Genomic DNA, 60,948 nt, shown 5'->3' on the forward strand with positions numbered 1-60,948 from the left:
CTCTTTTCCCCTACTCAATCCTTCCTAAATACATTACAACCATTATTTTAACATTCTAATCATGTGAATCATCCCACCAATCATACCTGTTAGATCAAATTTATGATCATAAATGAGCAATTCCATGTATTCTTGTTTGTTAGCCAGGCTCCTAGCATTGGTGTATAGGCAATTCAAAAATTTCTTCTTTTTATGCACTTCAGATCCTTGATTAATTTTGTTCTCAACATCCTGATTTTTGCTAAATGAATACTCATACCCTCCCTCTTTTTACCATCTCTTTTTGTTATTAGCTTAATGCCCTCCTGATTACTCTAGCCAGCTTGTCCCCAAGAAGATTGGTTCTTCTTCTTTTGAGGTGGAGGTCATGCAAACTATACAGCCCCAACTCCCCATTAAAAGGTGGACCAATGTTCCATAAAACCAAAACCCTAAACCACTTACGTATCCAACTGTTCACTTCCAGAATCTTCTGCCTTCTGTCTTTCTTCACTTGTGGTATAGGAAGGATCTCAGAGAAGATTGCTTGGACATTCTTCTTCAGCACGCTTCCAGGTTCCCGAAGTAATGTATTATCTGTGAGATATCCCACAACACAGTGTCATTAGTGTCAATATGAACCATCACCGATGGAGTCTTGCCTGTTGACTTCAGAAGCCTATCCAATCTTAGAGTGACATCTCGTGTCTTGGGTTCAGGAAGGCAGCACGTTCTTCACCTGTTGCTTTGCAGAATGTTTTTTCAATTCTTCTAAGTGTTGAATTCCCAAAAAGGATGGTCTGTCTTCCTGGGATGGCTGGAGACCTCTTTGTGGACAAACTTGATTGTCTTAAAAGGTTGGGCTCAGTTGCCATCCACTGGTGTGTCCCACGCATCTCTCCATTCCTTTGGACTAGCTGGATATTGAGCTGTATCTTCCACAGTTTACATGTTGAGGATCTGGTATTGATTGGAAACTTATTGATGTGTAGAATTCCTCTTGGTCTTCTCTCTGGTGGCCACAAACTGCCTATCATCATCTGTCTCCAGGCATATAGAATACCATTTTGACCTCTTGCCTCTGGTGCTTACAAATTTCCAGGCCTCCTCTCTGATGTCCTCTCTTTCTAACTCTTTGGTGGCCAGCTCCTTTCTTCCTTGAATCTGGGGTACTGATGTTTCCTGGACCTGGCTCTCTAGGAACTTTTCAGCTTCTGGGTCTCAGTTTTGACTTGGTACTCCACCCAAGAATCTTTTCCTCCAGCACCACCGTCAGTGGGGAGAGCCTGGCTTTGATATAAAATTTGTATCTGCAGATGCAGATATCTGCAGATATAAAACGGATATCTGTGGAGTTACAGGGATCTAGCAACAATGACTGAGACCAGTAGGGCCATGGCCAGCGACCAGCCCAGGAACTGCAGCTGTAAAAGCAGCAGCATGTCAGGCCATCGCTCACAGGAGCCAGCACCCAGCCTGGGCAGCTCTTGTAGCATGGCTATACCACTCCCAGCCCAGCCCACTGGGACAGGCACCAGGCTCACCATCAGCTGTCCCTGGTCACGCTAGTGTGTGCAAGTGGCTTGCACACTCCTGGACAGGAGTCCTGTCCATGCAGCTGTGTACATACGCTGTCTCTCACACTCCCCCAACACACATTCTGTTTCGCTGTCTCACACACACACACAGTCATACTTCCCCAGCATGCACACACAGACACCCTGTCTCTCACACTCCCCCAATGCATACTCTCTCACACACACACACACATACACACACACACACACACAATCTGTCACACTTCTCCAGCAGACACATAAATACATACTCTCTCTCGCTCACTTCCCTAGCACACATATTCACCCCCCACTACACACTTGTGTTACTGTTATTACTTCTTGGAACTTCCTGCTGGAATGCCAAGGCACATATATTCTCTGTAATAGTATTATTTCAAAAAAAATTTTAAGGGTTACAGTGCTGTTATTTTATTTTTTTAACTGATCTGTGCATTTCATAATTTTATTTCTCTCTTATGCTTAAATTTAAATATTTGAGTGGTGACTTCTAAAATGCCTAATCTGTCCTGGCTGAAGTAATTATCATTATTACTTTTATTACCCCATTGTGTTTTGTCATTCATTATTTAAAGTGGTACAATCAAATAATAGTATACTTCTAGAATGTAAATTTAGCTTGTACTAACCTTAGCAGTGACAATTTAAAAAAAATTATCTAAACACATAACTTTAGACACTGTGCAGATGAATGTCATTTATTTTCAAACTGTATTTTTAGTTATATCTGTAACTTAACTTAAAATTAATATGAAAATAAATATAATTTCAAGTATGATACTAATAGCAATGATGGAGTAAAATGTTAGCGAGACACATACATGACTGATCAGTAAAGGTAAATGCCACAATAATAAAAAAAAATTCCCTTTCCTAATAAAAGAAAAAAACTTTCATCACATATGTTAAAATTAAGTAAATATGCTTTTAGTGGAGTGAAAAACAATTGACTAAAATAGAGTAGATAATGGCAGTAACCCAGAGTGTGTCTGTTAGAGAAAATAAGCAGATTTTATTTTTTATTTAGCTGTACTAAAGACACTGTACAAAGTATCATACTACTCCTGGGGGAATTCTGCACTACTACATGAGTGCAGAATTAATATCCCCTGCAGATTTCTTTGCTTCTCTGCATAAAAATGACTTTGACAGGGAAGCAAATGGAAACTGCAAGAGCAGTCATGCACCACTCCCTAATTGCGCAGGTACATCATTTCAGGCATCCAGAGCAGCCAGGTAGAGGTAGATCATTGAAGGGCTGGGGACACCCCAGCCAGTTGCTCCTAACCTGAGCCTGGATCAGATGCTAGTCTCGTCTGGGCTGGTGGCAGGAGAGGGCGGGACTTCCTCTGTCCCTGCAAGAAGTGGCTGGGGCTGTGTCAGACCCACCCCTAGAAACCTCCCCCAGTTGCAGGAAGCTCAGCATCCTCCCCTGCTTCCCACTCCCATCGCTCCTCAGCTGCTCCCCCATTCACACAACCTCCATGCATCTGGACCTCCCATACCCAGACACCCCTGCCAAGTCTCACCCAGTACATCCAGAAGCTCCCTAGCCCTCCATACGCAAACCCCACCCTACTGAACCTCAACCCCTGCATCTGGAGCCCCTTGCACTCTGAACCCCCTGTTTCCAGACCTCCACCCCTGCACCCAGACCACCCAACACTGAGTTCCCTGCACTCAAACCCCCACTCTGATGCCCCACTCTGTGCATCACCCTGAGCCTCCACATCAAGACCCCCACACCATTGATCCCCAACAAGCTGCACCCAGACCCCCACCCCACCAAGCTCCACTCCCCCAGCACCCAGACCCCCCCACTGAGACTCTCACACCAAGACCCCTCTACTGAGCACCAACCACTTTCACCTGGAAACCCCTGCAGAGTCCCATTGTTCCTGCACCTGGAACCCCAACAACAAGCCTCTGTGCATCCAGATCCCCCCCACACCTAGACCCCCCACTGAGTGCCTGCACCCAGATTAATCCACACAGAATCCTCTCATCCCGCACCAAGATCCCCCACACTGAGCCCCTCTACACTTAGATCCTGCCTGGTTGAGCCTGCCTGCCCCACACCTGATGTGCGGGGCACAAAAAGGCAGGGCCCCAGGGTATTTCTGGAGCAGACCCAGGCTTTGTGCTGTGTCAGGGTCATGTGCAGCCTCAACGCTGAGTCCGTGTCTCAAGGGTGGGGAGGCTGCAGGGTAATCTCCCACCTTTGTGCTTCCAGTGGCCTGTGCTCCCTGCTGCCAAGCTGGAGCTGCTGCATTTATTTATTGACAAATGAAACTTGCAGATTTTTGCAAAATTTTAAAATATTGTGCAGAGAATTTAATTTTTTGGCACAGAATGCCCTCAGGAGTATCAAACATTTGTTTCTGATATGCTGTGTAAAAGCTCCAGAACTGATACCTCAAGGCTTGGGATTGAGACTATCTTGCTGTATTATCTCCTGGTTATTCTAAATTTACATATAAAAAACTTAAAATATGACTTTAGTTGGAGTTTATCTAATTCCTACAGAAAGAAAGAAAAAAATATATACACAGTGCTCCTGTCAGCTAATTCCTAAGTTATTATCTTCAAAAGAACCCTAGAGTTTTCAGTTGCCTAAGTAGCCCCTGGAATCACAGTTAAAGTTGCCCTGCTCCTCCCAAAATCTGAAATAGAGCCCCTGATGAGCCAAGTGTGGCCAGAGGGCTGCAGGAGGGCTTCTGGCAAGATGCAGCCCCTGTGTAACAGTGCAAAGCCCACCTTGAGCTGCAGGCCAAGCACCAGGCGCCACAAGCCACCACAGCAGAGCAGAAGTAAAGGTGGCAATACACCATATACCATGCCACCCGCGCTTCTGCACTGCTGCTGACAGTGGCATTGCCCTCAGAACTGGGCACCCGGCCAGCAGCTGCCCCTATCAGTGCTTAATTTGAGCCAGTGCTGAGTTTTGGCACTTCTTTCAAAACAAACTAAGCAATGCAGGGAGGCAGCGGGGCCTGGAGTTAGGTGGGGAGAGCCCATGTGGGCTAGGGGTGATGGGGAGAGGCTAAAAATACAAATTTGCCCAGGGTACCATTTTCCCTAAGACTGGCCCTGGTGGTACAATACTTAAGTATGCCATTGGAAGTTTCCTTTTTTGTAGCTTATACTGTCATAATCTAGCAATGCTAATTGTAATACTATCAAGTATCAGAGGGGTAGCCGTGTTAGTCTGGATCTGTAAAAACAGCAAAGAGTCCTGTGGCACCTTATAGACTAACAGACATTTTGGAGCATGAGCTTTTGTGGGTGAATACCCACTTCGTCAGATGCATGTAGTGGAAATTTCCAGGGGCAGGTATATATATGCAGGCAAGCTAGAGATAACGAGGTTAGTTCAATCAGGGAGGATGAAGCTCTGTTCTAGCAGTTGAGGTGTGAAAACCAAGGGAGGAGAAACTGGTTCTGTAATTGGCAAGCCATTCACAGTCTTTGTTCAATCCTGAGCTGATGGTGTCAAATTTGCAGATGAACTGAAGCTCAGCAGTTTCTCTTTGAAGTCTGGTCCTGAAGTTTTTTTGCTGCAGGATTTCCACCTTAAGGTCTGCTATAGTGTGGTCAGGGAGGTTGAAGTGTTCTCCTACAGGTTTTTGTATATTGCCATTCCTAATATCTGATTTGTGTCCATTTATCCTTTTCCGTAGAGACTGTCCAGTTTGGCCGATGTACATAACAGAGGGGCATTGCTGGCATATGATGGCGTATATTACATTGTTGGACGTGCAGGTGAATGAACCGGTGATGGTGTGGCTGATCTGGTTAGGTCCTGTGATGGTGTCACTGGTGTAGATATGTGGGCAGAGTTGGCATCGAAGTTTGTGGCATGGATTGGTTCCTGAGCTAGAGTTACTATGGTGCGATGTGCAGTTACTGGTGAGAATATGTTTCAGGTTGGCAGGTTGCCTGTGGGCAAGGACTGGCCTGCCAACCAAGGCCTGTGAAAGTGTGGGATCATTGTCCAGGATGGGTTGTAGGTCCCTGATGATGCTTTGGAGAGGTTTTAGCTGGGGACTGTATGTGATGGCCAGTGGAGTCCTGTTGGTTTCTTTCTTGGCTTTGTCTTGCAGTAGGAGGCTTCTGGGTACACGTCTGGCTCTGTTGATCTGTTTCCTTATTTCCTCGTGCAAGTATTGTAGTTTTGAGAATGCTTGTTGGAGATTTTGTAGGTGTTGGTCTCTGTCTGAGGGGTTAGAGCAGATGCGGTTGTACCTCAGTGCTTGGCTGTAGACAATGGATCGTGTGATGTGGCTGGGGTGGAAGCTGGAGGCATGAAGGTAGGCATAGCGGTCGGTAGGTTTTTGGTATAGGGTGGTGGTAATGTGACCATCACTTATTTGCATCGTGGTGTCTAGGAAGTGAACCTCCCATGTAGATTGGTCCAGGCTGAGGTTGATGGTGGGGTGGAAGCTGTTGAAATCGTGGTGGAATTTTTCCAGAGTCTCCTTCCCATGGGTCCAGATGATGAAGATGTCATCAATGTAGCTCAGGTAGAAAAAGGGCGTGAGTGGACGAGAGCTGAGGAAGCGTTGTTCCAGGTCGGCCATAAAAATATTGGCATAATGTGGGGCCATGTGGGTTCCCATAGCTGTGCCACTGATCTGGAGATATATATTGTCATCAAATTTGAAATAGTTGTGTGTGAGGATAAAGGCACAGAGCTCAGCAGCCAGTTGTGCTGTAGCATCATCAGGGATACTGTTCCTGACAGCTTGTATTCCATCTGTGTGTGGGATGTTCGTGTAGAGACCCTCTACATCCATGGTGGCTAGGATGGTGTTTTCTGGAAGGTCACCATTGCATAGTAGTTTCCTCAGGAAATCAGTGGTGTCACGGAGATAGCTGGGAGTGCTGGTGGCATAGGGTCTGAGTAGGGAGTCCACATATCCAGACAGTCCTTCAGTGAGAGTGCCAATGCCCAAGATGATGGGGCGTCCAGGATTTCCAGGTTTGTGGATCTTGGGTAGTAGATAGAATAACCCTGGTCGGGGCTCTCAGGGTATGTTGATTTGTTCCGGTGTTAGTGTAGGGAGTGTCCTGAGTAGATGGTGCAGTTTCTTAGTGTATTCCTCAGTGGGATCTGAGGGAAGTGGCCTGTAGAATTTGGTGTTGGAGAGTTGTCTGGCACCCTCCTTTTGGTAGTCGGACCTGTTCATGATGACAACAGCACCTCCTGTATCAGCCTCTTTGATGATAATGTCAGGGTGGTTTCTGAGGCTGTGTATGGCATTGCGTTCTGCACGACTTAGGTTATGAGGCAATCAATGTTGTTTTTCCACAATTTCTGCCTGTGCACGTCGGTGGAAGCATTCGATGTAGAGGTCCAGACTGTCATTTCGACCCTTAGGAGGAGTCCATGTGGAGTTCTTCTTCTTGTGCTGTTGGTGGGAGGGTACCTGTGTATCTGTGCGCTGTTCAGTGCTGTCCTGAAAGTATTCTTTGAGTCGGAGACGGTGGAAGTAGGCTTCCAGATCGCCGCAGAACTGTATCATGTTAGTGGGGGTGGCAGGGCAGAAAGAGTTATCTACAATTCTTTCTCTGATGTAAGCACCTGTACTCCCTATAGGTCAACAAACCAGGCTGTAAAGAGCAGAACTAAATGGACATGATAAACAGACATGGTAAATTGGAAAGGGTTGGAAGAAGAGCCACAAGAATGATTGAATTATTAGAAAACATACCTTTATAATGATAGACTCAAGGAGCTCAACTTATTTCACTTAACAGTGTGGGGGGGGCTTGTTTACAGTCTCTAAGTACTTACATTGGGAAACAAATATTTGAAAATGGGGTCTTCAGTCTAGCAGAGAAAGGTATAACATGATCCAATGGCTAGAAGTTGAAGCTAGACAAATTCAGACTGCAAAATAAGGTGTAAAATTTTTAACCGGCAGGGTAATTAACCACTGGAACAATTTACCAAGGGTCATGGTGGAATCTCCATCTCTGGCAATTTTTCAGTCAAGATTGGATGTTCTTCTAAAAGATCTGCTCTATGCATTAACTGGAAAAGTTCTATGCCTGTGTTTATGCTGCAGGTCAGACTAGATGATCACAGTAGTCCCTCAGAATCTATGAACTATGAAATGAGTACAGGTGCCAAAGCCATGTTGGGCTTACATCATGGACTCAGTTGGCAGTCAGGGCCCTCGGCTGCAGCCCAGAGATCCTCTCTGAGGCTGGTTAGACTGTGTGGTTCCACCCAGGGCAGGAGCGAAAGTAACTTAAAGGACTTACCATTACACCAGAGTCCTGAGCGGGGTGTGGCCTCAACCAGAGGCAGCAGGGCCTTTCAAGATTTAAAGGCCCTGGGGCTCTGACTGTGGCTGGGAGCCTCAGGGCCTTTAAATCACCCAGGAGCTACCAGCTGCAGAAGCAGCTGGTAGTCCAGGGGAGAATTAAAGGACCTGGGGCTCCGGCCGCCACAGAGCTCCAGGCTCTTTAAATCACGCAGGGCCCGGCGGTGCTTTAAAGGGCCCGAGGCTCCCTGCAGCAGCTGGAGCCCTGGGCCCTTTAAATCACTGCCAGAGAAGCCAGTCCAGTCTGGTACGGTGTACCGGCTCTTGCCAGTATGCCGTACCGTACCGGCTTACTTTCACCTCTGACCCAAGGTAACATGCAGGAAGCCAGGCCTGTCATTTAAGCAGCGCAGTCAAAAGAACCAGACAGGGTCTAAGTTGCAGTTCTCCCTACAGCCATGATACCACTCAAATGGATTTCACTAGAATGAAGCTCAGAAGAATAAATCTTGTAAAAGTGAAGCAGGCAGGCAGGATGAACGGAGGGAATGGACAATTTGTACCCCCCAGGCAGCAGAAGCTATGCATCTTATTGTAGATCTAATGTACTGACCTTGTCAGTGTCCATTTGAAACTGGAAAATCCTCTAGTTCCAGCTTCCTCTGATATTTTACACAATAATAAAAATAATAATAATAATAATAATAATAATAGTAATTAATAATAAACCTTTTCAGAACCTATATTCACAAACGCTTTTACAAATTAATTAAACAAATGCAATGTTGCAGACTACTTTCTCAAACTATACAGCAGCGAAGACCTTGAAAATAACTTTATCCAGCCCCTTTGTGCCTTGGATCTCTCTCTAATAACCATGTTTTTACTTTGGCATAATCTTTTCAAGAAAAAAATGGAAGGATGAGTAAAGATACTGTGCAGCTCAGCAGCACCACCTACTGGGTCGAGCATGCTATGTTCTTACCTTTCAAAAGAGAGTATTGCAATGCTCCTGCGCACAATGAAAAGTTAAGAGAAGAGGGTTGTGGATGGAGAAAAATAAACATCTCTGCAGATGATTAAATTATATGGCTTCTTGTTTTCAGTTTGTGTATCATAACAGAACTGGTCATCTTTACTGCAGGGGTCTCTAAGTCAATGGGCCTAACTCTCCATTGCCTTGCACCTTGTGTAGACATTTATGCCAGGTTCATGATGAGAAGTGCCAAGAGCCACTAGCTGGCTGAAGGAGTGCCAGGAACATCTGAGTGAGAGGTTACTGTGATGGCCTGAATAAGGGGGTGCCAGGGAGCTAAAGTGAGGGATTAGGATGGTGGGCTCAGTAAAGGGGTGCCTGGGGCATCTAGATTGAAGGGGCTGCATGCAGGGGAGAAAATACAATGTTGTGTGCCTAGTCGTGATATGTGGGGGAGAGTGCATGAGGAAGCTGGGTGGAAGCAAGAAGAGGTTGGCTATATGTATGGAAATGGCTAGTGGTGTTCAGACACTTTTTCAAGAACTATTTAAAATACCTAGCTGGAATGCAGAACATAAATTCATGCTACCTAGGATTGCTTTGCATTATACATAATTAAATGTAGACCCAGTGATGAATTAACTGGTACTGTAAACAGAGTAATGAAGCAAGATTTTAATAGCAGGAGTCAGTAAGGTGGAACTTTTTCCTGTGTTTCACCAGGTTTATGAAGGAGACCACTATGTGGCAGCCCAGTATTGAAAAATAGTTGATGGGGTTGGCAGCAACTTCTCTTTGCAAATATAGCACCACTGTTACAAACGGAAGGAAATGTTACATTTTGGTTTGTACGGATCATAGGTGTGAGTGATGAAAGAGATCTGTTAGGTAGCCTAAACACTCCCCGTGCTACTGCAAGAATGTTCCCTTGTGTAAATTTATGAATGCATTATCCAATCAAGTTTTAAACATTCAACATCTTCCATCTCTTCTCTTGAGAGGCTGCTTTACAACCCAATTAATCTATCTGCCAACAAGTTTTTCCTGATATTCACCTTAAGTTTTCTGTTTCATAATTTCATCACATTATGAAATCAATATTTTCCCATTGTACACATCCCATAACAGAACAACTGTTATCACCAAGTCTGAAATATTCGTGTTAGGTTCAAAAACCAAATCAGAGAGAAGATGTAGTGTCTGGACTCTTAACTTCATATTGTGTTAAACTCTTAAATACCTCTCATTATTCCCTCTAATAGGACTGCATCTTATAGGGAGCAAACCAAAAAAAGAGAGCGAGGGTGGGGACAGCATCAGGGTTGGCTGTAGGTGTTTTGCCGCCCCAAGCTCTGAGAGTGCAACTGCACAAGCAAAAAAAAAAGAAAAAAAAAAAGGTGGCATGCCACCCCTGGAATTATGCCGCCCCAAGCACATGCTTTGCTTTGTTGGTGCCTAGAGCCAGTCCTAGACAGTATAATAAAAGATGCAGCCGAACACTATGGAATTAACTTCTGTATGGGGGCTCATACCACAGATAAAACTCAGAGTAAGCCAGGCAAAGTAATCCCAGAGCAGTATTCAAGAAAAGAAGCAAAGTTTACCTGTGTGTTCTTTCTTCTGGAGTAAGAACAAACAAAAGGTTTTCCTCTGGGACACAAAGCCCAGCATTTGAAAGGGTGAACACCAGGAGCTCAGAAGCCAGTACTTTACATAATAGGCCCTTTCACGTACTGTGTAAACAATCTCTGTTCCCAGAATAGATCAACACTTTCCTCTTTTCAAATATGTCTTGTAATATGATTAGCTGGGGACTTTACCACCTATGGCTGTGATCTCCTCTGATCTATCAGGCTACAGAGACCTGCCAATCTGGCCTGAATTTTGATGGGAGACTCCAAGGAAAATGTAGGATGCTGATGAAAGGGTAGCAGTGATTCAGCAGGTGGCACACTTCCCTCTTCATCAACACTGAATCACTGCCCCAGTATGGTGTAATGGAACTCTGCTGGTGAAGGTGCTACCTTCCATATGAGGTATGAAACCATGGTCCCAACTGCTTGTCTTTTTTTCTTCAATGCTTAGCCAGACAGTCGGCTGTAGCGATCATTTGCCATTTGGTCCATTCCTGCACAACCGCAAAGGCTTGACGTCCTGAGAGTCCAACATCGGAACAGACTTGATGAACCCATGTAATAGGGGGTCTCCCTCCTGGCCACCTCCACCCATCAGTTGGTGGAATTTTATCCCAGATGTTACAAGCCCACTCGGAGAACAGCATTCGCTGGAATCTCTTATGGCATCCTTGCAACATGTCCAAGAAGTGTAAGGTGCCGCCTGCGGACAATGGCCCCAGTAGTCCGTAAACTCAAGAGTAGTCCGTAAACTCAGGAAGTCATTCCACTTTATGCCCAATATAAGATGTTGACATTTTGTCCAGTCTGAGCAGCGTAGTGTCCATGTTTCACAGTCGTACAACAGTATGGGAAGGATACAGCTCAAATAAATCCTGAACTTGGTTGACTGCTTGTGATCACCACAAATTCTATGACTCTTTATGTATGACTAGTGGTGCAAATAGTGGTATATTGGCCAGATCCTGAACATCCCGTAAATTTCAGGGTCTTCAGATCTGGATTAAGAATTTGCAGTTCTGGTCCATTGGTATTCTAAGTATAAGTTATCCAAATTTTAAAGCTTTGAGAATAACTTAAGTGTAGCCATTCAAACTACTCAGTATTGCCCAAGAAGGAAAGTAAGGAAAAGAAGAGATCAGGCTGCTTGCATTCAAGAAACTGAAAGATCCTGTTCCACAGTAGGTATTAAATTCCAGAAGCCAGTTTATATTTTTGAAAAGGTTTGCCTCTCTGCTTAGTTGTTTGACTGGACACAATATGACAGATCAACTTTTTTGTCTCAGAATATTCATAAAGGGACTTTTTTATGCATCGATAGAGTGCCCAGCACAATGGGGCTCTGATTTCAGCTGATGTCTCAAGCCACTACTATAATATAAATAATATTTCAACAAGAATTCCTCTAACAGCCCAGGAGGAGAATGGCTCAGCAAGAGGCTACCTTAGTGACCCAACTCCCAGCAAGTAAGAAGGTTGAACTACGGAGGAGGTTCATTCTCTAGGTAGATTGTGGAGATCCTTTTAATTTATATACTGGTGCCTAGACACTATAGAGATGATTGCCCTAGAAATGCATTATAATGATATTCCTATATATATATTTTATATATTATGTGTGTGTATTTACATACAGCTATCAACTGCTTCCACAGCACCCCAAGGATGTGCTTACATAGACTGATAAGTATAATCAGTCAATGTATGAGTGATATTCTTACTTAATGCCACCCCTTACAGCTGGTTGAAGAGTTCTGGTGGCAATCCAAACCAGCCAGGTTAACATTTTCAAAAAAATAACCCACATACTGAAAATTTGTTTCAACAAACTGGAATCTATGCTCCAAGAGACCATCCCTGGAGTGTACCTAGCAGCAAAATCTGTTTACATTTTGAAGTGATTAGCGAAGAAGCAGCAGCAGCAAACTGTGCTCGAAACATCACCATGAAAATGATGAATAAAATAATAATACTTACCTGTTATCTAACACCTTTCATCAGTAGAGCTCAAAATGTTTTACAATGGAGGTCAATATCATTATCTTTCTTCTTACATATGGGGAAACTGAGGCACAGAGGTTGCCCATCAGGCCAATGGCAAAGCTGGGAAAAGAACTCTGGTCTCCTGAGTCCCAACCCAGTACTTGTTCAACTAGGCCGCACTGAGGACAGTTTTGGATTCAACTTCTGGATGTACAATTTTTTTGCTGGTCTTTGTAGCCAGCAGCTGATCCTGTCTTCTGGATTCTCCTGCCTGGAACATCAACAGGTGAAAGACTCACTGAAATCAGTGGGAATTTTATGTCTGGGGAGCTTGCTTATCAAGCCCAATATTAGTATTCATCTGGTATCACCTGCTCCCTTCTAAAGTGGTCTATATGAAACCCTCCTCCTTGAAAACTCTTATGTGGTGGGTTGACTATTTGTGAAGTAGGTCTTATTTTAACTGGGCTTTACAGCAATGAAATAATCATGGTCCCAATAAGCTTAGGTTCTGACAGTAGATCTCCCTTATGGTGTATTGGAGAGAGTTTGTATTGCCACAGGTTCCATTTGGTTCACTTGGTTTCCATTAGTATTATGAGTTTTAGTGGGTATTCAATAACTGGCTCAGATCCCACTATCTGTCTAGACTGCTCACATACACTTTATACAAAGAAGTTTGGCCTTGCCCTTTTCAAACTACAGTCAGAAAGGACAGACAGCTCTGGCCAGTATCCTAAGGCAGTACTTCCTGAAGCATGTAGAAGAATTTAATATTAAGCATTGTAATGACTAGGCCTGTATGAGATAATGTTTTGGCTATTTTAGTTGTAATAATTTACGCAACAAACATCTGATTCTTTTGTGGCTGGTGTTAACATTTGAGATTAGGGCTGTAAAGTATGTCAAGAGAACTGAACTAGACATCTGGTCATATTGTTGGAATCTATGTGGGAAGCAAGAGAGGCGTGTGCAAACCACTGAAAAAAAATTAAGGCCTTAAAAGTTTAAATAAAGGCAACAATGTAAGTTAATGGGCACAATTCGCATGTAGGAACAGCGGTGGCAAACTCATTGCTACTACAAACTGAGCAGTGCAGCCTACACCACTGCAGACACAGTCTAGTAGAGGTCTGTGGAACACAGCTACAACAGTTTTGTTTCAAACAGTGCACTCAGAATTCACGTGGCAAGAGACAACCTTTCAAAATGTGTAAAGGCTGCTTTTGAAAACAACATTGCAGAGCCTCCGGTTGACAGCTAATACATTTGTAAGGAAATCACTTTATTTGTAACTCTGACATTAGGGGAGGTGAAGAGGAGCCCTGTGGCAGAGACTGTAAAACTAGTGTCTATACAACTTTAACATTTTTAAAAGTTACAATAGTTATGAACCATCAGGAATAAAATCCACATTTCCTTAGTCCCAGTCTAGTGTCCTACTCACTAGATCACATTGCCTCTCCACACAGGGAGCTTCAGGTGCAGGATATGGCCATCAGAGGAAAGTGCCACATATAGAAACAAATATAAAAGAAATTCCAAGGCGTTTTTTGTTTTGGAGATAGGGTTTCTTTGGTTGATTGTCGGGGGAGGATGGAAGGGTGATAAGGAGAGAGAACATATATCTGAGCATAAACTCTAATTTTAACTTTTTAATTCCCAACATATTTAAAAGTCATAGACACTCTTTCTCACAAGAAGCAATTCCAAGATGGTAGCCACAGTGTATTTAGTTGTAGCAATTTATTAGAGAGAGGTTTTAAAACAAAAACATCTTCCATTAGGACCTGCAGGCTCATCTCTGAATTTGTAGCTATCGCATGTAGGCTCTGCCCTGAGAGTAATTCCCCTTTCAGATAAAAGCTTGACTCTTAATTCTCTGCATGGAATTGTCTTTTCCTCAGATCTACCCTGCTACACTCAGCTGCAGATTAGATGTTTATCAGTGAATGTCATTAAACATCAATTTCACCATACACACACAAACCAATGAAAAAATACTTTGATTATAATAGAAATTTATAGATAGGCAAAGTAAGAAAAATGCTGCTTGATAACTTCTTAGAGTCAAAATCCACTGATTTAGACTTTTGAACTAGGCATATTACAAATGGACAAGTGAATGAATAGTAAAAACAAGTCTGAGTTGTTGAATTAAGGCTATTTACTTTGTATATTTGGACATAAGATGTCGACAATTTGTGTTTTAGCAGTTTTCCAAATGTAAACTTTTTGAATCTCAACACCTACTGTCATTAAATAAATGTCTGATTCCCCTACAAGTTTCCCACAACTGTGAAAATTTAAATCGATAAGAACTGGAAAAAATGCTTAAAACCCATAATTTTGTGCAACTGTGAAAATGTAAATAGATAAAAATCTAAAAAACTGTTTTAAAATAAACCAATATTATCCATTGAAATTATTTTCAAAAATTGAATTCTGCCTGTGACAGGTTTGGGACTCACCACCACAGCACCTCCTGCTGACACGTCTCAGAATTAGCTCTGCCCTTGGCAGAGCACCCTCTGCCAGTGATGTCCTGTCTATTGTCTGCTCCCCTGCTGGTGTCCAGACCTCCATTGCTCCCCATTCGGTGGCATCCTCTTCAGGACGCTGCCCTCCAGCAGTGCTCACTGCTCTAGTTCACCCCCTTCCAGGGGTCTGGTGTTATCAGTACTCCTCTGTCTGGACCTGTTCTAGCGGCCGGCTGCAGCCTAAAAGTCTAGCCCTTTTGTTACAGGGGCCAGCCACAGCCTGTGTCAGGCCATGCTTCTCCTCAGCCAGGTGTAGTACAAGAGGGAAGGGGGGGATTCAGGCCCACCCACTATTCTGGGTCCCAACCCAGGGACCCTCTAGCAACAGCCTCCCTGACCGCCTTCTCTCCCCTTGTCAGACTTTGTCCCTGGGCCTCTTCTGGCCCTGTGCACCCGCTTGGCCCTTTGTAGCAAGGCCCACAGCCTGGGGCTTTCCTTGGTTGGAGCTCCCCAGCTCCTTCTGCTCTTCCCCAGCACTGCTCTGTCCAAGGTGCTGGTCTCCTGCTCCAGAGACAGACCTTCCCCCATGAAGGTCTGGGACAGACTGACTGCTTCTCTTCTAGGCCGCCTTTATATAGGGCCTAGCCTAGCCTAGCCCTGATTGGCTGGCTTTAATCACAGCCCTGATTGGTTCTCAGTAGTCCCTTCTCTAATTGGCTGCCAGTCTGCACAGCTGCTCTGGCCTAATCTAGTCCTCTATCTCATGGGGGTAGGGCAGCCGTCTCACCACACTGCCAAATCTAGCTATGGAGCGGTAACAATTTCTGTATTAAAATAGAAATGTCAAACATTAAACTAGGAAATACCCCACACAAGTACTTGCGTCTGGTTTACCAAGCTACCCGGTCAGTTAACTAGGCTTTGGCTCCCCATATCCACTAGTAACCATAAAGGCCTTTTCCTAGACTGCTTGTCTGGTACTGCAATGGATGAACCCTGTTGGAAGCATCATATCCTGCCTTTGATCTATCGATTCAAGTGACTCAGAGAAAATCTTGAAAGCATTAAAAAAAAAAAAAAAAAAAAAAAGCATCCTTTGAGTCTCTTTTAAAACACAGTCTGACCAGGAAGGCAAGACTAGAGAAGATACCATGCAGAATCATTCAGCAGATGTCATCTGGAAGGAAAGCCATTCATTCCAGGCCAAAGACTCCTGACTTAAATTAGTTTGACACCCAGTTCTAAAGGGTAAAACAAATGACAAAGTCTTCTCATCCTTTGGTGCCTGGGTGTGAGAAGTGTGACGCATCTAGTCAGTCAACATAAGTATTCCGCCTCTCAGTTATGAAAAACCAGTCTTGGACATAGATGAGAAAGAGACTAAGTAGTGGTGCCTTTAAACGTTAATTTTGTGGTTCCAACAAGCACCAGCAGCAGGAAAGGAGGATTAGGGTCAACTCCTCAAAGGCAGAGTGTAGTGACTCACTATTTCAGGACCTTGTGAGTCACTTTTACAACATTACCGACAAGTCTGACAAAACATTGCCTTTGTATTAGAGATTATGGGCGAACCGCAAAGCCAGACAACACTGAGTTCAGAGGCTGTTTGAAGTCCAAATCTGGATCCAGATCCAAGTTTTTCAGCATATGCTCCTCTCTCTTTCCTATCATGATAATAATCAAGCTGGTTGCCTATTTTTGTAGGTTTGGTCCTAGACCTATTGAAGGGGCCCTATGGAATTAGTTCTGAGTTTTCACCTATGTTACTGAGTTCAGTTGCTACTTTCCAAAAGGGCTCATGCCATTTAGCAAAGCTGCACTACCTCCACTAGTGTCAGAGTAGAGAACTTTTGTTAGCCACAGTTCCACTGTACACAACGCTGCCCCCTTTTACAAGGCTTTATAATTTGACCTTGAGTGAATTCTGATGCTAAAAACAGACATAACAGCTCAGCCCAGGAGGGCTTTTTCCCCCTCTCCAAGTTTAAAATAGAATTTTAGCTTGTAACACGTTATATAGATATAAAAAGGTAAAAAGAAACTGTTTCCACTAACAAAATGAAAGGGGACATGCAATTAGGAAAAAGTTCACCTCACATAAAACCCAATTTACTGAAGAAACTAAGCATGAGAGGTGGAAAATGAAATTCATTTCACCAGCTCATGGTCAGACAGCTGGGATCTGGAATGGTGGCCACAACCCTTCCCAGTCCAATACGATTTTATTTAATAGTCCCACTGGGCCGGTTCCTGCAGCCTTACACAAGCAATCATTCATACAGTCACACTGAAGTCATCAGAACGACTTGCATGAGTAAGGATTTGCAGTGTTGGGCTCCTACTCCTCCTTCACAAGAGATGTGTGTGCCTGTATAAATACGTTTTTCTTCACTCTCTCTCTCTCCACCCTCCTAACAAAATAATAGTGTAGTGATGCCCTGGCTTTTCACTCATTTTCTGTTACTCAATGTGAAGAACAGGCAGTCTCAATTTCATAGATTGGCCGAATTCCAAAAGGCATAAGCCTCACCTGAAACAGAATTGAATTTTCCCACATACAACCCCTGGTACCCTCCCCAGAATAATCCTTACTTTCACAAAACACTAGTAAATACTTGTTCTTGCATAATCCAATTTTTAAAATACAAAATGGCCGGGCAGGAGCTGCTGCCTTCTACCTACCCATATTTACATATGCCATATAAACAGTTAGGATCTTACCCAGCGCCAAGGTGATTGGAGAGTCGAAAATTCACCCCTCCTAGGTTTTAGCAACTAAAAGGCAAATCCAAAGTAACACAACATAAATCCTACTCTAACCAGCGCCCTGGGCCGTGCTGTTCCTGGGGTTAACCTCCCTCAGAAGCAACCAACATGGGTATCCCAGACCCTACCTTCCACTCCTCCTTATTCAGGGTGGAGGCTCGTGAGCCACACCTGCCCCAGAAAATCAGGCACAAGTAGCCTGCAGCTCTCTGCAGGGTTCCAAAATCTACTAAACGGGTGAGTCAACCACTGACTCATGCCTCTCCCTTCAATCCCCCAGCACTGTAGTGTCTGAGACCTTCTGCCATGGGAGCATACACCTTTCTGAGGCATTTTTGTGTATTGACAAGGAAACAGCTCTTGGATTAAAATAAATCACAGCACATGTTGCATCACATCATTCAGTACCTAGCATAATATAACTCAGCACAACCTGTTGCAGTTAGATGGAAACTGGAAAATTTACTCACCGTACCATACCATCTGATAACAAACACTGCACATAATGGTGCAAAATCTTAGTTTATATTTTTAAAGCCTATGAAAAACTGTGAGGATGATGAACTCCTTCTCCTAGTGGCAAATTTTCCTGGACTAGGCTATCCGGATATTTAGAGATGCTTCTATTTCTACATGCTGTTGTTGGCCACATCTCTTAAAGTCATCCTCTCCAGGGAAACAGAAGGAAATGCTTGTATGCAAGAAAAATATAACTCAGTACCAACAACTAGAAAACAAAGGTTTGAATTCAGTGTCCACATGAGCTGGATTTTCCAGCTGTGCCTTTCAGTTTAGTACTGCCAGACAGTCATAATCCTTTGACTCCATTTCTGAAATTATTTTTAAATATGGAGTTTAAGGAGATAACAAAGCAAAGAGCAGGATGATAAAAGCATTCTTCTTTCCAATATGGTACATAATAGTTCACAGAAAGTGGTATCCAAGCAACAGGTGTGAAAGGGGTAAGATATTAAAAGACTTGTTCAGTCAATTATCTCAGCCTGAACATGCTGCTAACTAGTGTAATTGCACTTGCTGCAGAACACAGCTTTTTCTTACAGTTAAAAATAATCACAGTGTGTCAAAAAGCCATGTTAAGAACACAACCTCTAATGAAGCCTGAAATCTCCTAGATTTTCTTCCTCATCTCCAACACACTTGCTCGCTCTCTCACTCACGGGGCCCTCGAGAGTGGGTTTGGGCCCCGGTGAAAAAAAAATTTGGGGGCCCCCAGCAAGGGCAGACTGGCTAAGCAGGGCCAACGAAGCTGGGGAAGCCGGGCCCCGAGCCCCCTTTCGGTCCGCCAGGCCCCAGTAATTTGTACCAACTTCCCCACCTTCTCATCAGCCTGCTCTCTCGCACACACACATACACACATACACACACACAGAAGAATAACTGAAAACTGTCACCTTCAGGCAGTACATCATTTTGCTCTTTGGTTCTCATAACCAGAGAAGTGACTATGTAAAACTGGCACCTTCTTACTCAACAAATCTGCTTTCTGTACACCATATACTCCACATCATGTCCACCTGCTTTGAATGACAAAAATAAGCATTTGCTACTCTCACAAGCCATTTTTACAAAGTTGGGCCTGGATCCTTCAAATACTCAGGCATGTACTTGACTTACTCGCATGTCTAAAGTTATGTAGGCACAAAAGTCTTTGCAGAATTGGGCTTTTGGTTTAAGAGTCTAACTGCACAGTACAATATTATGATTAATGGTCTCCAGAGCAGAAGCATTGTGTTTTTCTCCATCAAAACAAGTAATGACAAAGGTGTGACATCATAGTCTTGACCATACAACATTAAATGTCATACAGGCTTCCACCAGACTTCATTATGACATGGTGAGAATTATTATTTCCCAGCATGACATCTGCATTCTAACTCAAGCGTAGAGGCAATCTGCTGATGTCATGGTATAATTCCCCACTCTGAACCTTAGTGTCCAAAAGATGGGGTACCAGCATGAATTCCTCTAAGCTCAATTACCAGCTTAGTACCTGTAGCGCTGCCACCAACCAGGAATTCCAGTGCCTGGTACACTCTGGTCCCCCCAAGACCTTGCCTGGGGAACCCCAAGACCCAGACCCTCTGAATCTTACCACAAGAAAAGTAAACCCTTTCCCTCACCATTGCCTCTCCCAGACTTCCCCTCCCTGGGTTACCTGGAAGATCACTGTGATTCAAACTCCTTGAATCTTAAACAGAGAAGAAAATGCACCTTCCCCCCTCCTTCTCTCTCCCCCTCCCAGACTCTCCCTGAGAGAGACAGTAATCCTAACACAGACAGAAATTAGCCTCCCTCTCCCTCTTCCCTCCTTTCTCCCCACCAATTCCCTGGTGGATCCAGACCCAGTCCCCTGGGGTCTCACTAGAATAAAAAAAAATCAGGTTCTTAAACAAGAAAAGTTTTTAATTAAAGAAAGAAAAAACAGTAAAAATTATCTTTGTAAATTTAAGATGGAATATGTTACAGGGTCTTTCAGCTATAGACACTGGGAATACCCTACCAACCTAAGTATACAAGTACAAATTAAAATCCTTTTAGCAAAATACAAATTTGAACTCCTTCCAGCCAAATACACATTTGCAAATAAAGAAAACAAACATAAGCCTAACTCGCCGTATCACCTAGTACTTACTATTTTGAATCTATAAGAACCTGTATCAGGGAGAGTGGAGAGAAACCTGGTTGCAGGTATGGTCCCTCTGAGCCCCAAGTGAACAACAACCAAAAACTAACAGCACACACACCAATTTCCCTCCCTCAAGATTTGAAAGTATCCTGTCCCCTGATTGGTCCTCTGGTCAGGTGACAACCTGGCTCACTGATCTTGTCAACCCTTTACAGGCAAAAGAGATATGAAGTACTTCTGTTCCATTAACTCTTAACTATTCGTTTATTACAGCTGGAATATCGGGTGTGGGGAAAAAAGCATCAGAAAAAAGATATGCCTCGTCCTCATCCAATCAGCAATCATTTCCTACTGCAAAGTGACTCAGGTAGTGGCTGAGCCTTAGCCTCAATAGACTCAATAGCTGTTCAGACAAGTAGCAAAATAACTGACAAATGGAACCCATGGAAATAATTTACTAGGATTATAATTGACTTTTGATATGGTATTGAAAGACTAAGTAAATGCTTTAGCACATGAATAAGCGCAATTGTCAGATATGAGTCTTTATTATTTTTTTAGATATACAAAGGGCCACGATGTCAAATAGGAGCATATAAGTTGCACCGCAAAACATGTGTGTGCATGCATCCATTGAAGGCTAAAATGAGCGGCCACACGCAAATAGGAACGCCAGGGCAATTACATGTGACATGCACACAATGGGTATGTACACATAAAGTATAGGCACAACCTCAGTGCCCATGTTTGAAAATGTATTCTGAAAAGTGAATTTAATTCTTCATATTACTCTCTTTATATATGAGGCACGCTTCCATTATTACGACTGCTTTACTGTGCATTTTAACATTTAATTTTGCAGTGGGGTAGCTGATGTGCTCAGTGCTCTTAGGTGCAATTCTGCTGTGTCGAGGCACTAGTTTATTTGAAATCCTCAGGAGTCAAATCTTTCACTTTAATGCCGTGTACTTTGTTGAGCCTTAAACTTCCATGCCTCTTGATATAGTGCCGGAAACAAATTTAGCATAAGCAGCACTGCAGCTTCAGTGCTCAGGATTGGCTCTGTAAATCAAGCATTGGACTAATAGGTCTCTCTTAGGCCACGAATGTGGTTGGCACGTACTGATTAAGTTTCCCACACACACAATTTAAGAGTGTATTATAGGGATCTGATTTGCATCTAAGCTGATTTGCATCAAAGCTCTAAACTTACTCTGGGTTTTGAGGTTTAGAGCCAGATTTTCAAAAGCATGCAGCTCCCATTTGACCGCTTGTTTTGGTGTCGAAACAGGAGTTAATCTCTTTTAGAAAATCTGACCTTAATGTACTCACAAACCCCAGCTTTTGTTCACAAAAGCTCAGCAAATATGGGCTGAGCTTATTCATCCAGCTGGGGAGGCAGCCCAAGCTTTCCACCCTAAAGAGAAGAATGATGTGCTAGTGATTCGGGCTGCACCCTGGGAGTTAGGAAAAGTGAGTTCAATTCCCTGCTCTGCTACCAACTGCCTGTGTGACCTTGGACAAGTCACTTAGTCTCTCTGTGCCTCAGTTCTCAATCTCTAAAATAGGGATAATAGCACTACCCTACCTCATAGAGGTCTCATGAGGCTAAATGAATACATTAAAATTGTGAGGTGTTCAGATACTTTGCTAATGGAGGTCATATACATACCAGATATAAATGAACTGACCTTCTGTAAAGCACCTCTTCCCCCACAGCTTCCTCATTTCAACACAGAACACTCTCCTTCTTTCTTACTTTTGATTAGGGATGTCAAGTGATTAAAAAAATTAATCAGGATTAATCATGCTGTTAAACAATAATAGAATGCCATTTATTTAAATATTTTTGGATGTTTTCTACATTTTAAAATATATTTATTTCAGTTACAACACAGAATACAACGTGCACGATGCTCACTTAATATTTATTTTTGATTACAAGTATTTGCACTGTAAGAAAATAACCAAAATGGTATTTTTCAATTCACCTAATACAAGTACTGTAATGCAATCTCTTTATCATGAAAGTTGAATGTCTAAATGTAGAATTATGCATAAAAAATTGCTTTCAAAAATAAAACAATGTAAAATTTTAGAGCCTGCAAGTCCACTCAGTCCTACTTCTTGTTCAGCCAATTGCTCAGACAAACAAATTTGTTTACATTTGCAGGAGATAATGATGCCTGCTTCTTGTTTACAATGTCACCTGGAAGTGAGAACAGGCATTCACATGGCATTGTTGTAGACAGCGTTGCAAGATATTTACGTGCCAGATGCACAAAAGAGTCAGATGTCCCTTCATGCTTCAACCACCATTCCTGAGAACATGCATCCATGCTGATGACAGGTTCTGCTCAATAACAAGCCAAAACAGTGCGGACTGACACATGTTCATTTTCATCATCTGAATCAGATGTCACTAGCAGAAGGCTGATTTTTTGGGGGGGAAACGAGTTCTGTAGTTTCTGCATTGGAGTGTTGCTCTTTTAAGACATCTGAAAGCATGCTCCAAAGCTCATCCCTCTCAAATTTTGGAAGGCACTTCAAATTCTTAAACCTTGGTTGAGTGCTGTAGATATTTTTAGAAATCTTGCATTGGTACCTAATTTGCATTTTGTCAAATCTGCAGTGAAAGTGTTCTTAAAATGGGTCATCATCCAAGACAGCTATAACATGAAATATATGGCAGAATGTGGGTAAAACAGAGCAGGGGACATACAATTTTCCCCAAGGAGTTCAGTCACAAATGTAATTAATGTATTATTTTTTTAATGAGTATCATCAGCGTGGAATCATGTCCTCTGGAATGGTGGCCAAAGCATGAAGGGGCATATGAATGTTTAGCATATCTGGCACGTAAATACCTTGCAATGCCGGCTACAGAAGTGCCATGCAAATGCCTGTTCTCACTTTCTGGTGACACTATAAATAAGAAGAGGGCAGCATTATCTCCTGTAAATGTAAACAAACTTGTTCTTCTTAGCAATTGGCTGAATAAGAAGTAGGCCTGAGTGGACTTGTAGGCTCTAAAATTTTACATTGTTTTATTTTTAAAGCAATTTTTTGTACATAATTCTACATTTGTAAGTTGCACTTTCACCGTTAAGAGATTTCACTATAGTACTAGTGTGAGGTGAATTGAAAAATACTATTTCTTTTGTTTATCATTTTTACAGTTCAAATATTTATAACAAAAAATAATATACAGTTTGATTTCAATTACAACACAAAATACAAAATATATAATAAATTTCAATTGGTATTCTATTGTTTAACAGTGAGATTAAAACTGCCATTAATCACAATTAATTTTTTTGAGTTACTCACGTGAGTTAACTGTGATTAATCGACAGCCCTACTTTAAATGTCTTCATACATCCAGTGAGAGAGCAAGGCTTCTTGTGGAGGCAGAGTGTGCTCCCTTTAGGAGAGATGGTGGTTGGGGCATAGAAATAGGACAGACACATGGGGAGATTCAAACTGATCAAACTCAAACGTCCACATGCACATCTAACTCCACCATAGTTCAGGAGAGCTCTCATATCTCCAGAAGACAGTATTAAAGGTACAACTGCAAACCACTCTGATGTGAAAGAAAGATAGTATGAACAGTAAGAGGTCAATATATCTCCATCAGGAACTTTTTAATGACCTGAAAATCAAAAAGGAATACTACAAAAGTAGAAAATGGGTGAATTGCTAGGGAGGAGTGCAAAAGAATAGCACAAGCATGTAGGGACAAAATCAGAAAGGGTAAGGCACAAAATGAGTTCCACCTAGCAAATGACATAAACCAATAAGAAGAGGTTCTGTATATACATTAGGAGCAAGAGAAAGATTAAGGAAAGTTCAGGTCCTCTTCCCTTAGCAAGGAAGGAAAGCTAATAACAGAAGACATTAAGAAGGCTGAGGTGTTTAATGCTTATTTTGCTTCAGTCTTCACTGAAATGGTTAATGGGCGGGAGGAACACAAGCCAAAACAGGGAAAGAACAGGTTAATGAATATTTAGATAAGTTAGGTGTACACAAGTCAGCAAGGCCTGATTAAATTTATTCTAGGGTACTTATGGACCTAGCTGAAGCAATCTTAGAACTGTTAGCAATTATCTTTAGGATGGCTGAAGTCCCAGATGATTGGAGAAGGGCAAACATAGTACCCATTTTTAAGGGGAACCAAAAAGACTCAGGGAATTATAGACCAGTCAGAAAATTTCAATACCTGAAAAGATACTGGAACAAATTATTAAACAATCAATTTGTATGTACGTAGATGATAATATAAGGAATTGCCAACATGGAATTATCAAAGACAAAACATGCCAATTCAGCCTAATTTCCTTCTCTGACTGGGTTCCTGGTCTAGTGGATAAGGGGGAGCATTAGACATCCTCTATCTTGATTTTAGTAAGGCTTTTGACACAGCCCCACAGGACATTCTCATAAACTAACTAAGGAAATGCAGTCTATATGAAATTACTATAAGGTGGGTGCCCAACTGCTTGAAAGACCATAGTCAAAGAGTAGTCATCAATGGTTCAGTGTCAAACTTGGAGAATGTATCCAATGGGGATACATGGGGGTCAATATTTTTATTAATTACTTGGGTACTAAAGTGGAGAATATACTTATAAAAGTTGCAGATGACACCAAACTGTGAAGAGTTGCAAGCACTTTGGAGGACAGGATTAGAATTCAAAATGGCCTTGATAAATTGGAGAACTGGTCTGAATTCCACAAGATGAAATTCATCAAAGATAAGTGCAAAGTACTTCACTTAGGAAGGAACAATCAAATGCACAACTATAAAATGGGGAATAACTGGCGATATATTAGTACAGGGGTCAACAACCTTTCAGAAGTGGTGTGCAGCGTCTTCATTTATTCACTCTGATTTAAGGTTTCACGTGTCAGTAATACATTTTAACATTCTTAGGTCTCTTTCTATAAGTCTATAATATATAACTAAACTCTTGTTGTATGTAAAGTAAGGTTTTTTAAATGTTTAAGAAGCTAATATGGTGTAGGTTCTTTACCTCCAACAGTTTCTCAGTGATCATGTCTGTTACAAAGGTGCTTCTGCACCTAAAAGTAGGTTCCTTAATTCCAAACACATCTCTTTCAAAGTGAAAGGCAGAACCTTGGACCTGGTCAATAATAAGCATTTGTGTTTGCTTCTTTGCCCTGTCATGTCCTGTCTGTTCCTAACTTATGTAGTAAAAATGTCTAAAATTAAAAACAAAAACAAAACAGGGTGCTTGTGATATTAAATACAGTAAAGATTGTGAAGCACTTTGAGATCTGTTGATGAAAAATGCTAGCTAAGAGCTAGGTATTACTATTGTTAATTCTCACTTTGATGCAGAAAATATCAGCTAATCTACACTACATAAACTAAAACGTATCGTTTATTGTTTAATTATTTAATATATGGAATATGGAGCACTCCACTTCTAGGTCATTGGTTTGAATTCAAGATCAACTTTAACTAAGGATGTCAAATAATTAAAAGAATTAATCACGATTAATTGTGAGATTTAAAAAGTTAATCAGGATTAATTGCAGTTTTAATCGCACTGTTAAACAATAATAGAATACCAATTTAAATTTATTATAAATATTTTTGGATGTTTTTCTACATTTTCAAACATATTGATTCCAATTACAATGCAGAATACAAACTGTAAAGTGCTACTTTATATTATTTTTTACTATAAATATTAGCACTGTAAAAAAAGATAAACAAAAGGTAGTGCAATCTACAAGTCAAAGCATGAAGGGGCATTCGAATGTTTAGCGCATCTGACACACACCTTGCAACACTGACTACAACACTGCCATGAGAATGCCTGTTCTCACTTTTAGGTGACATTGTAAATAAGAAACGGGTAACATTCTCTCCCAAAAAAGTAAACAAACTGATTTGTCTTAGCATTTGGCTGCACAAGAAGTAGGACTGAGTGAACTTGTAGGCTCTTAAGTTTCACATTGTTTTGTTTTTAAGTGCAGTCATGTAAAAAAAAATTATGTTTGTAAATTGCACTTTCATGATAAAGATATTGCACTACAGTATTTGAATGAGGTGAATTAAAAAATACTATTTCTTTTGTTTACCTTTTTACAGTGCAAATATTTGTAATAAAAAACAATATGAAGTGAGCACTGTACACTTTGTAGTCTATGTTGTAACTGAAATCAATATACTTGAAAATGTAGAAAAACATCCTAAACTGCAATTAATCACGATTAATTTTTTAATTGCGTTAATTTATTTTGAGTTAATCACTTAAGTTAATTGTGATTAATTGACAGCCCTAATTTTAACTAAAATATTTTATCATCAGATGTCTGTCTGCGGATCATGTGAATCAAGTTACTGATCTCAGTCCAGTTCGTCGCGTCCACAGCACAATATCCATTACCCCAGTTGGTACAGAGCTCAAAGATGTATAAGACCATCAGAGCCCATGCTTAAGTACATTATTTCAGTCTCTCAGTTTGCCCATCCAGCATATTTAATCAGCGCTAGATTGTCCAAAAACACCTTGTGTGTGTGATTTTTCTCTTCTGTGTAATCAAATGGAGCGTTCTTTTCCTGTCCATTTTATAACACATATTTGGCCAATTTTGTGGAGCATGAATGAATTTATGTGAATGGATTTTCCCTGCACGTTCAGATATCAAAGTCATTCTCTGGCTATTATACATTTCCTAGAGCAGCGGTTTTCCAACTTTAGCAACCCCAGGACCCCCATTTTGATTTAAAAATTTTCAGGGACCCCTAAGCTACAAAATAGAATGGGGACTTAGAAGCAAATTAACAAGGTCTTGCTCAGATAGTGCACAAAAATGTGTTATTGATTTGCTGTCTAGCTGGCTTTGAACCCTGCTAAAGTGAATAAGAATTTTATGCCCTTGAGCTGCTATATTCCCATCAAACCAATGAGATTGCTGATCCATCTTTACGTCTGTGTAACTTATTTGAAAAGACCAGTCATGGGCTAAAAATGTCAGAGACTGTTCTCCTGTAACCACAGCTATATAAATGGGGATACCAGGCGAAGACCCTCATTTCAATGATCCAGTGCTCTGGTCTATTTCAGAGATTTGGGCTTAATTCTCCACTGTGCCCAAGCAGAAAGATCCTCCAAGGTCCTTAAGCCAGTTGAGAACTCGGTATATCGGAAACTAGCTCTGCCTCCTCCCCTTCCCTCACATGCTCTGTCTCCTCCTTGCCTCCGGGAAGCCTTTGCTTTCCCTTATGCCACACAGTGAGTTCCAGCACAGTAGATGGCAGATGCAGAAGGCAGCAGAACCATCATTGCCACTGAGGAGATTCCTTTGAGTGTTTCAAGTTCACTCTGTGCTGCAGAGAGCTGTCCCTTAAGTCTATAATACCAGGGATGGATACTGGTGTGATCATCTTAGACCAGATTTATCTCCTGTTACCACTGACCTGCTCCTTTCTCTTTGGCTTTGGGAGCAGAGCAGATCTATTGCCTCTCTCCACTATTAGCAGCCCAGCTTTTGGTAACTACAGTACACTCTCATTAATCCACACTTTACTCACTGCCATAAAAAAAAATCAGATTTCTCCTAATTTTTAGCAGACATCTCACTGTTGTATGCTACCCATTCAGAAGAGGGGCAAGGAAACAAGAGGCACTGGGAATGTTAGGAAGTCCCAATTCAAACCACATAGGCATCTAGCCAGAGAGCTCAAGCAGATCCACCCCAGCCCAGAGAACTCAGCTGGCCTTGAACTGCTCTTGTCAACCCTAATAGTAGGGGCATTAGCAAGGTAAAGTTCATTTGTCTGCAGACATATGAACAGAAAATGGCATGAACAGAAAATCCCTGGCAATTGTGGTCCTACCATAATCAACCCTAAGGGGTTCATCATGTGAGGGAAGAAATCCAGGATATTTTAATTCCAACCTGGGATTCTGGATGGGAGGGCAATGGAGTGAGCAAGCATTCACCCCTGGGCTACCACTACATACACAGACTCTAGCCCACTCTTCTCCTACAAGTCAGAGAGGTGCTCAGTGCTTCTCTTTGTTTACATTTTTAAAAAAACGTGAATTCAGTGCAGAGAAGTGCCAGACTGACTGACCTAAAGGCTAAATCGTGTACAGCACTGAAGGGCTTGGAAATCCTCACCCCCCTGCCTTGATGCTGCCTTCCCCAGTCTCCTGCAGAAATCCCACATTCCCTGTAGGTTGATTTCTCTCTCAAACACCCACACCATCACCAGCCCCTACCTCTGCTGCTCCCCTCCCCACCCCCCCGCTTCCTCCCTAGATGCCCATCCAGGCCACGTGGCTTTTCTCTTTCTTGCTGCAGACACCCCTCCAAACAGACTCTCAGCCCTCGCCTATGCTGCCTCCCCCCATGATCCCCATGATGTTCATCCCTGGTGTCCCTGGTGGCCCCACTTCCTCCCGGCTCCCTTCCTTCCTCCCTCCCCTGAGCCCTCCCATTTTGCCCTGTAACTGCAAGAAATGTGCCCCTTTTTGCTCACTGGGCAGGCAGCGGCAAGCAGAGTGACTCCAGCGAGCTCCTCTCCTCAGCAGATACCTGGGTGGGTGGGACAGAACAGGAACAGCTTTCCCCCTCCTCTCTGGAATGTGCCCCCTCCAGGGTGTCTGGGGAGGCTCATGTGACTATTCCTGCCCCTTCCTAGCATTGCCCAGGGGGAAGGAGTTGATCAGCGGCGTATGTGGACCCCCTGGAGCTCCCTCAGAGACCCCCAGGGTCCACAGGCCCAGTTTGAGAAATGTTGTCCTAGAGCTTTCTTATATTATCTGGGTAGCTTCTAGGTAGGAGTGATTCCGAGCTCACACAGATGCCCTGCACTAGCTACAAATAACAGGGTAGCCAGGGTAACATGGGCAGCAGCTTGGGCTAGCTGACAGAGTACCTCAGGGGTCCAGGCAGGTATGTACTCCGGTACCTAGCCCAAGCCACGGCCCCTGCTACCACCTCTACACTTCCCTTTTGAGCACAGTAGCTCAAGCAGAACTAGCACTGGTGTGTCTACATCAGGTGGGAATCACATGTCCCAGCTCAAATGTAGACAGAGCCGAAAAAAGGAGGAGGACCCCTGCTAATTCAAACAGAAGGGGAGGCTGTGTCATGGTATCTCTAAATCTTATAACCTCAAATTACATTAATCTGGACCCATCCTCAACTCTTTGAACCACCATCAGGAAGCTAATACTAGACCATCAGGCAACTAAAGTAAAGTAACAACCTTGAATACTATATTTATTACGTGTGTTACAGCTGCATAAGGCCCCTCCCTGATCTCCAGATGATTAAAATATAAAACCAACAGATAGGGAGTAAAGAGCTGACAGCTCTGCACACACTCTGTGTTTACTGATCTGACAAGGACGCTGAATTATTTACCCCACTGCTCTTTGTCAGAAGTCCCAATATATAATAAAGCTAACACGTGGATACTCAACTCTAAATAGGCTGAGATCCTGGTCTCCCAGCACGGTCATTATTTTGATGTAATTCTGGTGCGTTACAGTGATTCATGCATGACAAATATATTAGAAACTTTATTCAGATGATGGTGCCATAAACATCTACTCACAGTGTATTCGAGTCACACATGTTAAGCATGGTTGGCTCTTTTTATGTCATTTCTAAAAAACTTCCAGGCAGGAAATTATCCAAAGCTTTCCCTCTGCTTATTATTAGATATTTTCTTACATTCCCTTTTATATTTACTGTAATAGAACTCAGCTTAGACAAACAACTTTTAATGATATTAAATACACAGGGTCCTATCATGCCATCCGGTTTTAAGCAGGACTCCTCTTTGAAGTCAATGGGGGCATTTTAAAAGGCTGATGGCAGGAGATGGCCCCTGGTATTCACATGCAGTGGCTGAAGTAGAACAGAATGGGAGGGGGAACACACCACTTTTGCTGGTGGTTGTAATGAGTGTATGGTGATATGAAGTGGGAAGAGAATGCGGACAAGAGAAAAATTGTGTTTGAAATGAACTCTTGTCCCCAAGGACGCTCCTAGCCAACTAAGTACAGTGCGTGTGCAGGTGTGAAAGCAACGTGTGGAGCTGTGGAAGGGCAAACCCCTGATGCTCTAATCCCTGTAAATGCTGTCATTGAAATTTGGTCAGGCTGAAGAAGCTGAATGAACATAGTAGTGTAATAAAAAGAAATAAATAAAAGACAGTGTTTTATGTGAAAATTGAAGCTTGTGAGCCCCTTGATGTAGGGCCTGTCTTTCTGTTCTGTGTTTTATAATGTGCACAGAAGGGTCTGGGCCCATAACTGATGCTACAGTAATACAAATAATAAATAAGAACCATACATATTCTGAGCTGGGTGAAATCATGCTCTGGGTTGAGTTAATATCTGATTGAGAGGTGTGAACTCGCCCTTCAATAAATATAACTGTAAGCATAAGCCCCCGCCTAAGACAAAACGTGGGTGGGAACCCAGGCTGAGTTTCATTTTGGGAAGAGGGAAGTGTGCATCGGAGGTGGGGAGGAAGAGAGAACATATAGAAACCAAGAACAGAGAGAGCAAAAGAGGCAAGAAAGCCAAATAGGAGCCTGTAAGCAGAGTGTGACCCTGGAAAAAGCTAGAGGGCTTTTGGGACTGGTGTTGCTAAAGAGGTTTGGGGGCTGTATGCTAAGAAACTGCTCCTTTTGTTCCTGGTTACTTGTGCATTCAGAGAAGCAGGGCTTTGTACATTCCTTGTAAATAAACAAAATGGCAACAAAGAGAACACCAGTTTTCAACCGGAACACGCCCAGGGCCCTGAACTCTGACTAGCTGCCTGGGTCAAAAAGATGCAACACTTTGTGGCAGGGACAATCTTTTTGTTCTGTGTTTGTACAACAACTAGCACAGTTGAGTCCTGACCTATGATTGGCTCCTAGGTGCTACAGTAATACAAATAATAAAGGATCATGTATTTTGATTGTGTTCCTTTCCCCCACCTTTCAGGTGTTGTTTGTTGTTTTGGACTGTGAGCCGTTTGGGTAATGGAGGTATGTGGTGTGGACGCATTCATTTTTAAATCGACCTAACGTATTTATACCTACTCCTGCATTTTTCACTCCATGCATCTGGTGGAGTGGGTTTTAGCCCACAAAAGCTTATGCCCAAATAAATTTGTTAGTCTCTAAGGTGCCAGAAGGACTCTTTGTTGTTTTTGCTGATACAGACTAACACGGCTACCACTCTGAAACTTAAGAATCATGCCTGGTCTACGCTACGGGGTTAGGTCGAATTTAGCCACTTTAGGTCGATTTAAAAATGAATGCGTCCACACAACCAACCTCCTTCTGTCTACCTAAAGCGCTCTTAAAATCAACTTCTGTACTCCTCCCTGGCGAAGGGAGTAGCGCTAAAATCGACCTTGCTGGGTCAAATAATGGGTAGTGCAGATGCAAATAGACGGTATTGGCCTCCAGGAGCTATCCCAGAGTGCTCCATTGTGACTGCTTTGGACAGCACTTTGAACTCCGATGCACTAGCCAGATACACAGGAAAAGCCCCAGGAACTTTTGAATTTCATTTCCTGTTTGGTCAGCATGGTGAACTCAGCAGCACAGCTGACCATGCAGTTCCCCCAGAATCGTAGAGCATAGATTGTTTCTATGCTCTCCCTATCATCCCCGTCCCTAAAGTTATCAGAGATTAGAAAGCAAAAAAAAAAACGCACTTGTGATGACATGTTTTCTAAGCTCATGCAGTCCTCTCACACTGATGGGGCACAGCTTAATGCCTGGAGGCATTCAGTGGCAGAGGCCAGGAAAGAATTAAGTGAGCATGAAGAGCGGAAGCAGGATGTGATGCTGAGGCTAATGGGAGAGCAAACGAACATGATGAAGCGTCTGTTGGAGCTGCAGGAAAGCCAACAAAAGCTCAGATGCCTGCTACATCCACTGTATAACCTCTTATCCTCCTCCTCATGCTGCATAGCCTCTGCACCCAGATGCCCAAGAATGTGGGGGGGGGGATCTGGGCACCCAGCCAATCCACTCCAGAAGATGGCCCAAGCAACCGAAGGCCATCATTCAAAAAGTTGGATTTTTAGTGTGGCCAGTCATGAAACTGGTTTTCAAAGCCTCTCTGATGTGCAGCATGCCTTGCTGTCGTCTTCTAATCTTCCTGGTGTCTGGCTGCTCAAAATCGGACACTAGGCAATTTGCCTCAACCTCCCACCTGCCATAAATGTCTCCCCCTTACTCTCACAGATATTATGGTGCACACAGCAAGCAGCAATAACAATGGGAATCTTGGTTGAGCTGAGGTCAGACCAACAGCACCAGCAAGCTTTGAAATGTCCAAAGGCACATTCTACCACCATTCTGCACTTTCTCAGCCTATAGTTGAACTGCTCCTTAGTACTGTCCAGGCTTCAGGAACAGATCCCCCAAGCTCATTGCTGTGGAGCAGGAGAGCAGAGCTGCAAGGGAAGTGATGGAGCCATACACCATGCCCTGGAGGTTGCTAGGAGCCAAGCAGAGAAGACGTTCCCAGAACCCCCAGCCAAGCTACACGTCCAGCAAGAACGGTTAACAGTTCTATTGCACTATCTGCTGCCAGCAGCACTCAGGAGGACCAGAACGGAGCCCCTGAGCATATTGCTGGGGAGTAGGAGAGCAGAGCTGCAGCAGAAGCAGTGGATGCAGAGGTGAAAGTAAGCCAGTACAGGCCAGTACGGTGTATTGGCAAAAGCCAGTATGCCGTGCCGACCCAGCCTGGCTTCTGCTGCGGGGATTTAAAGGGCTCTGGGCTCCCCGCCACAGCTGGCAGCCCAAAGCCCTTTAAACCCATGACCCGCGGCTCCGGCAGCCGGGCTGGGGCCGGATATAAAGGGCTCTGGGGTGCCACAGCTGCGGTCAGCCCAGGGCCCTTTAAACCCCCGCCCGTGGCTCCGGTAGCTGGGCTGGGGTCAGATTTAAAGGGCTCTGGGTTGCACGGCTGTGGTCAGCCCAGGGTCCTTTAACCCCCCACTACCCCTCCACGGCTCTGACAGCCGGGCTGGGGATGGATTTAAAGGGCTCTGGGGTGCCGGGGCTGTGGGCAGCCCAGAACCATTTAAATGCTGCCCGCAGCTCCAGAGCTGCGGTGGGGATTTAAAGGGTCCAGAGCTCCACGGCAGCCGGAGCCTCAGGCTCTTTAATTTTCCCCTGAGCCCCAGGGGCTCCCAGCCACCTCTGCAGCTGGGAGCCCCGGGTTGATTTAAAGGCCCTGGGGCTCCCAGCCACAGCCAGTGCCCCAGGGCCTGTAAATCTTGAGAGGCATCACCTCTTCCGGTTGAGGCCATGCCCCCCTCACACTCCGGTAAGGCCTGCAAGTTACTTTCACCCCTGAATGGATGACAATGGTTAGCAGTCCTACTGCAATGTCTGCTGAATAGGTGTGTGCGCGGGGTGTGCCAGGTGTGCCCAGGCACACCCTTATGCCTGCAGGCTGGATCCGGCCCCTCAGGGCTTTGGATCCAGCCTGCAGGATTTGCCCCCCATGGTGCTGTGGTGCCGCAGGGAACCGGGAACCATGGCCAGTGGGAGCTTCAGGAGAGGTACCTGGAGGTGTGGCAAGGGCAGCACATGGAGCCCAGTGCCCCCCCCAGGGGCCGTGGAGGGATGTAGTGAGTGGCACGGTGTGGGGCCGGGCCCAGGGCAGGCAGGCAGGGAGCGCACCGCTGCAGGTAAGAGGCGCCGGACTGGAGCCCAAACCTTTCCTGCACCCTGCCCCCCAACTTCCAGCCCTGAGCCCCCTGCCTGCACCTCACTCCCCAACCCCCTGCCCTGAGCCCCCTCCTGCACCCTGCCCCCCAACTCCATGCCCTGAGCCCCCTGCTGCACCCCACATCTCTCCTGCACCCCAGCCCCTGCCTGCACCACACACCCATCCTGAACTCCAACCTCTTGCCCCAATCCCCCTCCTGCATCCCACCCCCAACTTCCTGCCCTGAGCCCTGCCACACCCCTCACCCCTTCTGCACCCCAACCCCCTGCCGTGAGCCCCCTGCCTGCACCCTGCCTCCCCCTGCACCCCAACGCCCTGCCCTAATCCTGCCTGCACCTCGCACCCCAACCCCCTGCCCTGAGCCCCCTGCTTCACCCTGAACCCCCATGCACCCCAACTCCCTGCCCTAAGCCCTGTGCCTGCACCTTGCACCTCAACTCCCTGCCCTGAGCCCCCATCACACCCCACACCCCTTCTGTATCCCATCCCCCTGCCTTAAGCCCCCTGCCTGCACCTTGCAGCCCAACTCCCTGCTCTGAGCCCCCTACCACACCCCGCACCCCTCCTGCACTCCAACTCCGTGCCCTGAGCCCTCCATACACCCCACACCCCTCCTCTACCCCAATCCCTTGCCCTGAGCCCCTTCCTGAATACCGCACGCCCTCCCACACCCTGCACTTCCTCCCACACCCCAACTTTTATGATGTTTGCCTTTAAAAAAAATTAAATTCCCTGGGTGCAAACCCTAACGGAATGTGCTGTGCATGCCTATAGTCTGCTGCCAGCAGCACCCAGGAGGACCGGTACAGATCCCCTGAGCTCATCCCTGGGGAGCAGGAGAGCAGAGTTGCAGTGGATGATGATGGTTAGCAGTCCTACTGCACCGTCTGCTGCGAAGGAAAGGAGCTGCAGCTGTGTAGCAATGCCAGCTGCTGTAGGTGCTTCTGTGTCGAATGCATGGAGGTCAGGGTAGGGCAAGGTACCTCAGCCAAGGCAAACGCGCAAGAGCCCTGGAGCTGTTACATGTGTCAACCACAGAAGTGCTATGAGGTCTTACAGCGCCAACCAGACTGGAATGTAGGGATGCAAGACTTCTTCACCAGTGACAAAGGACAGGAATATGATGAACCTAAAATCTAAAAAGGTCCACACATTTCCCAGAGTCACTATCCTTGATAACAGAATGTCAATGATTGCATTGGCTACTTGGATCACAGCAGTCCCCATAGTAGACCTGCCCACAACAGCAGTGGTCACGGTGAGCTGAGCGGGCTCCATGCTTGCTGTCGTATGGCATCTGCACAGGTAACCCAGGAAAAAAAGGCACGAAATGATTGTCTGGAATTGCTTTCAGAGGGAGGGGCAACTGATGACATGTACCCAAAACCAATCGCGATAATGTGTTTGCCCCATCAGGCATTGAGAGCTTAACCCAGAATTCCAATGAGCAGTGGAGACTGCGGGAACTGTGGGATAGCTACTCATAGTGCTCTGCTCCATAAGTCGATGCTAGCCATGGTAGTGAGGACGCACTCCACCGACTTAATGAGCTTAGTGGGGATATACACAATTGAGTGTATCAAATCGATTTCTAAAAATCGACTTCTATAAAATCGACCTAATTTCGTAGTGAATCAAAATACTTGATTGGCTAAATCTTCTAATTAGAGATGGGACTTCTAAAGCCTTAGATCCCAAATCTCTGTTGAAATTTTAATCTGGAGCTGAACTTTGTGACTTGTCCATCTCTATGAAGAGCTGAACCAAGTCGCCACAGACCCAAATATCCCCACACTTTGAGAAAGTTTCGATCCAGACCTGAACTTTTTAGGTCAGGGCCATCTCTGAATGTCACATCTCTTTGGCGGGTGGAGAAAGATACCGCTTCTGCTTCAGATTCTTCCCGCAAATTATTTAGTTCCTGGGGGCATTAAACTAGCAGATATTTTTCTCTTTATTGTTTTACAATTGAAATTACGTAAAGTAAACCAATGCAACAAAACTCAAGCCCATTGATAACTAAAGCTTAATGATATTGTATTTCAACTGAACCAACAAGAATATAAATTAATTCACACTAACAGTAAAATAATACATTTTGATAGTTCCATACAAATTAATGTTTTTGATTCTTCCAGTGCCTAATTTGGATGGGAAAGTGGGAGAGGAGGCTGAGATATTTTAAATGAAAATAAAAGTAAGATCTCATTTATTTTAAGTGTGTGGCAGTTCAAATAAAACAAAGGTGTTATTTTAATATTTAAAGTCAACCACCACACCAAAAGAGAGACCTTACTTACAGATTGGGCCAAGTTCTGCCATCGTCAAGCAAGACTCCCTCTGACATCAGCGGGAGCTTTGATCAATTAAAAACAATAAAATACAGGTTTTGTATGTCTTCAATAGAGTGTTCTGTGCTTCTTGTCTGTATCACATATCTGTCTAATTTGTCCTTAAACTTTTTGCCTCAAGAAAATACAGAATCCTCCTACATTAATAAATTAAACATGTCGAACCATTTCTACCATCCCCATCATTCAGCAGCTTCACATTTTTCTATTATGATAGAGGCTAATGAAAAGAAAAACTAACAATAACAAAACCAGAACATTCACTATTCCAGCATCAGTTAAATCAGTTAGCTGGCAATTAATTTAGACATCAAAGCTGCTGAGTAAAGATTGGTGATGTCGATTTTAGATGCATCTATTTGCAGCCTTAGTGTCCCAGCATATGCTTTATCCTCATGCACAATCCTTAGTTTTTATTTATAGCAGGGATGTATCTGCCCTTTCTACTGAAAGTTTTGATCTTTATCTTTTTTCTAGTTCTGTGAAGAAAGGACATTCAGTATCCAGTATCACTACTTACTAAGGCAAGACTTACACTAAAACCTTTCATCGAAAAAACTCACTTAGTAATAAAGTAATTCAATTAGAAAAAGGGTATTGTTGTGTACACAAATGGAACAAAGTTTCTTTTCACCAGCTAAGGCCCTTGTACTCTTATCTTTAAAAAAAATTATGTGCCTCCAAAAGCAAAAATCTCCCAATATATTTTATTTATGTAGAATAATCATAATATCAGACTAATAGCAAAGTTCATTTGGTTGTCAGTATTTTATAAACTATATATATTGAACTTTTTTGAAAAGACCTTTTTGGTGGAGTTTTGAAAATCAATTATCTAATTTTATAACAGGCTTGTAACACTGATAGATACATACATGAGCTATACAAACACAACACTGGATATATACTTCTGTGTTATATATATATGCATGCAGACAGTAGCGTGCACCCAGCTATAGCACTGTGTGCACATAAAGCAAGATATGATAGACCGAAACCTATGCACAGCACATATGATACAGTACAGGATAATTATAATACAGACATTTCTTTTAAAAGCTGCTTTTTTGGTTTTTCAGTCTGTAAATGAAATTGACAACAGGTTGGAAAACTAAAGAACGTTGCTGCTCGTCTGGCATGAACTTAACTCTAAAACGGGGCTTGATGCAGCCAGCATTGCAAAACAAACACACACACCCCTTAGGTGCTGGAGAGTTCATATAACCTCTACGATCTCTCAGGGCTGGAATTTCCTTGGCGGATTATTATAAAAAAAGCTTCCCCCGCTGCCCAAAACGTCTCCCTGGAGAATCCATCAGAGACCCCTGCAAGAGACACATTCACCACGCCCCCTGTGCGGCGAGCCCCGCCCAGCACACCGCCTGGTAGCGCCCGACAAGCTTGCCCTTCGCCGGGGCGGGCGGCACACCCATGTGCGATTACTGCTGCCGGGTGGTCCTGCGTATGGTCCATATAGACGCAGCATGGCCCAGGGAGAACCGGTGCTGGTCCTGTCCGACACAGACAGCGCAGAGGACCTGGAGGAGGTGGAGCCCAGCTTCTCTGGAATAAGTGAGCAAGGGAAATGACTGCAGCCAGCCTGGGGCTGCAATGCCTTTGTAATCGGAGGGGTTGTCAATGACACGGTCCAGGTGATGGTAGGGGCTGGAAGCAGCGGGGCTGCCCAGTCCCTGAATGCCTGATGCTCTCATGACTTCTGGGAGACGGACCTCTGGAGAGTTAAACGATGAACTTTAAACTTCCTCCCCTCTTGGGAAAATTGGAAGGGACGCTCAGTACCAGACTGCGGGCATAGGAGAGAATGTCTCTGATTCAAAGTTAGTTCAGCCCTGGGGAACGTGAGTTTCTGCCATGGGTTGCAACAGACACCTCAATCCATAGGAGGGAGGGTTGGGCCACTCTGCACATTGGAATAATAAACGATCCCCCCACACACACTTCAACTAACTGTGCATGGATCAGCTATATAAATACATGTCTTCTCAGCTGTTTGAAGAATCCAGTGAATGTGGGTGGGCTAGACTGGTGTTTCCAAAAGTATGGAAATAGAAATCGCAAAAGTTCAGTGGCGTAACCCAGCTATAATGGTGTTTCTTGCTTAGAAAATCTCAGTACTGCTAAAAGTGGAGTTACTGTCCAAGAAACTGACTATTGCTTGATTTTTTCCCCCTCAAGCGATAGAGCTGCAAGACAAAGAAAGCACTTCTTCTGATGTGATATCTCTTGACTCTCTTGAAGAAATAATGCCTGATACACCCTCAAGCCCCAACAGAGGTATCAGTGTTTTCCGAAGGAATTCACAATATGTTGACACTTTTACTCTAGACTTTCTTTAAAACTTTGCAGCAACTTGACCTGCAGAATGCTACTAAAGCAGCATACAATTTTATACTTGTGTGCACATGAGTCAGTGAAGTTATTTGATCTACAAAAAGGAAACACTGGAGCAAAACTTTAGGACTGATCCTCAACGCCAGCTGTATGCAGAACTCACATGGACTCGAACGGGAGTTCTTCATGGGGAGGGCTTGAAGGATTGGCTCATAAATTTCTCAGGGAACTCTTTTGTTTGCCTAGCAGAAAATTCAGGGTTTGCCAACTCTTAAGGATTGTTGCTCTTCAAGTTTTTGAAGAAATAAACAATTAGAATTACATTTTGTTTTTCCCCAGATCTTATTGCACATGAAGTAAATGAAAACCAAAGAAGTATTGAAGGTGAGTAATCAAATTAAATGACCTAAAACCAATAGGCCATTTAGCCAGGTGGCTAAATTTCCATGTCACACTGCATCTTAATCAATATGACAAAAAAAATCAAGTGTCCAACTTAAAAGCAATATCCAAAAATATGGGGTAATCAAACATAAACAAAAATACATTAAGAAGAATTTGGCATACAATGGCTGCCCTAAAGGATTGGGATTACAACCATCCTCACTTCTGGTTCACTAATTTAAATCTGCTCCAGATTGGTAGTTCCTGAAAGATATTAACATTTGGTGGTTTGCTGGCCTATAGGAAATAATTTGGTGGACTTACACAATGGACTCATCACAAGAACTATCAGCAAAATTGACATGAACTGGCAGTTTTGAAAAAGAAAATGAAAGCTGAAAGGGCACAGAGATTGCACTGCCTTGTCGCTGCTAGTGGTGGCCCTTCAAGAATCATTTGTGGGTGTGTTAAGCCAGACCTTAGATAGAACAGAGGCTGGCATGATGCTGAATAGATTTAGGGTGACCAGACAGTAAATGGGAAAAATCAGGACTGGGGTTGGGGGTAATAGGAGCCTATATAAGAAAAAGACCCAGAAATCAGGACTGTCTCTATAAAATTGGGACATCTGGTCACCCTAAATAGATTGGAAGCAAGACGAAATTGTCTGGCTAAAAGAGATGCACGTGTTTGTCTTTAGATCAGAGAGCCTCATTGAAAATCTAGCCCTTAAGAACAAATCCTGTGATTTGGAAGTGCTGGCAGGTCTCTGGCAGGCAACCTTGAAAGAAATGGCTCACAGGCAATGTCCACAGGAGTGGTGTGAAAATTATCTCAGCTGGAAGTGGATCCTTGCATTGACAGCATTTTAAATAGTCTGTATTAAAAACACAATGTCCCTTTGGCTTTATTAGTAACATACTACTAATTCTTTTCCTATCCTTTCTGCTGTGCAGATGAGGACCATAGTTCTAAAACTGTTCTTTAGAACACATTAAAGAATATTTTTGTCACTGTTTGTCATTTCTAACTGGTGTGCTGAACATGTAATAAGAGGAGTTACTAATCTAGGAACACCTAGCCTCTCAGGTTTCGGAGCAATGTCTAGAGAATTCTGCATCTTGTCCAGAAGAAATAAGTGAGAGAGGCTGAAATTAAACAATACTAGATTTTGAGAGAGGACATTCTTTGTGTTTTATAGAAATCTGCATCTGTTGTGGCAGTTTCCAGATTCATACCCAGCATCCCTTGTTTCACGGAGGAATTTGTACTCCATGTACGGTTAGTAGTTCATATGGCTCAATAAGGCAGCCCCCCCGCCTTTTATCTCAGCTGAAAGTGGATCCCCTGAAGTCAATGAAACACTTCAGAAACATCATCTATTTAGTTTATCCAAGAGACGGTCAGAGGTGACTTGATCATAGTCTGTAAGTACCTACATGGCAAAAGATTTCTGATTGTAAATAATTCTTTAACCTAGCAGAAAAAGGGATAATGACATCCAATGGTTCAGAGGTGCTAGAACAATTTGTATAGTGGGGGTGCTGAGAGACATTGAACCAAACTGTAAACCCTGTATATAATGGAAACCACTTCAAGCCAAGGGGTGCTGCAGTACCACCACATGCACCCCAGCCTTAACACCCCTAGTTCCAGCACTCATGCAATGGTTGGAAGCTGAAGCTAGACAAATTCAAACTAGAAATATGGTGGACATTTTGAACAGTGAAGGTAATTAACCATTGGAACAACTTACCTAAGAATGTGGTGGGTTCTCCATCATGTGAAGGCTTTAAATCTAGATGGCACAACTTTTAAAAAGATATTCTGTTGCTCACACAGAAGCTATGGGCTTGATGCAGAAATGATTGGGTGAGGTTCTAAATCCTAGGGGATCAGAATGGTCCCATTCTGGCCTAAATATATAAGGAAGTATCACTAACCAGCAACACACATGCCTCAACTCAGTGTCCTTTAATTTAGCCCCTATTAGAGTTTACACTCATGAATAATAATAATACTTTATAAAAATTAGTATTGATATAGTATTGTGTTGTCTATTGGGCCATTGGGTGACCTTGGGAAAGTTGCTTCCCTTTCTGTGCCTCAGTTTCCCCATCTGTAAAATGAGGATAATGATACTTGCCTCCCTTTGAGATCTACTGATGAGGAGCACCAGGTAAGACTTACATATTATAATTATATGGCTAAAGTTATATAATATATCAGGTTGCTTTTATATTTCATCCTATTCTTCACCCCCTTTGTCAGTATTTAGTCTACATTCAATTGTACATTCTGCTTCTTCGGGCAGGAAACTTATGATCTGTTTGCAAAGCGCCATGCACGTTAATGGTGCTACATAAAAAAAATAGCAAAAGAGGGAAGCTCACATGCAAAGCAAACACAGCTCCAGATGATTGTTACAGTTTATCAAATAAAACTATTTTTGCAACTAACTACAGTTTGCTGTTTTATAAGGAGAACTTTCTGGAAACATTTTTCCTGTATGATGAGGATGGCTTCCCAGCCTTTTGTACCATCTGCTGCTCAGGGAAGACTCTGCTAATGTGCGATGATCCAACTTGTAATAGGTAAAGACTACAGATAGGCCTGAGGGGCTGGTTAGACTGCAATGGTTGCATGTGATTGCAGCTCGAGCGGACAGACTGCAGCTAGCTTTAATCTAGCTAACTTGGGCACCAGAATGGTGCAGCTGCACATGTCAGTGTAGGCAGTAAAAACTGGCCCTGAACCCTGAGTAATTACTTGTGGGACTGGCCCATGCTGAAGTGTGTGCTGTCACAGCTTCGCTGCTCTGGGGCCTCAGCTAGATAATTTAAAGCTAGCTTAGTATGGTTACACCCAGTGACTGCAGCATAGACCTACCCTAAGCCACAAGGATCAAATCCAGTTCCAAACTTCCGCAAAGTTTGAAGGGGCAGGTTTGCATGCAGGGGTCTGGTTCAATTCATTGAGGTTGGAGCTAGCTACAAAGTTCCGATAAGCTCGGGGTGCTGGGATGTCAGATTTTTAGATCAGGACCTGCACTGTGTTCACCTCCTATCATTGTTTTACCTTATATTGTTTGGGTTGTGCAGGTTTTGACATGCCCAAATTATCCACTGGATAGCAGCAGGGTAGGGATTAACAACGCCGCCCAGAGTGGGGGGCAAGTGGGGCAATTTGCTCCGGGCCCCCCAGGGGCCCCCATGAGAGTTTTTCGGGGCCCGTGGAGCGGGGTCCTTCACTCGCTCCAGGGGCCCCGGGAAACTCTCGCGGGGCCCGGGCCCCCGGACCTTCTTCCACTCCGAGTCTTCAGCGGCCGGCGGTTCTTCCTCCCCGGGGCGGAAGGACCGCCCACCGCCGAATTACCGACCAAGCGGGGCCCACCGCCACAGTGCCGGGTCTTCTGCGGTAATTCAGTGGCGGGGGCCCCTGTGGCGGGTCTTCGGGGCACTTTGATGGTGGGTACCAGAGCGGAAGGACCCCCCGCTGCCGAATTACCACCAAAGCGGGGGCCTCCCCGCCGCCGAAGACCCCAGGCCCCCGAATCCTCTGGGTGGCCCTGGGGATTAAAGAAAAACTCATCATTTAAAACCCTGAGTTATAAATGTGAATAAAGAAATGGAATTCTACAAACGAACATGTCAAGGAAACAAGATTATTCAAGACACCTTGTCATAATATTTGTCTGTCCATGTATGTATTCCATTCCAGTTGTGTAAGAAAACAACTTATTTGAACATGGCTAACTGGGGAAGGGAGGGAGAAGCGTGGCACCTTGCAAATCACCAGCTATGCCCGTGGGTGAATCCTGCCCACAGTGGGTACCTCTACACTGGAAAAAGGAAAAAAAGTGACTCACAGAACCCAGGTCTACAGTCTCAGGCTCACGCTATGACACTAAAAATAGCAACATAGACATTCCTGCTCGGGCTGGAGTTTGGGCTCTGAGACTCAGCAAAGGGGGGCACTGTTTTTAGCACCATAGCTCAAGCCTGAGTCTGTAGACCAGAGCTCTGAGACTTGCTGCCGCAGGGGGGGTTTTGCACTCTAAATGCACCCGGTGAAGTCAGTGGCAAAACTCCCACTGACTTCCCTCGGGCTAAGATTTCACCCTATAACATTTTTTGCCAAGCTCATCAGCACCCAAAGTTAAAGTTACCCTTTGGCATGTCCATCGCCACCCGAAGATGGAGGTTATATTTCTACGAGTGATGATTCAGCAGGATGAAGAACAGCTCAGTGCTCTGTGCACAGCTAGCAGGGGAAATAGCCAAATACTTGCCCTTCTCACTAACTGACAGCTGCCCCATTTTGAGGTTACTTTAATCTTCAAGGTTGTCCTAGCTTGGATGTTCCCTTTTTCCCCGCCCTGCAAAAACACCCCTTATCTCATTCCTAAATCTTATGTCCTAGTTGTTGTGCCCCACATAAACAGGAGCTTCCTTGTAATGCATTCAGGCTCCAGCTAATCCCCATATTGGTCAGGGCAGGGGTGAATGGGGGTGTTGTCTTTCTACTGAGTTCAATGGGAGCTTGATTTGTTCTTTAGACTTGGTATAAAAATAAAAAGCATGTGGGTTTTTACTGAACATATGTAGCATGGCTGGTCATTTGATTGAAAACAAACTACAGTAAATTCCCAGTGCTTCTAGTCTCACCATACCCTAAGCTTTGCATAAAAACGGGATTGTTCCTTTGAATCTACCTCAACTTTGACTGTTTTAAAGGTGTGGCCAGGAACACAGAAGGGGATCATTCATGGATATTACACTGCTAAAGTGCTTTGTCATATAACTGACAGTGTACCAGCATCTTCAGTTAAACATTTCTGAGGAAAAAGATAATTATCTTGAATATGATTTTAAACATCAGAAAAGAACCAAACCAGTTAAACGGAGCCTGTGGCTAGCATAGAATGTGTGGAAAGACCTGTTTAAACACTGAATTGCCTTATTATTTAATTTGTATAGATGCTATTGCCTGGAGTGTCTGGATGTCCTTGTAAGTCCTGGTACTGCAGAGAAAATTAAAGCAATGAATACATGGCTGTGTTTCATGTGCGTCCCCTTGAGTTCAAATGGTTTGCTGAAGAGGAAGAAGAGATGGCGTGCAAAACTGAAGTGCTTCTACGATCAGGAATCTGTAAGGAGCATCTCCATTAACTTTTAATATAAAATTAAAGGGATGGAGGAGTCAAGGCTGAAACAGACTCAATCATTGACCTATCTTTCTTCCAGTGTCTCTTAATAATGAGCTCCAACATGTGCATATGTTTTCAGAACAAATGTTCAAATCCTGTTTCTTATAAAAAAGTAAATCAATACCCAGCAGCCCTGCATTTTAAATTAACATTGGACTCTGATTCTGCAAATATGTATATGTGTGTGACTTTACATACATCAGCAAAATTACCCAGATTGCTACATGTTTGCAGGATCTGAGCCTTAGTGTGTATGTGGGACTGATGAAGAAACACTTTCGTAAGGAAGCAGCTTCCAAAAAGGTTATGGAGAAAAATTATGTAAAATACCTTGACAATCCTTTTTTGTTTGTTTGTTTTTTCTTTTTAAAAGTTACAGAGGAAAAAATAAGATATGTTCATAGTGATCCATCATATACATTTTCCTTCTTGATCATTAAATGTATGTGGCTTTTTTTTTTTTCAGGACACAGGTGCTATCAAAATAGGCCAAAAGAATGATCATTTTAGTTCAGATAAAACCATCAAAGATAAATTAGATTTCTGATATAGAATTCATGCGAAGTATTCAGAGCTAGGTTCAAGTATGATAGCTGGACTCTTTTTCTTTGTACTACTAAGACAAATAAAATATATTAACTGCATCAGGCTCCTGTCATAACCAAAATACAGATTAGAATTTAACAGCTTTGGAATTTTTTAAGTGTATCATTTATTCTTCCATGCCAGTTGAGAGTGGTGGCTGGAATTCTCTTCTTGCAGCCAGTTGTAGACACAAAAAAATGACCGTAGATATCTATCACCTTTGCAAGAGGAAACAGTCAGCATACCCGTCAGATATGTTCTGCCTCCAGCAGGTGGAAGCAGAGCCCCATCAGCTGTACTGTTAGAAGGAATGCGAGGCTGTCATTTGCAAAAATAAAAATATTTGGGGACAAATACTGATGAAAATCTGAAATCTTCCTACCATAGGTTTTAATAAGGTGTCGATCACCCTGTTATCTAATTACCACCTTAAATACCGAAAGAACTGAGTTCTGCAGCAGTCAGCAATCATCACAGACATCTTAGATCAGAGGTTCTCAAACAGTGGTCCGTGAGCTCCATTCAGGTGGTCCACGGATAGTTCCCTCTAAGGTGCATGCCTCAGCGTCCGCACACAAGAAAATAAAGGGCCACCCACCTAATTAATGGAGCCACGCAGGCGTGGCTCTAGTAATTAGATGCCTGGACCCTGGAGAAGACACACATGTAAGGTGAGGTGGTGGCCCTGAGGGGAATATGGGTTAGGCGGGAGGGTGCAGTGGGGTGAGAAGAGGGGGTGGGGAAAATTTGGGATGTGCAGGGTTGTGGTGGCAAGAGAAAGGCAACTTTCCCCAGCTCAGAGCTGTGGCTGCCAGGGAGAGACCCTCCTCCTTCCCAGCCCCAGCTCAGGAGCTGCTGCGGCGGGGGAGAGAGGGCACATCCATTGCGTTAGAAAGGTAAGGCTACTGATATTAAAATATGAGTTGTGTGCTTTTATTGTAGAACAAAAAATGTTAATTATTATTAAGGGTTTTTTATTCTCTTATCCAAAGCACTTCACAATAGTTAGCTACTGGTACAAACAGCATTTGGAAAAATCATTAAGTGGTCCACCGAGACCCTCAGCAATTTTCAAGTGGTCTGCAGAAAAAAAAGTTTGAGAACCACTGTCTTAGACTATACTCATATTTTTCTACACTGCACATCAGTTTAGGGTTTGATAAGAAATTTGTACTGGGTGTATTGGGTACTGCCCCTTTAAATTTTACCTGCCACAAGGCAAGTTATCACAACATACTTCAGATCGCATCCTGCTTTAAATTCTCCAGCAAATGATTCAGTACCAGACAATTTGGATGGTGTTAGAAAATTAAGTGGAACCCATTTTATGTAACAGAATAATTACACTATACTGTGAAGGGATACTTATATGCAATGTATAAATCACTACTTCCTAATGTGCTAATCAGAATCCAGGAGTCTCCAAGGTTCTGAAATGCTTTTAATTGCAATTAGTTGCCTTATGCCCTTCTGTGGACTTTGGGATCCTGACTGGATATTGAAGAGAGGAGTGTTTGCTGACAGTGCTGGGTGGGTCATTTAATTAAAAAAGGGACAGTGTCACAGTTCAGGGCAATTGCATCTGTATTCCCCCTCCGTGGCCCACCAATGGTTCCCACTCTAGGCTCTGGGCTCCTCAAATGTCAACTCTCTTATGCAAAGATCCCCATCCATCTCCCTCCTGACTGGGGGTTTTCCAGGCTGCACAGTACCCTGCCTACACTGTGATAGTCCCAATAAGCCAGACTCCCTAAACAGGCCAGCGTCTGTGCTTTATTATTATTAATGGACAGCTTTGAATATTCACACAAATGAATGGGTTGTGCAAACAAGGGTCTTTTTTATTTATGACAGAACCATCTTGAGATTTATCAGCCTTTATCCCCATGGGAACGAAAGCCAATCAATGTTCTCTCCCTTTTTGATAATATTACCACAGGTAAGTGTACATAGATGGCTTAGGAGTGCAAACAAATATATTAAAAATCTATTAATATATCAGGCTAAGTTCATCCCTGATGTGACTCCATTGTCCAGTGAGACAAATGAAGCCCACACTTGGGATAAATTTTACCCATCATGATTCATTATGACCCACACAAAGGTATCATCATCCTATTTGACAGAGCTGGTCAAAATTTGTTTAATGCAGAGCTCTTTTTAAAAAAAAAATAGCTTTTTAAAAAAAAAATTACCATTGAGCAAAAGAAACTATTAATGCTTTGCTAAAAAATTTTTTTATCCAAAACATTATAAAAAAATCGTATTTCAATAACCATTTTGATCACTTTGTTTACCAAATCCTTTTCATAAGCAAAAGTCTTTACCAATAGTTTTTGATATATATTTGTATATGAAAATGTCATGAAAACTTTTAGGAAAAAAAATCCATTTTGACACCTGTAAAGCAGAAAAAAAAAGTTGAATGTTCACATTTGTCATTAAAAGAAATAGTGTCATTTTCAGAACAATCTAATACCCGTGTTGTGTACCTAAAATGTTGCTATTTGCAGCCCATGTTGGGACATTCAGTGCAGGATTACATAGCTTGATTTCATGTTTACAGTCCTGATTTTGAGACATCTCCAACGTTGTCAGTTTATGAAGCTGTAAATATCCAACACCGTTCTATACTCAAAGGGCTGCCTGATTACATGTCAGTTACTACACTGCTCACTGGGACCCTGACTGAGCAAGGTACTTAAGTATGTGCTAAACTTGAAACACTGGTCCCACCAGTCACATGCTTAAACCTAGGGATGTGCTGAAGTAAGGTGCTGTATGAGGGAACTAGTTCTTACTACTAACACTGTTTGTATTTCTAATGTCCGCTCTTCAGAGATGAAAAATCTTGGATTTTTGGGCAGCAGCTTGGGGGATGGCAGGCTGATATACTTAGATGATGTCACCAATGTTCTGAGGACAGATGTAAGTACAACATAGAAAATGTCACTGAATTAACTGTGCACAGCTCTGAATATGCTGTGACAATTCTACGGGAATGCTGCCACCCCAGAGGCAGCCACACAAGACCTAAACTGAAGCAGAATCTTCATCATTCCAGGGGAAGGAGTCAGGCAGGTCAAAGTGATGCTGAGCCGGGGATCCCTCTCTTCTCAGCTGGGACTGTGCTGAACAGCAGTTCTCATTACACCAGTGCTTCTACAGGAGGGGGCTCACAGCAGGGCAGGAGAGAAGCTGGGATGTGGACAGTGTGTCTACAAACAAAGAGGATCCAGTTGCCAAAAGCAGAGTCTCGAAGGGAGAACATAATGGTCGTTAGGCACTACCACAGGCCTCAGGGGTGATGGCAGAGCTGCTCCGGATCCAGGTTGGGGAGTGTGAGTGGAGGATTCTTAGATTATAGACTTTTTTCTTAGGGTCTGATCTAATGCCCACTAAAAACAATGGGTGTTTTTACACTGACTTCAATGGGCATCGAATCAGGCTCTTCAACTGTAAGTTCCTTCAAGTGGGTATCATATCTTCGTATGTACTTGTATGTACAGCACCTAGCACACTGAGGTCTAGCCTGGACTTGGGCCTGATTGGTTCCTGTGGGCAGTACCACAATGCAGAGAATAAATAATAATTCTATTACCCCGATAGAAGCATATGTCTAGGGCCCTACCAAATTCACGGCCATGAAAAATGCATCACAGATCGTGAAATCTGGTCTCCCACCGTGAAATCTGGTCTTTTGTGTGCTTTTACTCTATACTATACAGATTTCACAGGGGAGACCAGCATTTCTCAAATTGGGGGTCTTGACCCAAAAAGGACTTTCAGGGGGGTCACAGGGTTATTTTAAGGGGGGGGTGTCAAGGTATTTAACTCTTACCTCTGTGCTGCCTTCAGAACAGGGTGGCCAGAGAGTGGGAGCTGTTGCCCAGGCGCTCAGTTCTGAAGGCAGCGCCCCACCAGCAGCAGCACAGAAGTGAGGGTGGCAATACTATTCCATGCCACCCTTACTTCTGCACTGCTTCAGAGCTGGGTGGCTGGACAGTGGTGGCTGCTGACTGATGCCTAGCTCTGCAGGCAGCAGCACAGAAGTAAGGGTGGCAATACCATACCATACCATGCCATCCTTACTTCTGCGCTGCTGCCTTCAGAGCTGGGTGACCGCAGAGCGGCAACTACTGACTGAGGGCCCAGCTCTGCAGGCAGCAGCGCAGAAGTAAGGATGGCAATACCATACCATACTCTGCCTTCAGAGTTGGGCTTCTGGCCAGCAGCCGCTGCTCTCCGGCAGCCCAGCTCTGAAGGCAGCGCCACCACTAGCAGCAGCACAGAAGTAAGTGTAGCAGTACTGTAACCACCCCGACAATAACCTTGTGACCCCCTCCAACTCCTTTTTGGGTCAGGACCCCTACAATTCCAACACTGTAAAATGTCAGATATAAATAGCTGAAATCATTACATTTGTGATTTTTAAAATCCTATGACCTTGAAATTGACCAAAATGGACTGCTAATTTGGTAGGGCCCTACGTATGTCCCCAGTGGAAAATCTTCTTACTCAGTCGAGGGGAGGGCGGGGGGAGAGAAATGGAAATTTGGCTCTGTTTGCCAAACTTTGTATAATGTGAAAAAAGCTTGGCAATGGAATAGCAGAGTCTCCAAGTATATACATGGTTTAATCAACTACATGCTACAAGGATTCAGTAAACTGACAGAAAATCTCCCTTGCTCCAAAAATTGAGATATGCCACCTGAGATTGTAGCAATATTTTCTTTTGCAACAACTGACTTTCCGAATGAAATCTTACAGAAATCCAAGCCACTCTGTAATTAATTCTATTCAAACCATCCTAATTTGCCCACTGAAAGCTCACTGCCATTATGCAATTTTAGCAGCACCGGCTCCAGGCACCAGCGAAGGAAGCAGGTGCTTGGAGTGGCCAATGGAAAGGGGCGGCACGTCCGGGTCTTTGGCAGCAATTCGGCGACAGGTCCCTCAGTCCCTCTCTTCCTCTTTGAGCTGCCACCAAAGTGCTGCCGAAGAGGAAGAGAGGGAGCGAGGGACTCTCTGCCAAATTACTACCAAATAAGGAAGCGGAGCGATTAAGCTGCCGCCGATCAGCTTTAGCTTTTTTTTCCGCTTCACCGCTTGGGTGGCAAAAAAGCTGGAGCTGGCCCTGAATATCAGTAATGGATAAATAGCATAACCCAAACCATATTTAATATTTCAAAACCTGACCACCCATTGCACTACCAGCTGCTTTTCTAAACTCCTAGTTCCCCTTTTTTGTTTTCGTTTTTTTTTTCATATTGTGGTCTTGTATTGCAAAGTCTGGTGGGCTGCACAATTTGTTCTCCCTTGCCAATCTTTGACAGATTCTGCCAACTCCATGCCCACTTTAAAAGAAGGGTGGAGATTTTTATGCAGCTGATGACATTCATCCTTTGTATATGCAATTTCCTCACCACTGTGTCCATTGACATATTGTCTTTGGAACCATGGGCATGTATTTTCTATTAGCTGCATGCACAAAAGATAACTCCACATGCAAGTGACGTGAGTGCAAAATTTAATGTGCACAAATACAGGTTACATTTCGAAAATTTGGCTTCCATAATCAGGTTTCACAGCATTCCTGACTGGTTGGTAATGATCAATTATAATTCTTTTTTCCATCTTTAGTACAAGGATGAATCTGTGTGGAAAAACTGCTATTGTTATGTAAGAGTAATGGGTGTGGCCGCCGAGACCAAAGGTCAAACTCCATCTTGGAAGTTGGGGTTCTGGACTGCAGGCTGCACTCAACACCAAGTTCCAGTTTTCTGTTGTGTTCGAGTTATGTAATGACTAAATGCTAACTTAAGCATTAAATACAAGCTCTCCAGGCCTTAATAAGAGAACAACGCTAAATTCTCTGTGATTGGGAGCAGGGCCGGTGCAAGGATGTTTCACGCCCTAGGCGAAACTTCCACCTTGCGCCCCCACCCTGAGGCACCCCCTCCATGGCAGTTGCTCCCCTCCGCCCTGAGGCGCCACCCTTGCAGCAGCTCCCCACTCTCCACCCTCCACCCTGAGGCATCCCCCTGCTCCAGCTCACCCCTGCTCCATGCACGAGCACCCCGAGCACGCCTTGGCTGCTTCACTTTTCCCACCTGCCAGGCTTGCGGCACCTAAGCTGATTGGCGCCGCAAGCCTGGGAGGCGGGAGAAGTGAAGCAGCTCGCCCCCGCCTCCTCCCTGAGCATGCCATGGTGGGGCAGGGATGAGCTTGTGTGGGGAGTTCCCTTGCATGCTGCCCCTCCCCTTACTTGCTGCAGGTGGCCCTCCCTGCATTCCCCTGCCACAGCTCCCTCCGCCTACATGCCGGCGGCGACCAACGGCCGAAGATCCGACTGCCGCGGTCACTGCCAAAGAAAATGGCGCCCCCCAAATGCCAGTGCCCTAGGCGACCACCTAGGTCACCTAAATGGTTGCACCGGCCCTGATTGGGAGTGACTCCTTATGATGTCCTCTGAGAGGCCTGCCTTGGGCGATCTAGGTGGGAAAGAACTCTTCAGATGGAGCCACAGGTCACCTCAGGTCCTGTTCTATTCAGGTTCTTATACAACACCCATCACCATAGTGTCTGAGTGCCTGTAGACAAATGCTTACATTTTAATAGCCATCATAATAAGAATATTAATAAATGTTTCTAAAAGAAACAAGAAGTTCTGAAACTTGTACATCTTATTAGGTAAAAGGATGGGGTCCTTTTGATTTCATATTTGGTTCCACTCCTCCGGTTGGAAATTCCTACGAACACCCTCCTGGTAAGAGGTGCAGTGAAGTATAAAATGATACATAAATTAACTGTCTGACAAAGTTAGATCTTTACCTGTACTAGAGCTCCTCGTTGTACTGAGGAGACGGGACGAGGCAAAAGGTGGCTGTAAAACATTTGTCTATTCTCCTGATTCCCAGGAATGCTGAGATCCAGTTTGGCACGCTGTGTAATTTACAGCAATCTCAAGATTGCTCTGAATTACACAGGCTTGTATCAGCCATCAAGCCACTACTATGGCAGTATGGAATTTCACCAACACTGTGCAATCTGACCTCAGCCCTCCATCCTCTGACACTGCCCTATCCAGCAGGCCTTGGGAGGGGAAGGTTAAAGTGAACTTTGCAGGCTATCTGTCAACTGGAGATTATAGCCTCTTTGTTCTGCTACAGTAGAAAGGATCATTGTGATCATCTAGTTTGATCTCTGAGATAACACAGGCCATAGAACTCTCCCGACATTTGAAGCGACATTTGAGAGTTTCATTAAACTGTATTAAATCTGCTGTATCTCATCACCTATGAAAGGAGAGACGTTTCCTTGGAGACTGCCCTCCTGTGACCATACAATCTCAATTGTAGAGGTCACATTCGATCTGGTCCTTATGCAGGCATGTAGTGGTAGAGGGTGCAGTGTGGAGCCTCCCCCTCTGTAAGGGCCCATACAGCCCACACAAGGGCTGGGCAGAAATTCCAGAAAGCACAGGGCTGGGCCATTTCTACCCCCCTAGAGAGCTCCTGGTGCTCCAAACAGAGCGAGGAGCAGCTCTGTCCCCCTACACATTGTCCAGTTGTGGTTACTGGCTTCATAGGAAGGGAATTAGATTATCACAATGGTCCCTTCTGACCTTGAGTCTATCATTATGTAGCACCCCATGAAGGAGGTGCATTAGTGTCCACACTCGCCCTGCACACCATGGAGCTTCAGAGGCATTCTCTTTTCCTGGGGCAAAATGCCCCGCAGTGCTCCCTCTCAGGCTGGGCAGCTCCACACTGCCCCTTACTAGGGCCTCCATGCAATGTGCAAGCCTGGCTCTTGGTGACTACAAGGCATATCACTCATTTCCAACTCAAATTTGCCTCTGACCCATGAAGATCTGGGGTCATAAGAACGGCTGTACTGTGTCAGACCAAAGGTCCATCTAGCCCAGAATCCTGTCTACAAACATTGGCCAATGCCAGGTGCCTCAGAGGGAATGAACCTAACAGGTAATGATCAAGTGATCTCTCTGTTGCCATCCATCTCCACCCTCTGACAAACAGAGTCTAGAGACACCATTCAGACCAATTCAGACCTAGGAGAAGCAAGTGCTTATTCAAGCCAATGGAGTTGCACCTGGTCTGAAGCGGACCTCTAGTGTTGTTATCTGTCCCTCTGCTTACATGCTGCACATTATGGAGATGAGAAATAGTGACTCCTCAAACTGAAGTTATGGAAAACGTTATCCATGTTAAAAAGTAACCTCTCTGGTCTCATTTCAAATTTCCTCCACTGCTCTTTTTGCTGTAGTGATAGAGAGGCTCTTAGCCTCTCTTTTTGAAAGCTGCATTGTCCCACAGTCAAAGCAGAACAGGATGAGAGCCATGTCTCTGCTATTTGGTTCTTTCATTTTTGATGTCACTTTTCCCTTTACTTTCTCCTCATCCCTTTCACCCCTAGCTTGGTACTTCTATCAGTATCACCGCATCCTACAATACGGGATACCCCTAGAGAGCAGTCAGAGGCCATTCTTCTGGATGTTTGTAGATAATCTGGTGCTGGAAAAAGAAGACAGAGAGACAGCTTCACGATTCTTTAAGGTACGCATAAAATCCAGTCCCTCCCCAGATTGTTTATTCTTCACATCATGTCTCCTTAGTGTTTAGTGACTGGGTCCTTTTATAGTGATGGTTTTTGTGTCTTTTGGGAATGGTGTTCTCTGCAGTGCCATACAACAGAACCAGAACTGATTCCTGGTTCTTTAACCTCTCGCTTCCTGAGCTGTTGGTGTACAACAGGGGCAGCTTGTGGAGGAAGCAGAGTTCCTCTGGTCAAAATGAACCTCACTCCTTTTGATTAAGGAATAATGAAGACACATCATAATGTTTGGATCTGGATCTGAATCTCCTCAAAGTTTGAGGTGGGGGAAGAGAGATGGGAAGGGAATGAAGACCTGGGTTCTGATTTAGAGCCATCTCTAGAGATTAATCCCACATCATTCAATTTGGATCCAGAGCTGAACTTCCCAAAAGTTTGCAGGAAGTTTTATGTGGAGTTCTCTGTTAAGGACCAGTGCCAATTAACTTCCAAGCGAGTATACACACAGTATTTGTGCATGCCACAAAATTCAGTCATTCTCTCTGGTTTTGCTGCATTATAACTCACATGTGGACTGGGAAATCACCCGTATAGCCATTAGTCAGATGTTAATCAAAATGCTTTATACTTGTCAGGATACAACACTTGTCATCCAAGGATCTCAGAGCTTTTACAAACAATAACTGAGCCTGACAACAGTCCTTGAAAACTAGTAACAGCTCTAACATCTGGTATTAAGGGGGCATGGATCAGTGTTCATGTCATGCTCCCCGTCAGTACCCGGCCCAAAACGGAGAAGCTAATAACCCAACCAGCGGACCAAATTCGGTGATGACTCCTGGTCACATGCCACCTGAGGCACATTGCGCATATGCCAGAAAGAAGTAGCACTGCCACCTGTCCAATATAAGAAGCCTGACCAATGTCTGATGAGAGATGCACCTACTATTACAATATTATTTACTGACTAGCAATAATGTATTTAACATAATATGTACCTAATAGTAAGGCATTGTCCCATCCCCAATGAGTTTAGGTCTTGATTTGCTGAGTGGATGAATGCCCTGAGTTCCCATTGACTTCAGTGGAAGTTGCAGGTGCTCAGGTCCTCTCAAAAACCAGGAAGCAGAACATACAGTACACCTGTCACACATGGGAAAGGTGCAAGTCCAAAGTAGCAGCAATGCCCAATAAAATGATACATCAAAGGGTTCGTGCAATAGGTGTATTTTCTGGAGAGAACTGAAAGATTAATCTTGAAGGAACCTACCATTAGTATGAATTGCTAGATCAACATTAAACATCTAGCAGCTTCCAACTGATTTCACACCATACATTTTGAGGAATTAATCCTTTAAAGTATGCATTCTTGAAGATACACAATTCTGTCCCTTTTCTCTGTGCTGTAATGACCAATATTTAGATCAGTTGGTTTCCATCTAGAGCAGGGGTAGGCAAAGGTGGCACATGTGCTGATTTTCAGTGGCACTCACATTGCCCGGGTCCTGGACACTGGTCCAGGGGGCTCTGCATTTTAATTCAATTTTAAATGAAGCTTTGTAAACATTTTAAAAACCTTATTTACTTTACATACAACAATAGTTTAGTTATATATTATAGACTTAGAGAAAGAGACCTTCTAAAAACGTTAAAATGTATTACTGGAATACGAAACCGTAAATTAAAGTGAAAAAATGAAGACTTGGTACAGAACTTCTGAAAGGTTGCCAACGCCTGATCTAGAGATACTAGTAATGCTCTTCATACAGTAAGCAATTGTTTGTGCAACACTTACCTGTTGAAGTCAATGGGGCTGCTCGTAGAAGTAAGTGCTCACTAAAGCAGGTTAGAAAAAATGTAAATTTACAACAAAAAAACCCTCTTTTATAATTCAAAAGGAGTTGATCTGCTCTATAGCATTAGAAATATGGAAGCAAGTGTTGACCTGTTCATAAAAATAGGGAACATTTTTTACAAAAGATTTAGCAAAAAAATCCATTTTTTCTTTTTGAATTTTCAAAATTTGAAATTATGTTTAAATTTCAAAATCTAGAAAAATCTGATCAGCTATTATGCTCTCAAACATGAGGGAGGCTTGCCCAATTTACCCCAAAGGAGGGCTACAATCATAAGAGAAAACTAGCTAAGCATGTCATGAATCAGTAGACGCTGTTCTTAAATGTTCTTGGTGACCCCATACAATATAGCAGGTATCTGTAATCCCCCATAACCCAAGCCTGACCCCAGATGTACAGTACCTTCCCTCTCAACCTGTGTATATTTCATTTCAAGCATTAAATAAAAATTTACAACAGTTGGCAGAAGTTGTCTGGCTACTAAGACACTTGCATATTTTTCCCTTTTAAAAGACAGAGGCAGTGACTATCCACAGGGAACATGCAGAAACTGTCCAGAATGCTGTGATCTTATGGAGCAACATACCATCTGTTAAGAGGTGATACAACAGTTTACTTTCAGTGTTAATTCTAAGTAATGGCCTGCCTCTGATCCAAAGAAGTTGAAAACTAGTTTTGTCAGCAAAGCGGATTCTGAAGTTCAGTGTCCTCGGACGCTACAATGTTTCTGTGTCCCTCAGCTACCTCTGGTCCTTTTACTCTGTTTCTGTAGTTCTCACATACTCAAGTGGTCTCAACTTGACGGGCCAAACTTGCATTCTGAGTTTGGAACCTGCTGGGAGAAGTTAAAATAGGTTCCATTCACACTTAAATAGCCTGATTAGAAGCCATCCTTTAAGACAGGCACTCCTGAATGGGAATGTGGAGGTGGCAAAAGAAGCCTGCAGAATTCCATCTCTTACACTCCAGTTCATCTCCTGGTTTCTATTATCCTCTCGGCCGCACCCTTTAAGAACAACGTACATTACCATCGGGGTTGAGAACTTGTATGCCATGTTTCAGTCTTGCATTAAGATCCAATCCTGAAATGCACTGAGTAACCATAGAGTACAGGTTTGGGGCTTTAGGGTTTTTCACAGCCCAGGTATGAAACTTCTCATCATGGGCTTTATGATGGATACACCAAAGGAACCTCAGTTATATCCATTCATGTGTAAGATGCTGAAAATCAGCTATGCATACACTAGAAAATGCTTACAGGAGGAACATAGATTTCTCACAACCTCTGGACAAGACTTGCTTCACTTTCTGGTTTCCCATAACATTTGTCTGCTAAATTGGCTTCCAAGAATTTATCATACAATGAATGCATTCCATGATGCAGATACTCACAGGCAGTGTCGTCACAACCGCTAGTTTTGCACACCGAGAAATTTCTGTTAGACAATTTTAAACTCTGAGCTCTGTGAACAAGACATAATTTAAAAAAAAACAACCCTTTACTGAAAGACATGAGCTTAAGGCTAAATTTTTTGCAACTGAATTATAGGCATATGGCACTAGTTCAATCAGAGAAAGCTCTGAGTTATAGTGCCAGTTATTACAACATCTACAAAGAATCCACTGCTGTAGAATGTCCTTACACTTTTTACAACGTCTCAAAATACACTTTTTTCACACCATTAAACGGAGTAATCTCCTATTGATAAAGCTATCTACTAGTATGTTTGAAATTTAGAGCCCAGTTCTGCAAACTCTTTCATGGATAAGTAGTCCTGACTCACATAAATAATCTCATTGACACTGATGGGACTACTCGAGTGAGTAATATTTGCTGGGTAGTTCCCTTGCTGGGGAAAATGAAAGACTCAGTGACTGCCTTCTTCATAAAGGCCAGTGGTTCTCAAACTGAGGGTCAGGGCCCCTCGGGGGGGTCACGAGGTTATTACATGGAGGGTCACGAGCTGTCAGCCTACACCCCAAACTCCGCTTTACATCCAGCATTTATAATGGTGTTAAATATATAAAAAGTATTTTTAATTTATGGGTGGGGGTCACACTGAAAGGCTTGCTATTTGAAAGGGGTCATCAGTACAAAAGTTTGAGAACCACTGATAAAGAGCAATCTGCAGGTAGTGCCTGACCCTGCAAGGTACTAATAACGCCGGCCCTGATTCAGCAAAATGTTGGAGCACATGCTCAACATTAAGCAGGGTGGAAGGGTCACTGAAACCATGGGGACTCCTAACATGCTTAAAGTTAAGCATGTACTTGGGTGCTTTACGGGATCAGGGCTAGAGTGCTCAGCACTTAGCAGGACTAAGCCCATACAGAAGAGATATTCTTAAGCACAATTTATGGAAGGAACTTCGTGAGCTCTTACTTTTTGTTTGTTTGTTTGTTTTTGCAGTAAGTATTCTCCCTCAGACTTGGATCTGGATTTAGACCTCCTGGCAAAGGACATCCTCAAAACAAGACTGTTCTCTCAACGACCAGCCACTCTAGTGAGGAAGTTTTTTCTTCCCTTGAGAGAATATTTTAAATGTTTTTCATAAGAAGTTCTTCCCACTCCAGAGCAATGATCTGGATTATCCCAGAATACTGAAAAGAAATTCTGTCACATAAGGCCTGATCCAAAGCCCATTAAAATCAGTGGGATTCTTTCCGTTGACTTCAATAGTCTTTGGATGAAGCCCACGCTGTGGGATCAGTCTTTCATATTCTATTTCTTGATGTTGTATAACTAGCTCTCTTGTTTTGCCCAAGCATGTTATTTGCTTTCCTCTTGCTATTGGATGGGTTGCCACACTCTCTTATAGATGTTACTTTAGGCTACACAGAGCCAGTATGTACATGCTGTCTTTGATTTGATATTTAACAGCTTGATTGAGGCCTTGATCATACAAACACTTGGAGACGTGAGTAACTTTACTCATTTGAGTAATCTCATTGAATTCACTGAGATGACTCATTTGCAGAAAGTTACTAATATACTGAATCATTTGGAGGATCAAGATTTAAGGTAGAATTTTATTTAAAGACACCTAATGCTATATACTTTTTACAATAATACTAGAACTAGCAGGAAATGTTTTAATATATCTTTTACCTAAATACTATAATAATAATGTAAGAGCAAATCTTTGAATATTTTATTTTTGCACTCTTTTACCTGAATGCTATCTATTTATAATTAAAAACTGATTTGTGTGTTTAAACTGAAAAGAAGTCTGAACAACATAATGAATGTGAGAGATGAGCAAAACTCCTTAATCTAAAACTGTAGCACATTATTTTGTGTCTGAATGGAATGAAGCAAAAAAAAAAAAGATTCAGCATATTGTAAGCATACTTGATAATGCTTTATCTTGTTTTAACAGATGTATATTTAAAATAAACATTGTTTTATTAACATTTCAGTAAATATGGGATACAAATAAGAATCGGAAAAATCAATCCAGTTCAGGGTTTACAAGAAATAGAAAATAAAGCAAATATAATAAAGAGCGCCGAGCACAATACTGTTACGTGATGAGTGAACTCAACTCACCTTAGCTTCACTGGGAGTTCAGGATGCTCAGAATCTCCCAGAAAGCGCACATCACCTTGCATTGCAGAATTGGGCTCCAAATGAACAAAAGGAAAACTGAATCTGACACAGTCAATAGCATGTTAGCTACACTGTCATGTGATCACATGGGAAAAGGTATCCTATCTCACTTACAAAATTAACCTGGGGACCAAAGACTCTCAGAACAGGAAGATATACCGCCTGTCCAACTTACTGAAGTTCATAGGCAGACCTGCTAAGTTGTTACTGATAGAGATAATGGAAGATTCTGGAACTTCAGGTTTAGAAACAAAATGAACAATATTCTCCATCTAGCCCCTGACCGTGTAAATGGTTACACGCATGCTTAGCTTTACAACCATGACTTATCCCAATGAGTAGTAAAGTTAGGCACATGAGTAAGTAAGTGTTTGCAGAAAATTGCAGCCTAATAGCATAATTTTCAGGGAGACTATGAAATCACAAAGAACACTGAATAATGACCTTCTTTGCCACTAAAAGTAAAGGCAGAACTACTTTAAGGTCAGAAGGGACCATCGTGATCATCAAGGCCGGCTTTAGGCCAATTCAACCAATTCCCCTGAATCGGGCCCTGTGCCTTAGAGGCCCCTGTGCCCAAGCCCCGCCGGAACACTGTACTACGGTGGCCCCGGCTTCCCCAGGGGGCAATTTAAAGGGCCAGGGGCTCCCAGCAGGGACTGGAGCCCCAGGCCCTTTAAATTGCCACCAGAGCCCCACTGCTGGAGCCTTGGGGTAGGGCTGCGGGGCTCTGGGGCTATTTAAAAAGTCCAGAGCTCCCCTTGCTTCTACCATCCCAGCCCTTTAAATAGCCGCTGGAGCCCCACTGCTTCCCCAGGGCTCCCTCAGCTATTTAAAGGACCGGGGCGATAGAAACAGGGGAGCCTCAGGCCCTTTAAATAACCCCCAGAGCCCTGGTGTAGCAGGGGGGCTCCAGCTGCCTCTGCCGCCCCAGTCCTTTAAATAGCCTCCGGAGCCCTGCCGCTTCCCCAGGGCTCCTGCAGCTATTTAAAGGGCCAGGGCAGTAAAAGCAGGGGAGCCCCGGGCCCTTTAAATAGCCTTCGAGCCCCAGGCTGCTGCTGCTACCCCAGTGTGGGAGGGAGGAGGAAGGGGCACTTACCGTACAGGGTAGGCTGTGCCCCCTGTACCTGCACCCCTTGCCCATACCAGCCCCGCACCCCGTGCCCTGCCCGTACCAGCCCGTCTCCAGCCAGCCCTGCACCTGCTGCCCTGCCCGCACCTGCCCCCCACCCCCTGCCCTGTCTCCAGCCAACTCCTGCCACACACACCCTGCCTGAAGCTGGCCAGTCCCGCACTTCTCTGTCTCCAGCCTGCCAACCCATGCCGCACTCCCCTGTGGCCCTGCCTGAAGCCAGCAAGCCCACCCCACAGCCCCCTATCTCCAGCCAGCCCCGCACCCCTTGCCCTGCCTGCAGCCAGACCCTGCCTCCAGCCAGCCCCATGTCCACTGGTGCCCTGCAGTTCCCAGGGCAGTAACCCTGCACACCTGCTTCAATGAGGGGGGCAGGGAGCAGCTGGGACCCACACATGTGCACATCCTAGGGTGACCAGACAGCAAGTGTGAAAAATTGGAACACAGGGTGGTGGGTAATAGGATCCTATATAAGAAAAAGACCCAAAAATTGGGACTGTCCCTCTAAAATCGGGACATCTGGTCACCCTAGCACACCCCCAGGGAATGGCGGGGACCCACACATGTGAAACAAGCTCCTTTCGAGTTCAGGCCCATCTTTTTAAAAAATAACCTTAGATAGGGTTAACATACATACTTATTTTCTTGGACATGTCCAGCTTTTTGGTTCTTAAATCATCATCTGGGAGGAATTTTTAAAAATACAGACGTATGGTAACCCTATTGGTACAAAAAATACATACTGCGGCACATCCCTTAAATAAGAACTTTTTACAGGGAACCGGTTGCTAAGAAATGAAAGGCTTTTTTTTAACTTTTTTTTTTTCAGT

At 43.7% G+C, this 60,948-nt stretch overlaps 1 protein-coding gene across 1 annotated transcript; it reads left to right on the forward strand.

Moving 5' to 3' along the window:
- Positions 1–38,836: 38,836 nt before the first annotated feature.
- On the forward strand, positions 38,837–55,979 carry DNMT3L (DNA methyltransferase 3 like). Its single transcript, XM_030548281.1, has 10 exons — positions 38,837–38,840; positions 39,105–39,149; positions 40,351–40,430; positions 41,631–41,743; positions 44,129–44,300; positions 46,798–46,882; positions 47,783–47,871; positions 51,637–51,712; positions 53,383–53,522; positions 55,890–55,979. The coding sequence occupies exons 1-10, from the start codon at positions 38,837–38,839 to the stop codon at positions 55,977–55,979; spliced, it is 894 nt and encodes a 297-aa protein (XP_030404141.1).
- Positions 55,980–60,948: the final 4,969 nt, after the last annotated feature.

Source organism: Gopherus evgoodei, chromosome 1, assembly GCF_007399415.2.
Source record: "Gopherus evgoodei ecotype Sinaloan lineage chromosome 1, rGopEvg1_v1.p, whole genome shotgun sequence".
In the NCBI taxonomy this organism is placed as follows: domain Eukaryota; kingdom Metazoa; phylum Chordata; order Testudines; family Testudinidae; genus Gopherus; species Gopherus evgoodei.

Excerpts from the sequence above, each read along its gene's own strand:
- DNMT3L (XM_030548281.1), top strand. Across the intron at positions 39,150-40,350 it reads AAACCAAAGAAGTATTGAAG|AAATCTGCATCTGTTGTGGC; the intron begins GTGAGTAATCAA and ends TGTGTTTTATAG. Across the intron at positions 51,713-53,382 it reads TTCCTACGAACACCCTCCTG|CTTGGTACTTCTATCAGTAT; the intron begins GTAAGAGGTGCA and ends TTTCACCCCTAG.